Genomic DNA, 69,965 nt, shown 5'->3' on the forward strand with positions numbered 1-69,965 from the left:
CGTTTCATATTTGGATTGGTCACTTAATGCCACTTTCTCTTTTGTCAATAACTCTGCTTTATCTCCTTTTGCTTGCAACTGGCATTTGAGTTTCTCCCATTCTAAATCTTATGTCTTACAATTCTAGATCAATTCGTTCTGTTGTCCTTCTATAATCCATAAGATGTGTTCTTTTTCTTTCGTCCAAGACTCATATTGGTGAACTAATTTTCACTCCAATACCAGCTTGGATTTCCCAATTTCTTTTATAGTCTATTTTTGCTCTTCAATTCTTCGGTTTTGCTCTGATATCACCTTCTTACTATCCTCTAAATCCCATTTGCTACTGCCCTCTAAATCCAATGCTCGCACCATACAATATATTTGTAAAATGTGCTTCAATAAAGCATTCTTAAGATGTATTTCTTCGGACAATCGACCTTGTGAAAATGCCAACTGATTAATATCCATCGAAATTGGGATTTCATCCTCCTCCACCGCTAAATAAATTAGAATCCATTCTAATTCAATAACTAGAACTATCTCTTGTGCCACTTTACAACTTGACTCCCCAATTTCGTGAATTACATCCACTGTATTGATATTTTGTGCCAACAAATTTTGTTCTCTCTACGAAGGCACTAGCATTGATATAGGACTTTCTTCTACTGGCGGTATTTGATGCAATGTATGCATAATTATAGCATACACATAATTGATGGTGAGCAATCTGACTGGTGTAAAAACTGCAACAACTGTGCATTCTAAAAGTCTTTTATTCTTCTCGACATCTAATAGATATTTAACTTCATTGGCTCCATATTAGTAATGATTACCACAGAAGGTGGTTTTGATGCGCATCTAGCTCTCATATTTTGGCCACTATCCTCTTTGTCTGTAACTTGCTTTACACTTTCAATTGCCATGACACTCCCTCTCTCAAACTCTTAATTGGAACTACTACTCTCGAATACACAAAAAATACAAAAAATGGCAATCTTAGAAAAAAAACAATCCAAAACGACACCACAGAATGACCTCTAACTGGTGCCCTACTCCTATTTTTTTACTACCTAGTGATAATGACAACATGTTATCTATACTTTTTGTTTTTCACTTCTATCTCATCTAATACATTAGTATTTATTAACTATCTTTTCAGCCACCTCTACACCCTAACACACTTATAGCATACCTAGGTCTATCTTGAGTCCATTCGAAATCACCTCCTCCCAAAAAATAAAAATCCATTCTAGATGTTATGTATTAAATAACTGTAATCGGTTCCCGTTAATGCGGGTACTAAATCGATGACCCATAAAATCTTCCAATTGAACAGACCCATTGGAAAAATCTTCAATCATCCACTATGGCCCATGCCAGCCAACTTAAAATTTGCTCGAAAAATGATTAAACCAACTATCATACAATGATACCAAATCATTGGGCATAAAATTCTTTGGACGCAGTTTACTATCATAGTAACTCTTCCTCCATTTTTGAGTTCCTTCCATATTGAAAAGAATTGTAGCTTATATTTCATCCAATTCTTTTAATTTTGCCAAATGAAAGTGTAATGACTTGTTGTCACTGAGACGTTCATTCAAAGCAATTCGTAAAATTTGAACCTCCAACTCGATAAGTAAAATTGCTTCTTGTCCGTAAAATATTTGGAATGCAATAATGTTGGTAGTTACTTTATATGCAGTACGATACGCCCACAAAGCCGCAAAGAATTTGGTCTCCTAATTGGTATCCACCTCCAAAATTATCTTAGTCAAGACCTTGCACAAAATTTCGTTGGTCTTTTTTATTTGCTCATTTGTGCGAAGATAATATGGAGTAGTTTTTGATGCTTAATCTCATATGTGTTCATCAAGGCGGCTATAGTAGCATTTATGAAATGGGTGCCATGATTACTAATCAATTCTTTCGAACACCCAAATCGAGTTATAATATTCTCGTACAGAAAAGTGTCCACCGTAGTAGCATTATCATGGCGGATAGCAATAACCTCTGCCTATTTGGTTACATACTCCGTGGCGACTAAAATATATTACTTTTGGCAAGATTTTGACGCTAATACAATAGGATCGACAAAATCAATATCCCATTTTTTAAACAGTGCTTGTGCCAAGATTGGTACTAACGGCATGACTGAAAAACCTGTGGATTGACCTATTCATTGATAGGGATTACAACGACGAATAAATTGGTGTACACCAAAAATCATTATAGGCCACCAATATCCTACCAATAAAGCCTTGCGAGTAGTGTTGTCGCCTACAAAATGACCACAACAACTATCAAAATGACAACATTCTAATATCGACTGCACTTCTCTTGGAAAGATACAACGTCTTAAAATGCCATCTTTGCCTTGTTTATACAAAGCATCGTAAATCATCGTGTACGAGGCACTCTTTAGAATGAGTCGTTTCTTAAGCTTCTTAATGAAAGTCGGTGGAAAAGTATAAAAGGTCAAAAAGTGAATAATTTTACTATACTCAAGGAAAATTACATCTACTACAAATAATTTGGCATTGGAAAGAGCATCAGGGATAGGCTCGTTGCCGAGAATATTAGACAACCAGAATAAATGATCAACATTTGCATGTTTCTTCCCATGTCATACAACAATTATAAAATTGAACTCTTGTAGAAGTAATATCCATCGAGCAATGCGTCCACTCAATTGAGGCTTATTAATCATGTATTTGAGGGCATCATGATCCATATAAAATATAAACAGATATCCAAGCAAATAGTACCAAAACTTTTGAATCGAGTATATCATATCCAACGCTTCACGTTTAATAATAATATAATTATATTCAAAAGCCACTAATTATCAACTAGCATAATAGATAGGATGATCCAAATCCGAGTCATTCTTCTAACTTAGCACCGATCCAATAGCTACATTGGATGTATCAACGTATACATGAAAATGCTTTGTCCAATGAAGTGCCACCAATATTGGAGCAAAGACTAATTTTGACTTTAATGCCTCAAAAGCCATGGTACACTCCATGGTTTAGAAAAGACTAGTCCCATCGGATGGAGGTTTCTTCAATAAGTTCGTTAAAGTTTGACAAATAACTGCAAACGAATAAATAAAGTGGCAATAATGACTAATGTGGCCGACAAACCCTCAAATATTGGAGATCGTCTCAGGTCTGGGCAAGTTCATTATATGCTGTACTTTATCAGGATCCATAGCAATACCACGGCTGGAGACAATATGTCCCAATATTTTTTTGGATGGAATACTAAATTGACACTTATTTGACTTCAACAAAATTCCAAACTTAGCGCTTTGAGCTAAACATTTTCCTAGATAATTAAGATGATCTTATTTTGTACTGAATGTACAAAAATCATCTAAAAAGATTCCCATAAACATTCAAAAATAGTCTTGGAAGGCTTGAGTCATCACTCTCTGAAACGTGGCTAGGACATTGCTTAACCCAAACGGCATCATACAATAAGCAAATGTGCTCCAATCTGTTGTCAGAGTAGAAAGAGTTTGTCTCAAGAAAGCGCTAGGCTTCTGGCTACCACTAAATACTCAATCAAGTCTAAGATATAAAAGTACCAAGTTTATATATATAATATATTCTCTTTTAGGAAAATTACATCAAAACATAAGCCAAGTACCAAGAAAACATCCAAATTTATGATAAAGTATCTTAAAACCTTATATATCCTTATGAGAAATGTTTTCTAAACTTCAACAGCTCATATCTCACGATCGAACTATTCAAACAACCTAAAATTTTACATAAAGTACTGATATGCTTTCAAAAACTATCACAAAAAAATTCAATAAAAATTCATTACGAATCTTGAGATATCACCAAAATCTTAATAATAGCTTTTAATCCTAGCTTATATATACTTACGTGCTAATTTCTTCTTATCTCACAAAATAAGTATTTAAATACTATGAAGTTTTAATTTATAGCTTTTAAACTTAATAACTCACACTTATGGAAATTTTGAGCCAAAAATCCGCCTAGAAACTCAAGATATGGCTCCAACCATTATTATCAACAAAATGACTCACTTACTACTTTTGAATTACATGTGCTGTCTTCAATGTCCTATAACTCCTTCATCCAGACTTGGAATTCATCAAACAGTCTACGTCAAATATAGCCAAAAAAATGTTCTCTCCAACTTCAGTCATCGATCTTTCATTGCTCTGTGTATGCATATGTTATGCTTCAAAGAGTGACAGTAGATACAAATTTGATACCTTAACTTTGAACACCTATATCTCCTTCACAAAAACTTGAAATCAGACAAACTCTTCACCCAAATTATACCCAAAATCCTAAATTTGTTGACCCTAGTCTTCAAAGCTCGAATGATCTCAAAAGAGAAACCCTAATCCCTAATAAGGCCTCGGGCAACCTCCTTGAAGCCCATTGTGCATGGCCTTTGACGAATAGGAATGAAGTTTTCCATTCTTTGTCTTCATCCAACCATGCCTTGCTTTCATCCCTCCCAATAAGCCTCCTATTAGTTAAGATTTTCTTCTTTAGGCTCTAATTTCCTCTCAAGGCTCCATACTAAATATTTAGGTTCTATAAATTTTTTTTTTGAAATGTTATAACTAAAAAGATAAATTCAAAATAAATTTTCTTAAATCCACTCTCTTTAAATTAATCTATTTAACCACTCTAACATATACCAAGACTTATGAACATATTATATGTTTTAACTAATTTTTACATACTATAAGCTTTTATAGTACGACACCATAGTAAAGGTTGTCTTGAGCTCGACTTCTGATGCAATTTAAACTTGATTATATCCAAAAAATCCATCGAAGAATGAATAACATTCGTGACTTGTTACAACGTCCAATATACTATCTGTGAAAGGTAATGGAAAGTAATCTTTCTTGGTGGTTGCATTAAGTTTTCGGAAATCGTGAAAAATTCAGATTTTTCTGTTCTTTTTTGGCACCATCACGATTGGAGAAACCTACTCACTATTCAGTACCAGATAAATAAAACAAACTGCAAGAAGCTTGTCTAATTCTTCGTTGTCGTATTACGTGCTTTTCTGCTCGAGAACACGCCTGGTGTCTGGTTGTAGAAGATAGTATGGAGATTCGCTAATATTCAAACAGTCTATCGGTTTTTGACTGTTGGAATATAAACAACTACAAGAATATATCGTAAATCTATATGGATATCCTTTGACTGCTCGCCAAAGTCCTTTTTGTCCCAGCCGGTAGGTCTCTAGACGTTACAGAGAACCCCGAACAACCCAAATTGCTAATCTTCGATACCGCTTTATACTCATGATCTTGTATCCACTAACTGTCTTGTTAGATTAACTCGATAAATTTCATTCACTCCGCATACTCAATTCTATAGGCACTATTTTAATTCTTCATCACAAACGTAACTCGATTTCACAAAACAATCAAGAGTAATTAAACCAAATTCATTAAAAATCCCGATTCACCATTACAACACTGACTTCAGCAACGATTGCCTCAGTCTTCCCAAAATCCTATGAAGAAAAAAAACCCAATTCTCTGTCTTTTTTTTCCGCCCGAAGCATGAAGCTAGCTCTCTGATCCTTCTCAAAAAAAAACTCTCCCCTCCCAAAAACTTTCTCTCCCCTCTCATTTCTTAACCTTAATTCTAAATTTCTTCAATCTTCTGTCTTGGATCCAAAATTGGCTCCCGCCGTCAGAGCTTGGATCTGAAATTGGCTCTTGCCGTCAGAGCTTTCTACTCTATTTTTACCTTTAAGAGATCCTTTTATCGAAAGGACGTTCCTAGAACGGCACAAAGGACAGAACAGCCTGAAACGGAATCAAAGCCCCGTAATCGGGACCACATTGAGTCGCTCGACCAATTCAGGTCTCATATTGGATAAGAATCTAGTAGTAAGACCCGGATGTTCCCGTAATTGGATCAAATTGGTCCTTCGCGTCAGATTGGCTGAGGCCCGTAGTAAGACCTGGATTTTCCCGTAATTAGACTGCATTGGGTTACTCGACCAATTCAGGTCTCATATTGGGTAAGAGGACCTGGATTAGATGTCTTGAAATTGGATCCAATTGGCTCTTCGAACCAGGCTCACGCATCATGTGAATTGGTCCTTTCTCTTCCTGCTGACTTCCGTTATTGGAAATGAACGGAGCATTTCAGTATGCCCCGGCTGACTGTAACGGGGTGACTGAACCTGACCACTCAGTATTTGCACTGGAATTGGTCGTTGCTCCCAATATTCGAGGTAACTGAATATTAATAAAAGTCCCATTTCTTTATATTTTCATGGTATACTCGTGTTACAACACGACATTGTTCACCATGAGAAAATATTTAGGATTAAGGCAATGTCACCTCTGCCATACTGGTTTAGTGTTCTCTTCTAAAATAATATGATGCTCATAGACTTCAGCAGGAATACTATTTAGATCATCATAAGTCCAAGTAAAAGTAGATTTATGATGCAAGAAAAATTCTGATCAGTAGGTCAACTCCTGTTCCTTAATACCTTCGTAGCCCTTAATTGTCCGAGGCTCTGCTGTGGTCGCCAAGTTGATAGTTTGACATATAGATGCAGTGGCAATGTTCTGTTTTAATCCTCGCACTAATTTAAAAACAATCGATAAGTCTGACATGTGCAAAGTACTAAATCTTATGTCTAAGGCACTCACATGGTGCACATCATACTTGATCATCCAATCAATACTAACTTTATCAGAGATTTTCAAAACCAATGGGTATATCAAGTACTCCCCCGGACCTCCACATTAGTACACCACTCCAAGGTATTAGGTTGCTTCCACAGGCGCTTTCGTAATTGGTGCTACTACGTCATCATTGGAGCTAAGCTCATTGATCGATGTTAATTCAGAAGCTGGCAATTGAGACTCCCCATGATAGTGTACACGTTACATTTCTAACACCATTTTATCTCTGCCCTTGCCAATTATCAAAGTACTCCAACCCCAATTGTTCTTGACCTTTGCTTGATAAAGCCAGGGTTGTCTCAATAAAATTTGATACGATAAAGTCAAACTTTGTAACCGAAAGATAATGTAGTTGATTTCATACACAATATCGATAATTATATTAATTAATTTAATTCTAGTTAAAACCCTATTGAATTTCACTCAAACTTTAGACCAAATCTAATTAAATCTTAAACCCTAATAAATCCTAAATCTTAAGTCAAATCCTAAACAAATCTTAAATTAAACACTAAATCAAACCCTATTTCAAACCCTAAATCCTAAACCAAACCCTAAATCAAATCCTAAACTAAATCCTAAATCCTAATTCAAACTCTAATTCAACCCTAAATCCTAATCTAAATCCTAAATTCTAAACCAAACCTTAAATCAAACCTTAACCAAATCCTAATCCAAATCCTAAATCAAATCCTAATCAAATCCTAAATCCTAATCCAAATCCTAAATCGAATCCTAACCAAATCCTAAACCCTAACCCAAACCCTAATCCAATCCTAAATCCTAACCAAAACCTGAACCCTAATCCAAACCGTAATCCAAACCCTAAATCAAACCCTAACCAAATCCTAATCCAAATCCTAAATCAAATCCTAACCAAATTCTAAACCCTAATCCTAATCCTAAATCAAACCCTAACCAAATCCTAATCCAAACCCTAAATTCTAAATCAAACCCTAAATCGAACCCTAGCCAAATCCTAATCCAAATCCTAGTAATTTCTATGATAGATTTAAACCTCAATATCTAATGAATAAACCGTTGATCTCAATTCAAAATTTGCATACTTCTTAAAAATCAAGTTTAAAACAAGCACAAAAAAATTTGAAGAAGATCGGAGTTACCAAATTGACGAAAACCTCAAGAAATTACTCGGGTGTTAGCCAGCCTCCTTCTCCAATCTCGATGCCAATCTTTTAGAGCCAATTTCTCTTCTTTGTGCTATTCGATTGGTTTCAAATTTCTCTTGGACATAGAAAAACAAGTAAAATACCTTCTTACATAAGTTTTACTCCTATCCAACTAGTAGATTGCATGAAATCTTAAAAAACCTCATTGGACCTAAAATTCTACTTTCTGAGACCTTGACCCGCTTAAACCTCAATATCTTTCACTTTAACCGTTAGATCGAGGTCAAATTCACAACATGTATTTAAAACAACTATAATCATGAACCCAAAAAATTTCACCCGTAGATCTGCAACAAAACTCTCGAAATCACTCAAAACATAAACCCTATTTTATTTCATAAAATCCAAGTCATCTGAAACAAACCTCCATTTTGCAAAGCTCTTACAAAGTCATATCAACTCCAAATCGCCCAAAATCAATGCCCATAGAAACCCTATCCAATCTTCTATCAAACTCCTTTCTCTAATCTGCCAAAGAGTCCCGGAGTCATCGTCGAAACTCAGTTTTGTACCTCAGGGTCTGATTTCGACCCTGGTTCATAACCGGCCCTCTCAAGGTATCAACTTTCGTCTTCTTGAGGTAATTTTTACTAATTTGCACTCCTAACTCCTCCCTACATATGTCTATATCCTTTATTTTTCTAATCTACCTTGTTTTGCCTTATTTATGGCTTTACAAAGTAAATAGAAGCATAATTTGTAAAAAGGCAGCATTAGCACCTTTAATTTTTCTACCCTTTTACTAATATCTATTTTTCCAAGATAATTTGCTACAATATTATTGAAGTGAGATCCTCAAAATATGATATATTTCTTCACCCTTTCACCTACTAGTCATATTACATCACGACAACGTTTTGTGGTATAGCTTACAATGGGGTGACATTAACTGGCCTTTGAATATTGGCACTGGAATTGGCCATTGTTTCTAACATCCCTGGATAACTACACTGATCTATTCCAAGTCGGATTTTGATAGCTGCCTTGAACTGGAATCATCGTGGCACCCATTATTAAAAACTGATCATAATGGCATTTCTCCCAAATCTTGGCTCTATTAAGAGATAGAGTTACTATATTTGATTGAGCCTCTTTTACAAATATTTTTAATTTGGATGGATGCAATCTATTGATTAATATGGAAAATACAAAAGCCTCTGGCATTTGGTGATTTAGCCACTTACAGAGTATATATGCCACATGACAATAGTATGATTCCACTGCCTCTTCTGGACCCATTTTGCTAGTCATTAATCTTCCTCGAAGTTGATCCTCAAAACCAATTGGGCGAAAATAGATTAAAAATACATTTTTCAATGCCTCCCAATTGAGAAATTGATCTAGTGGTTGACGGTTGTACCATTCAAATGTCGTGTCCTTTAGAGTTGCTTGCAACCATCGTAACCAAATATCTTTAGTTCTTTTATTATTCGCTATACATGTTGTTAGAAACTGAGACAAATGTTGATCGGAGTCCGTACCCGAAAAATCCTTAAAAGTAGGTAATAGAGCCATATTAGTTGTTTGATCGCTCATATCATCCATTTGTACTGCTATTGGAACTACTGGACCACCCGTCACCATTGAAGAGAACAATATTCTACTTAATCTATTGTTAAAACAACTAGCACCTTTCTCAATTGATTGTTTTGAATTTTTAAGTTTTCTCAATTTGCTATTATTGTCCTTTACTAAGTTATATGGTTGAATTGGCGATAAAAATGACAGATTTTAAAATACACTGAATTGGTCCTTATTGACCAGTAATTTAAACCACTCTACGAAATCAAATTTGATGAAATTAGAAGCTTCTATTATTAAAAATGTATCCAATGGAGTACCGAATTCTTCTGTGATTCCTCCACTCGTAATTAATGGCCTCAAGAGAAACACTAGTCTATTGATCAAATTTTCCATGAGTGCTCTTGGATATTCTCCTGAATTTGCTTCCTATCTTCTATCTAATTAAATCGGCAGTTAATTCGTAAAACTCAATGCTATTGTCTATCCCTAGCAGTGGCGCCAAAATGTGATTGTCGTTTTACTTATTCTTCAATTTCTTTCAAAATAAACTTGTATAGGGGAATTCAAATACAGGGAAAGACTAAGTGTATGAGTTTTACTTGTTAGGGTCATACAATTAACTATATTCCAAACCACTAAAACACCAAGAAACATTACAATGTTTTCTCCCAATAACAATACTCCTTCATCAATTGATAACAGCAGTGTGCAATCCTACATTCTCAAAAGACCGCTCAAAATACATAATTTCCATCCAATACTAGGAATAAGAGACTTCACTCCAATCAATCTAAATTCACATAATTTCTGTAATCACCAACTTCCTTTGTTCAAACACATATAGCTCTCAATAAATAACAATCATAATCTTCAAATAATTCTTCATATAATTCAATCACTCAGTACTCCAATTACATAATCGATAACTCATAAATCAATCTCTGATTTATTCCACAAACTTACTTTTCAGTATTTAAAAACTATCCATTACTCTTCAACAACAAAGAAAAACAAAAAGGTAGCACCAAGCTTAACCTCGGCTCATGACTATCACAGTCTGGCCCTCAAACTAACTTCTACAACTCCTATATACTTATTCCTTATTCTCAAATTCTAATCGTAATCATGTAATTAATCACTTTTAATAACTAAGTTAACAATCCATCCTCTTGAAGTGACCATTTTATGGACTATTAGTCTATTTTATTAATATCTTATAGAAATGAACTAATATCTATTCTACAACATCTATTAAAATCAAGATAAAAACCTGCTTTATAAAAGAAACAAGATCTAGGCAAGATAACATTCTACTTTCAATTCTTATTTGTAGCTTCTTTGTAGTTGTGATGCTAAGGAGATGAAAAACCAACAACCAATGGATTTGATTGAAGAGCCTTTATTTATTGATGTGTTGGACGAGACATTACGATTGTCACAACCTTCAAGATGACGCAATTGAGATGAAGATCCTTAAGAATGATATTTTTTTTTTTTAATAGATGGAAAGATACAACGCGTTTGGTATCATGACCTTGGAAGAGACGAACAAAGTTTGGTAATTTTATTAGAGGTAGGAATAATTCCTGACGGTGCTTCAAATATTTTATTTGAAAGAAGTTATAAAGGCCTCAATAACAATTAGATAACAGGGTGGTCTTCTTATCTTGGTATGGAATACTATTAATAGTTGAGAAGCCATATCAACCATCTTTAAAAACAACAAAGATATGAATATGTAGTAAATATAATTTGTCACATCATAGATTTCTTCAATATATGATGACCGCTCTTTGTATAACTCGTCTCTAGAAGAGGAGGTAATGTCATAGATATATGCATGTAAGCCAATAGTTACATGTATAAATAGATAGAAGTAAGTAGAAATAGGTAAAAGTAAGTTAATTCTATAATATCTTCTATGAAAGCTTCTTAGAAGCTTTATAGATGCTACTTTGACTTTATAGGTATCTTTAATTGACTTTTTAGATTTTAAACGTGGTCAACAAGATGGCCATGTGTGACACATGTTGTTAGCTTGGAGACCAAATTAATTATATAGTCCATAAATTGTCATATTACATGAAGTCTTGCTTGAGAATGCATCGGGCACGTGGTTGTGAAAGGTAAAGAAAACTATAACAAAAGGTCTAATTAGTTGATGACCTCAAAATTCTGCTCGGATGTCGGTCGGCCTCTCCTTCTCTAATCTGCTGCCAAACTTCCAGCACCGATATTACCTTTGTTCATTGTTTGATTGCTTCCAAATTTTATTTACATATAAGAAATCAAGTCTTCTACTGATAAAACTAAAAATCTCTTCAATCCAACTGATAGATTGTTAGATATTTAAGAAAACCTTATTGGTCTTCAAAATCCTAAATCCCGAGACCTTAGCTCATAAAATCTTCATATGTATCGATCTAGCCATTCGATTGACCTCAAACCTCTTATACACATTCACAACAAGCATACCAATAAGTCTCTATATTTTTATCCATAAAAATGCTACAAAATCACGAAATCCAAAAATTTGTAAACTGATTTTATTTCTCAAAGATCTAAAATCACAGAGAATATCACTCGCTTTGAAAATCCCTCAAAATCCAATATTGATCCCAAACGATACGAAATCCTCTCTCTCCAAAATCCCTCCACAAGTCTACCCCCCTATTTTTTTGCCTCATTCTTCCACCAAATTGGTCCAACCGACGAAGCTTTTTTTCCATGCAGTCCAATCTTCCCGCCTTGGACCTCCCAAATAGGTCCAACCAACAGAACACCTTATCCTCCCATGCAGTCCAATATCCTTCTGCCTTGGACTTCTCGAATTGGTCCAACCGATGGAATAGCTTATAATAGAGCCAAAGTCTCTATATTGGAATCTCATTGGATTGCCAATCGAGTCAGGTCTCATACTAGATAAGAGGCCGTAATAGGACTTGGATTGGATGTCTCCATAATTGGGTTAGATCGGCCCTTCATATCAAGCTCACTCAACGTTGGATTAGTCCTTTCTCCTTCTGTTGACTCCTATTATTGGAATTAAACAAAATATTTCATTATTGGTAAGTATGCCCCGATCGACTACGATGGGATGACAGTAATTGGCCCCTGAATATTGGCACTGGAATTGGCCGCTATTACTAACATTCAAGATGATTAAATATTAATAAAAATATTTTTTCTTTGTATTTTTACCATATAGTCATATTACAACATGACATCCACCCCTCTCTTGAACCTATGCATCCTTTGGTATGCACCAATTAACCTAGTTGTTGTTCGACTTATAATATGTTCTCCAAGTCTTCGTCCAATCTATCTTCATTATCTTTACTATCCAGATCAATTTCATCTTCTCCTTGAAAAACATCTATGTCTTCACTATAGTCTTCTATATTTATTTTTGAGTATCTTTGTTTAAATATTTTTACTTGCTTCCCTGAAATTGATATTTTTAACCTCATTCCATCTAACTCCCGTAATGAGTAAGTTGCATTATCATGAACAGTTGTTATCACATACGGTCCAAACCATCACTTAAAAAACTTTCTTGAAGTAGTGTATTGATTGTCCAAGCTACTATCATAGATCAAAACTCAATCACCTTCTTCAATTTCTTTAGGCCTCAATCGATGTTGCTTATCAAATCGCATCTTGTTTTGTAATCTTGCTCTTTTTAACCTTTTTAATGCTATTTGCACATCTTCTGATCTTTGCTTTAATTATTGAATTCTAATAGTTAAAAGTTCTTATCTTGTCAATCCATCTTCCTATGGTAGTACACTCTAAGTACCTTTTCCTCAACTGCCATAATTGGTTTTTGACCTGTCATAAGTACAATAAGCATATATCCCGTTACTGAGCTATGAATTGTTCGATCAACCCATAATGTGAATGACAAAAGTCGTGGCCATTCTCTAATCTTTCCATTATAAGCTTTAACTAATGCTTTCACAATCGGTGGATGATCACATTCACCTTTTGTATTTCCTTCCGGATTATAAGTAGTAGTCAATGATAGTTTAATTCCACATCTTTCAAAGAATTCACGAGCTTCTTATGCATTTAATTCTCCACAATCTGCAGTGATTTTTTCTACACATCCGTAGTGGCAAATAACATCTTCAAGCAAAAACCTACAAATTCCCTCCATAGACTTTGTTCTCAATGTTCTTCCTTCTACTTGATTTGATAAATCTTCACGAGCTAAGACCAAATATCTCATTTGCCATAATCTGATTGGCATAATAACCAAATCAACAACCCATTTAAAATGAATAGCTAGAGGATATGTAAGATGAAGACCATTTTGATGTTGTATATTAGAATACGCTTGACAAATTTCAAACAACTCTACAAATAAGAGCACATCTCAATACATATTTTTCCACCAATATCATTCCTTGAGCTTAGCAAAAGGTGCCCAAATTCTTCTATGCCCTGCCCATAAACTATCATGAAACTCTTTTAATAATTTTTGTTTTTCTTCCTTACTGCCTATCACTCTTTGTGGCATCCCAATTCCTTTCTTCAGTCTCTTCTATAAGAATCCTTCTTGAAGCAAAAATCCATATGCTTTCTTCTTCATTTGTTTGAATTTTTCTACAGACCAATTCCTTTGCTTAGTCAAGGTATTTAAGTAATGACCAATATTCAATAATTTTTCTTCATAAAATTCATCAAGAAATAGCTTGTCTTGTCGGTTAAGATCTGATATTGAATAGAATTTCAATCCAACGTCATCAATGTCTTCAACCATTTCGTCTTCTCTTTCGTATCTTGCTCGAGATATCATGTCTACTACCAAATTATCTTTTCCAGCAACATGCTTAAATTCTGGATTTAGTGACTTAATATAAGCAATCCATCTTAACATTGCAATATCCAGTGTCAAACAATTAGTAACCATTTCAAGGAATGGTAAGCAATCTATTTTAATTACTACTTCTGCTCCAATCAAATAATCCTTTTCAACTTTCATAGCCAAAACAACTCTCCAAAGTTTCCTTTTGACTTGTAAATATGCACGTTGACGAGTTTTTAAAATTTTAGCTCCAAATCGAACTGCAAATCTATTTCCACTTAAATCATTTTGATCCACGGTCCACCCAATAGCAATAGGACTAGTATCCACAATAAGAATTACCTACCTATTATAGACATAATCAATTCTTCTTAAAATTAGAGGTGTTATCAATAACGCCTTTAGTTTTTGTATTACTTCAGTATGCTTTCTTTTCTATTTAAATCGATAATCCTTATGTAATAATTCATACAATGGGTCCGTTATATGAGTATAATGAGGAATCCATATACGGTAAAATACACAAGCCCCTAAAAACCTGCGTACCTCTATTAAAGAGTCACATGAATCTTTCATCGTTCCAATTGCATCAACTTTACTTGGATCTGGCTTTCTTCCATAAGACCCACACAAATGTCCAACAATAAGAACTTTCTATATTCCAAATTTAGATTTTGTTCCTAATACTGTAAGACAAACTTCCTCAAGTCGAGTTAAAATCTTTTCACAATCTTGTATATGATCAACAACATATTTGTGACACCCTCCCTCATCTAAAGTTTCGTCTTTTTTTTCTTCTTTACATCCTTTGATAGAAACACCATCCAAAAAAGATATAGTTTTCTCAAGGATGAAGTCTCTTAGTACATTTTTCATCTCATTCATCATATGAGCAACTGAGTTAGTAGCACCTTGTGGGAGAGTATACATTTTAAGCAATCCAAGTGGCGTTCTCATTGTCATTAGATCTCTACTCCCATGCATAAGTTGAAATTGATCATAACCCAAATATAAATCATCCATTGAATAAATTATCTCCCTTGTAAATGCTTCTATAAACTCATCTATTAAAGGTCCTATACCTGCATTTTTTATAGTTACAACATTCATTGACTGCATATCTTGAATAAAATATAACGATCCATTTTTCTTAGGCACCGTAAACTAGCAATTAGAATACAGAGCAAAAGAAGGCTCCAAAATCTTCATTCTCATCTTTTCTTTCAGTAATTCCACCAATTTAGGTAAATGTGCCCTCGGTACTGGAATTGGCCTTAAGTTCTAAGGCACATGAGGTACTGTAAAGATAACCATAGGAGCAACAATATTAGGATCTATACATCCTATTTTCCAAGATTCAAAGGCAAACGATTTACCTCATTTAGCAAGCATTTTTTTAAAATATTTGATTTCTGCTAGAAATAAAGAACCATCACATCCAATCTTCAATTCTTCAAAAGTCTCCTTTGTAAACCGATGTCTAATATTCTTCGGATTTCTTAAATTCTCTTCTTTTGATGCTTCTTCTATTTATTCTCTAGAATCTTTTGGTAAAAATTTGGCAATAGGTTTTACTTTTTTATCTACTGTTTTATATTTTATCTCTATAATAACTTCTGGTGCTCGAAAAGATTTTAGTATAGTATAAACCTCTTTCGAATGAATTTCCACAATCTTGTCATTAACTCCTAATCCAAGAGATGTAATTAATTCCAAAGAATCTTCTAATTCATTTTCTTCATAAACACCAGAAATCCTCTCATTATCTTCTACTATCCCTAACTTGCATAATTTTCTTTCAATACTATATAATTTTTTTCTTTTTTTTCTTTTAAATTCATCAACCTACTTATACATAATATTTCGAATGTCTAAAATACCAATAAAACTAGCATCAAAGGTACCTACATCTTGCAAGAGTACCTCCTCTTTTGTACCTCCATAATCTCGCTTTATAGTGGTACTTCTCCAAAATCCTTAAATTCTCCAACAACCTTTGGCAAAGGTTTCTCCCGCAACCTATCTCGATTTTGTTCATGATTAAGAGGTACTATTAGAAATTATATAGCTTTCCTCCCATCTTCACTACGTATCCTTGTATAAACAGAACTATCATCAAGTACTTTTGTTTCTATCCATGTTTCTGTAATATAAGGTTGTCTTAAAATCAAAAGATAAGATGTTGTATCTTGAACAAAGAAATGTTGTTTTGTCGCAACATCTCCAATTTAAACTTTGATATCTGGACAAGCTCCATATAATTCACCTCGTGTCTTATTAGCTGCTTGTATTACCCATCCATGTCCTATATCAATTGGCCATTTTTGCCTCTTATAAAGATCCTTAGACATAAGATTGATTTCAGAACCATGATCAACCAAAGCAACAATTGGTTCTTCTATATCTCCTACCTTCACCAATACTTCAGTAGTTGCCCTTGTCCAATGCTTTTGAGTATAATGGCTTGAAGCTTTCATGTCTTTATCACTATAATCTTCAAAACGTACTCGTTGATTATACCAATCTTTTTTTTTTTTGAATGCTTGTAACCATTATCAACCTCTTTGTCATCTTTATATATTCTTACGTCAATAGTATGACTCATTCCAGCTTCATCTATTAGTTGTCTCTTTCGCTTAATGTTGTCAATGATAATATCATGAAACTCCTTCTTTGCAATTCCAAAATTTCTTTCAATGTGAATTCCACCTTAGCATTTAATATACGTTCTTCTAATACCCCTTTTAAATTTGTTGCTGCTTCAATGTTAGAAAGTAGCTTATAAGCAATTGATTTACCCTTATCTTTTGGCTCCTTTATTTTTTCTTCCAATGATGCTGAAGTGTCACTTATAGGTAATTCTTGTGAATTTGCCTCCCGAGCCTTGTCTCCCCAAGATCGCCTCTTAGAAGAACTTTCTTCTCTCGTATCATCAAAATTTCTTCGTCTCTTTTCTTCCATCAAGGCTTTGTGTTGGCTCTTAGCAATATATATATGAACTGAAAGAGACTCAACAAGATCTTTTCACCCTGTTGTGCTTCATATTGTAGCTACACTCCTCAACAATGTATTTCAAGGCATTTTTCCTTCTTACATAGTAGAAATGGCAGAAGCCCAAAATCCACTAGTTTCAATACTTCTACCAAAGTCATCATCTACTCTAGCACCATAACTTGCACTCTCACGTGCTGCTATTTCATGCACTTTTAAGTAATCTTGAATCAATGCTCTCATACCTCCCTTGCCAAAATTGGTTTGAAAGAGATCCTTTGTATCCTTTAATGCAATCTTTCCATCTTTTCAGTAAATAACTCCTTGCAATACCATATTATTAAATTTATTGCAATCCTTCCTAATATGTGAAGCGTCATTATACCAAATACATCTTTATACATACCCTTGTTTTGAAACATTCTTCAAATTATTTGTAGAAGTATTTTCTTCAAGTCTTGTCAATTTGATTTTAAGATCTCGTATTCCTTGTATAATTTCTTCCATCTCCATATCTCCTTTCTTTGGTAAAGATGTTGAAGGTTGAATAGCAGGCATCGTTGGTCGTATTGTATGTACTTGAATTTTAGGTGCTTATACTACTTTTGAAATATTACTCCTATCCTTCCTCTTTTCTCTTTTTGCAAGCAAACCCACCACACTTTCAATATTTTTCCACTTTGTTGTCAATCCTTCATCTTTTTTTGTATCTTCAAGAAGTAACTCCAATTTTTCTTGTAATTCTCCATCAGCAGCTTGGAGAAATAATTCAACCTTGTTCGGCTCTAATGTCAATTTTTCTACCTTCAATAATTGAGAGTACTGCCTCTCAAACTCGCTTAATAGCTCGGTTGCTTGTAAATTCTTATTAGGCCGCTTAATCCATTCTAGAAATAGTTTCTTAGTAACAGGATCAGTGTCCTCCAAGAAATATTCATCTTTTAATGCATGCGAAAAAATCTCCTATGAATTTCCATAATCATCCATAATCGATGTAATATGTTTTCTTATCTCTGGTATCATGGCAAGTCCAAATAATTCAACCATATTCTTCTCAAAAACCCGATTTAATTCCATTTCTTGAACATAACATCTTAAATACCTTGAAATATCTCTTCCATCAAATTGATCAATTTTATTGACCATTGCTTGCAATGCTTTGGTTGCTAAAGCTTCCTTACGATTATTGCTTTATTGTTGCTGCATAGATAATGATAAGGCTTGAAACATACTAGCAATGGAAGGATCCATGCACACACCTTGTCCTTTAGAAGAAACTCCACTAGAAACTCTTTCAAAATTTTTAATCTCGTTTTCCATAATAATAAGAATGAATATAAATAAATTCTAATACCTCATACCTCAAGCTTTCACGTCGGGTTCACCACTTATGTCATATTACATGAAGTCTTAATTGAGAATGCATCGGGCATCTGGCTATGACAGGTAAAAGAAAATTGTAACAAAAGGTCTAATTAGTTGATGACCTCAAAATTCCGCTCGGATGTTAGCCGGCCTCTCCTTCTCTAATCTGATGCCAAACTTTCAGTACTGATATTACCTTTTTTTACTGTTCAATTGCTTCCAAATTTTATTTACATATAGGAAATCAAGTCTTTTACTGATAAAACCAAAAATCTCTTCAATCCAACTAGCAGATTGCTAGATATCTAAGAAAACCTTATTAGTCTTCAAAACCCTAAATCTCGAGATCTTAGCTCACAAAACCTTCATATGTATCGATCTAGTCATTCGATTGATCTCAAACCTCTTATACACATTCACAACAAGCATACCAATAAGTTTCTAAATTTTTATCCATAAAAATGCTACAAAATCACGAAATCCAAAAATTTATAAATCGGTTTTATTTCTCAAAGATCTAAAATCACAGAGAACATCACTCGCTTTGAAAATCCCTCAAAATCCAATACTGATCCCAAATGACATAAAATCCTCTCTCCCTAAAATTCCTCCGCAAGTCTGTCCATCTATTCTTCTGCCTTAGTCTTCTTCCAAATTGGTCCAACCGATGGAGATTTTTTCCCATGCGATCCAATCCTCCCACCTTGGACCTCCTAAATAGGTCCAATCGATGGAATAGCTTATCTTCCCATGCGGTCCAATATCTTCCCGCCTTGGACTTCTCGAATTGGTCTAGCCGACGGAATAGCTTACAATGAAGCCGAAGTCTCTATATTGAAATCTCATTGGATTGCCAATCAAGTTAGGTCTCATATTGGATAAGAGGCCGTAATAGGACCTGGGTTGGACATCTCCATAATTGGGTCAGATCGACCCTTCATATCAAGCTCACTCAACGTCGGATTAGTCCTTTCTCCTTCTACTGACTCTTGTTATTGGAATTAAATGAAGCATTTCATTACTAGTAAGTATGTCGCGATTGACTGCGACAGGATGACAATAACTGACCCGTGAATATTGGCACTGAAATTGGCCGCTATTACTAACATTCAAGATGACTAAATATTAATAAAAATATTTTTTCTTTGTATTTTCACCATATAGTCGTGTTACAACATGACAACATAGAAAAACTTTCCTTGAAAGTCAAGGCATGTGTCTTATAAAGTCAACACATATTAGAGGTCCTATAAGACATTGCCACATAGCCCCTAGTTAGATAGTATATATAGAGATATGAGTGAAGCCCTCTTCACTCTTATCAACTCCTTTTTTGCTTCTAGTTTAGTTTCAAGAGTCTCAGTTTTCTTGTCTTTTAGTAATAAGTCTTTCTAGTTTTTTTTAATATATGTACTTCCTTATTTCTATGTTGTCATTCTTTCTTTTACAAGGATTTTATTGATTTATGCATCATCTTGTAGTTCATGTCCTTGACACCTAATCAACCAATTTCTCTACAGTTTACTATATGAGATTAAAAAAATTGATGTTCATTTTAATTGATCCTCAAACATTGAATCAATCAATTGATTTTATACTGAAGTATAACAATTAGCTTTTTGAGTTTTAATCTAAAAATTATGCAAGACAACCTCCATACTATTATAATTCAATGACAACATTAATGTACTCTCAATCTAAACATCTGAAAGTAAAAAACATGCAAATTGATGCAGTACATTTTAAACTTCTTACTAAATAAGAAAAGACCCATTATCATGAAGAAGGATTGTGTTTATATTATAAAAAAGCTAAATACACTCTTCAACATTGTCTAAAGAAACAATGCCATAATAAAATGGAGTACAATTGTCAAAGTTGAAAAAATGCCAAAAAACATTTTTTTTCAACTACAATAGGGACCATACAAATAGAATCTTGTACAAATGAAGGTCCTATCTTCTTTTCAAAACTCTCTCTTTATTTTACAATAGATTTGCATTTAGGACCTAATAATCACAAAGCCTTTATATTAATAGATTCAAAAGTCTTAACTTATTTCTTAGATGAAGAATTTATTAAAAGCCATAGAATATCATTACTACAAAAAACTAAACCTGTATATGTAGAAGTCATAAATGGCCATCTGTTATCTTTTGAAGATATTACTTATAAAAAAATTTCTATATATGTAGCAATAAATGGTCATAATAGTTGCATAATTTTTAATATAATTAGATCTCCTTCTAATCCGATCATTTTAGATTTATCATGGTTAGAAAAGTATAATCCTCTGATAGATTGGATTTTTTGTAAACTTAATTTTTTCCATAGCACTATTAAGAGTTTTATAAAAAGTAATGAGTCTAGTATAGCCAAATCCATACTCATAGGTGCAAAAGCTTTCTTGTATGCAGAAAAAGAAAGATCGCCTTTTATTATTTATGCTATATCCATTTTTTAATTATGGAAGGACTTTAAGTGGTATTTTAAATTGATGTCAATATTTTTAAGATATTTTTAAGAAGAAGAATGCAGATATTCTCTTGGAGCATCATCCATATGATTGTTCAATTGACCTTAAAGAAAGAAATTAGCCATTATTTGGTTCAATCTGTAGTTTATCACAAAATGAGTTGGCTAAACTCAAGAAGTACATTGACAAGAACTTTTCCAAGAATTCCATAAAATCTTTATGATTCTATCAAAATCCTCATCAAAAAAATTATCTCTTAACCTCTCTTTAAAGTCACTCCATGCCTCTAAATTATCTTTATACAAATTCTTTACTTTCTTTTTAATTTCAAGAATGCATGCCAATTTAAAACTAAGGATATAATAAGACTTTGGAACTTAATGTACATCCATTTTTTTGACATATGCTCAAAGAAACTTAGTTATCTTCTTCCCATTGAACCTCCTATGCTTCTTGACTATGCTTTGCAATGCCTTTGTCACCCCCTTTTTATTTAATTGTATCTTTTTCTGTCTTTTTATGAACATGTTCAAAGCCAAGAACAAATCATTGGCATTTGTTCTTCCAATGCTACTTGCACCAACCCCTCCAAAATCATCCATCATCTTCAAATATAAAAAATCTCTCACTTTCTCCCTTTTAATTCTTGAATTCATTCTCATGCTCTAAGCTTGTACTTTAGCTCCATAATTATCTTGAAAATACTTTTAATAGAAGCATTAAATTTCTATCAAGAAGGCAAGCCTCTTGTGATCAAGAAGGCAATCCTCTTGTGATCAAGAAGGCAATCCTCTTATGATCAAGAAGACAATCTACTTGTGATCAAAGAAAAACATGAGGTCTTTGATCACAAGTAGATTACAAGAAAGAACAAAGTTTTTTCAAATGAAATAAAATATAAAGGTCAGTCCAAAGGCTAGGTAAAATTTATAGATTAATTTCTTTCTTGTATTAGGATGCACTGAACTCCTAATTCTAATTTCAAATCCATACCCCTTTTTACTAAAATATCTATAACTCACTTTTACTAATTCAATTTAGACAAATTTTATCTCATTGAGAATAATAAAAAAAAAAAAAAAAAAAAAAAAAAATCCAATGAATTGTATAAAAAATCCCAAACCAGTCTTGAAATTTGCTGCCTAAAAACTCTAGCAATCCCTTCATATAAATTTTCTTGGATTTCCAACATCATAGCTCCATTTCTTGCATATTATAGCTTCTTAGAAAGCTCACAATTAAATCTAGATTATTTCTAAATATAAATACAAAAAAATAAAAATGTAAGAAGTGGCATAAAAAAACCTAAATTAGTATTGAATCTCTTCTCTCAAAAACTCTAGCAATCTCCTTTCCACAAACTTACTTGGATCTCCCTCCTCATAGCTCCATTTCTTGTATCCTATGGCTTGTTAGAAAGCTCACAAGTAGATCTAGCTTCTCTCTAAATATCAATACAAAAAGATAAAAATGTAAGAAGTGGCATAGAAAAATCCGAACTAGTGTTGAATCTCTCTTCTCAAAAATTCCAGCAAAAAAAAAAAAAAAAAAAAAAAATCTCCACTTGATTCCAAAACCTTTGTCCTAACCTTCTTCCAATATCCACCTTGAATCACTATATGATTGGATATCTATTCTAAAAGATAATACCTTGAAGTTCAAATAATCTATTCAAGCTAAGAATTTCTTATTCTAAATGCCATTCAAATTTGCAAATATATTAGCATTATATTCCCTCTCTCCTACCAATAAAATTAATTACCTTCTAAAGAACTTGGATGCACTTAAATTAAATGTATCTCGACATTGCTTGGGTATTGGCCGACTTCCTTGTTTAATCTTGATATTAATCTTCATATGCCAAAATCTATTAATTATATCATTAAATATCTTTTAAAAATTATATATAGGTTGGAAATCAAGTCTACTACCTACATATACAAATTTTACCTCAGCCTAATAAGTAAATTGCTAAAAATCTCAAAAATTCTCACTAACCTTCAAAATCCTATTTTTGAGACCCTAATCTATTTGAACTTCAATAATCTTCAATCTAATTATTTGATCATGCTTAAATTTTTAGCATGCAATAAAAACATCTATTATCACAAACTTACAAATTTTTACTTGTAGATCCACTATCAAACTTACAAAAAATTTCCAAATTTAAATCCTTTATTAATTTTATAAAACAAGATTTTTCAAAAACAATTTTGACTTTAGAAAGCTTTTACAAAGTAATTACAAAATTAAATTTCCCAAAACCAATGTTCAAAAAAACCTTACAAAGTCTTCTCTCAAATTCCAATCTTTGATTTGCAAAAGAATCCAAAAATTGTCACAGAATCATGGTTTTATGCCTTAAGGTCTAATTTTGATCTAGGTTGATAACCAATCTTCTCTGGATATCAATTTTTAGTAATTTGAGGTAATTTTTATTTTAATCAACTCTTGACTTCTTCTTACATATACTTATATTCTTTATTTTTTAATCTACCTTATTTTATCTTATTTATGGCTCTATAAAGTAATTAAAATCTATTTTTATAAAAAATAGTTATAATACTAATAAATTTTACTATCTACCTATCATTTATCTATGTTTTTTATTATATATTTTTAATTAGATTCTACTATAATAAAAAAAAAAAATCTTTTTTTATCTAATATTTATATTATTATATTATAATGTGGATTTTATAATATATATTTCAATATTAAACCTTCACATCATATCTATATATTCCAAATTTTAGGAGTTTTTTTTTGGATAGATATGATAACAACTTTAAATATTACTATAGGATTTTTCTATTGATTGATTTGGAACTATTTTTTTATTTTTTTATAGAAATTATGATTTAAATATTATATAATTATATAATCTAGGAATAGAGATGCATGATATTGAATTCATTCCTTTCTATATTAGAATATGATAAGAATTTTAATGATTCTTTATAGTACTTGTGAAAGCACATTTTTTTTTATCCATCAAGTATATATGATACTTATTTTTTTTAAATATCTAACATTGTCAAAAATGTAATATGACTAATATATGAAAGAGTGAAGAAAATATTATATTTTAGAAGATCTTATTTCAAAATATTATAGAAAATTATCTTATAAATATAAATAATAGTCAAAGGATAATAAATAAAAAGTGCTAATATTTGCACTTTGCAAAACCATTTTGCAAAGTGGACTTCTACTTACTTTGAAAAACCATAAATAAGGCAAAACAAGGTAGATTAGAAAAATAAAGAATATAGGCATATGTAAGGAAAAGTTAAGAATGTATTTTAGCAAAAATTACAAAGGAAGACAAAAATTGATACTTAGAGAGGACCAATTGTTAATTTGGATCTAAATCAGACTTAAAGATACAAAATCGTGTACATGTAGTAATTCTAGGATTCTTTTGCAAATTAAACAAGTTATTTTTTGAATGGATTGAATGGATTAAAATTATTTGTATATCAAAGCTTATTCTTTAGAATATAGTGCTAGTATAACATTGATACAATTTATGGAAGTTGATGCAAATATAGGATACATTCTTTAGAAGTAAGGTCATAGTATTGCGTGGTGATTTTTATAATTTTTTTTTTTTTTTTTTTTTTTTTTTAAGCAATTAAAGTTCTATTGATGGATTCTTTTTATTTATTTTTTCTTGTCAATTACTAAAAAATTTAGGTTATTGAAAAGTATGAATTAGAAAGTATTTCTTCCATCTTGATTGTTTTCAAAATATATATTTTGCATTGGCAATAGATTGAAATCATCATTCAGCCAAAAAAGAAGTAATGTTCAAGATGATGTTCGTATGGCTAATACTAAGATTGGTTTCTTTTAAAGAATTATAGTTTGTAAATTCCTTAAAGTCCTTATTAACATCTTCTTTAATTTACACATGTATTTTTATAAAGCCATCTATGTAGATAATAGAAGTATATCAACTACAACAAATATTCTTTTAAATAACATTAATAAATTCATTGCATTCTAAACCTGAACTTAAAAACATAGCTTACTATCAACAAATACAATTCTAATATAAGACAATAAAACAATGACTTATAGATTAGAATTCCTAATATACTTACACTGCCAAGTATGTTGTCTCATAAGTTGGCACTAAAATACAATGTCTAAGATATCTTTTGCAAAATATAAATGTGTTCGCTAATCTTTGTACAATTGCACATGCATGATTATTATCCATCTCAAATGTACATCAATTGTTGCAAAGTTTATTAGAGATGCACATACAAGTAAAATAGTCAACATTCCTTAAATATCAACTTCTTCTTAAGAAAACAAATACCTTACTATCTTCTTACAATGTCAATTTCCAATTCAATTGGCATTTGCAATAACTATAAACAAAGTACATGATGAGATACAAGTTGCACATTTAGATTTTGCAAAGGATATCTTATTACATGATGAGATACAAGTTCTTCCCTTGATAGACATTACTCGGCTTTACACAAGAGCATAGAACAAGGCCACAAAACCGTGTTCAATCCAACACTTTTACCATGCCACCAAAAATGGTGGATCTACAGTAATAAAAATAACTGTAGATGCTACCGATTCAGGGCATGACCAAGACCTACGAAGGGACCACATTCACCACCACCACCAAGTTTGATACTCTTCAATGGAGAAACAAAAGCATCGAAAAACACAGAAAAACCTCAAAAAAACAAAAAAAAACGTCATTGGAGATCTGGACCAGAACTTCTGCTCTTGCGTTTTGCCGCAGATCTTCGTTCAGGTGCGCATGCGGATGAGGTTGGAATTAGCATTTGTTTGCGTTGAATTAGCAGGGGCGAGTTTTTGGTCCCTTGTAGTGGTCACCTCGTAGATCACGACCGTGGCAATGGCACCGAATATCGATGCCGTTGCGGAGAACACAAAACAGCCCCACGCAGATTGTGGTGGTGAGAGAGGGAGTTCTACGAGAGGACGTCCCCCTTTGTTTTCTTCCACAACGTGAAGACTTTGGGATGATCTAGGTGAGAGTTAAGCTGTTAGAAATAATGCGTTTTGGTTCCACTGTGGCCACCACATGGGCTGCGGTGGGTTGCAGGTTTATGGGTATGGTGTCCTTGGCAAGAGTGATTGGTTTAGAAAAGCGCTGAATACTTGCAGGAACTCTTCGGGTCTCAGCAACGGCACTTCATGTCCGGCTCCGCGAACTGTCACCAGTGTCAGGTTTCCTTCGTATACGATCACTCGACCTCCTACCTGCGAATACAACCATGGAAGTCTTGCACAATTAGTGGAGAATTCCAAAGAGGAGGTTCAAAAACTCGAGAGTCGTGTTTAGGGGTAGATGAATCCCAATTACCTGCAGGTTGTGGTACCAAGAGTACCATGGAACGACTACGGGCAGATTCAAGGAGCTCAAGGCGTATCTGGTGCCGGTCACCGGAACAACGCTATCGGCGTCCCCACTAATGATGCACACAAGACCCACAGGTTATTTTCAGTTCCTCTTCAGTGAATGCACAACATAGAACACAAAATCTCAAGGGGGACGTGGTTTCGGCACACGGAGAGAGATCTAGATGCAGGGAAGTTGAGCAAAAGCACCTGAACACCCATAACTGCAAGCCAGCTTCGAGAAGCTCCTGGTAGATGGGCAGCACAGTGGTCGCCGAGTCCTTCCAGTTAAGAAACAAGGGATCACTGCAGCCAACCCATGGATATGGAATTCCCGTCGTATTCGCGTGCATCGCCTTCTGCACGTCCGGCCTGTTGAAGTAGATCAACGAGTAATCATACGTGCAAGGGTCGTATTCCTCCCTACGGAAGTGGCCCAGAACCGGATTGAACAGCTTCTTGTGAGGAGTGTGAAGAGGGTGATGGCCGGTGAAATTCCCACCGAAGGTCGTGTTGGAGGTGCACGCCGGTGCGTACACCGAGTAAGGGTCGATCTCGCCTTGCTCTTCGTCGGCATTGTAGTACAAAAGCTTCACGCACGCGTCGGAGAGAGTGGCATTCTTGCGTTGGAAGTTGCACACGACCTTGATCTTGGCGTAGAGTTGGTCGCTGATCATGGCGTGGTAGTAGAGGAAGTCGATGTACCCCCAGTTGTCGCTGTAGGTGTCGATCACAGGATTGCCCACCATAAAGCCCTTGAAATTGATCTTGTCAGCATCAGGGAGGTTTTTGTTGTTCTCGTAGATTAGCTTGGAGAGCTCGGGGACATAATACCCTGCTCTCACAAATCACTTCATTAGGATGTGGTCAACATTTTCCTGACACGCAGTAGGTGTTTTTTTGCGGCAGTCAAACGACTTGAGGAGGAACAGAAGCTGCGTACCAGCATAGCTTTCCCCCGAGAGATAGAAGTCGCGTCCTTTGTACTGGGGGAATCGCTTCATCCAGTTCGTCACGAAAGCATAGTTATCATATGCTGAACAAGCCGAGAAAACTAGATTTAGATATCCACAGCTCAGTTTCCTCGCGCATGATTGCGACCCGTAAAGAACATAATATATATATATATATCGCATTAATTGGAGCCTGTTGGTTTCGAAATTAGTAAGCATGGGCTAAAAGTTGGTCAGTCTGACTTGTTCAAACACTTTTCGGGATTTCAGTACCTGTGCGATTATCGCCAGATGTGTAGAGATCGTTGCTGGTGTTGGTGTAGGAGAAGCCCACCCCAGCGGGAGATTCGACGAAGACTATGTTGGCAACTTTGTTTCCAGCATTGGGATTGAGCCGGAGTGTTTCACCTCCCTCGTTGATGAAGAATGGACCGAGCTCCTCTCCAAATCCATATGCAATTGAAGAGCACCCTGGGCCTGCAGCATCGCGACAACCATTCAATGATCGGCAGACAGCGAATAAAATCTAGCACACGTTCATGGGTTAGATCCAGAAGCCTGCGAGAGAATTGTAAAAGTGAGGATTGACATGATGGACTGGCATACATACCTCCGTTGTGCCAGATGACGAGAGGCTTATTCTCTGGCTCTTCGGCAGCCTCTACGAAGAAATAGTAGTGCGCCCTGCCAGCTTGCTCATTCACTGTGATATACCCTGCGTACATGGCAAATTCCACTGGCGGTTGCCCCGGCAGTGCATCGATCCGATCGGCTTCCTGAGCTGCCTTCCATGAATCCGTTCCCAAGGTGGCTCTGCGGATTGAATCTGCCTTTTTGAAGGCGAGAATCGGGGATGCGAGAGCCAAGTATAGCACCGCCAGCAGCGGGAAAATTACGAAACCTCTCAAACACATCTTGGATGTTGAAGCAATTTCTACAGCACCTATACAGCACTCGTAATTGCAAATTCTGTGATTCTCTCCGCGTTGCACTGACAGAGATACGGAAGGCAGAGCGCCGATTTCACGTGGAGCACGCAGTGATTGTTTCAGCAGTCCCTGCAGTTTAGAATTATACCTCGTTCGAATCCGCGACTTGAGCTCAATCGACTCGCATTACGGATACGAGTAGATGCTCAATACCGACATCCCCATCGCAAGATTTCAATTACTACTCTGCGAGTAGAAAAATCCCCTCTCATCCACTTCGCACGAACCCCCCAACATGCAAATACTCAGACGGGGCTCAAATTTTGAGAAGATACAAGCCAATCGGGGCGTGGTAGCGCCTTCTCGATGTGTAAGAGCCCAGCGGGATCACGCGATGCAATCAAATGAAGGATTCGGGGTAGAATTTGAACCTTGACGACCCGGTCCAGTGACGAGTCGACCACGGTAACATACAGCGTGGATTCAGCCTTTGGGTGTCCCAAAACAAAGCTCTAAGGACTGCTGCAGTAGTTTTTAATTCCTTCGTAAAAACAGAAAAAGAAAAAAAAGGTGAGGATGAGTAAGCAGAATTAGAAGCAGAATTAGAATTTTCGCGGTGAGCCACTGAGTCCGCCAAACTGCTGGCCAACAAGATTCTCATCGCTGCGCTGCGGTCGTGCGGTCAAAGGCAGATGAGCCAGGTTGAAAAGTGCACCAAAGTGGCCGAGTGTGCAACGCACCCAGTTTCCAAATGGAAACTGCGAATACGTCGCGGCACTTAGAAAACTCCATTTTATTGCTCAAGCATGCATACAAACTATATTCTGATGAACCTTGTGTTGGTTGAAAGGAGACGCAACGGAAATCCAGCTACAATTGGCCCCACATTTCTTCTTTCCTTACTTTTTGTTTTTTTTTTTTTTTTTTTTTTTTTTTTTTTTGCTCTTTTCCTCTTTTTGTTTTTGCCACCTTCGTTGATTGCACCCCACCAGTGGCAGGTAATTCCTTGCTGTGGCGTGGAGGCTGCATTCACTCACAACGCCGCAGAGCACCCCGTCCTCATAGCCCACTATCCTCATGCCGCTACCAGATTTCGGGAGAAAAATCATCAAAAATCAAAAGTTCATAAAAAATTAGAACAGTTTGCTAATGACGACAATCAGTGCTGAATGATTGAACATTCCAGTTCACAGATGAGTAGAACTTATGTGTGTGTGGTTTTCCAAGCTGTGTGTGTGTGTGTGCGCATGGTGCAGGTGATGGTAGCAGTCGAGCATTGCTTGCTTGCTTGCATAGTTTTGCTAGACGATGTGAAGGGTGTCGGTGAGCGCCGCTTTTTCGTCTTGGGAGTTGCTCCCACTCAACCCAATTCCCACACAACTGCCGAATGAGTGAACGAAAGCATGAAAGAATGAAGGAATGAGTTTTTATTATTGTGGTTGGTGTGTGAATGAGTTAGCGTGAGGTTGTGTGCTGATGATGATGCTGCTTTGCTGTTGTATTAGGTCAACAACTGCAACGTTGTTGAGTGAACTGATTCGATCCCTCCACAGCAGGTTTCATTCCCCACATATCCCACTTTGTTTTTACTATTACAATCTTCTTTTCTTGGTGTTTTTTTTCAGTTGGGGGTGGAAAGCGGTGGTGTTAGAAAGGACGTTGTGAATTGGAAAGGTGAGGCCCTTTATTTGTTTGTGGAATTTTTTATTTTTTTATTTTTTTATTTAGAAGTAATATTTTGGGATTTTTTATTTTTATTTTTATTTGTTTTGTTTCCTTGTGTTGATCATTTGAGAAGTACACTAAAAAGTAATACACGTTTTGAATTGCTATCAATATCCAATGTTGACTAAGTGATTTTGCAAATGATTTTTTTTTTTGTTTTTATCGAAATAAATCAAATAAAAATAAATATAAAGTGTCAAGTTTTAAATATATGGAAGAAAATGTACAATTGTAAGAAAAAAGATATAATTGACTGAGGACTTTATCAATATTTTTGGTTGGTAAACTAAAATTTGAAGTCACTTCTACAGATAAGGTTGAAGAAATTCTTGATAGCGGTAGTTGGTCAGGAATTAACCAAAATGCCATATCACCAAACCAAACATAAATCTCAAATCATTTGATTTACAAAATCAAAAGTAGACCCATCAACAAGACTTTCGACAACTTCTATCCAAAGTACCCAAGATGGGAAACATTGTGGTTCTAATTCAAATTTGAGTGGACCCTAGTTTTGTAGCAGTCCAAGAAATTTTAATGATTGTGAAATGTAATATGATGACTATTCTAATCACAATTTATTTGCCACGTTTGTAAAAGTTTGTGTATACATGCACACCATACAAATATAGACACATGTAGAAAATTACAATATATCAAGTAAAGTAAAGTATAAAACTCATAACATTTCAAAAAAAAAAAAATTGTTAAATTAAATTATATATGAAAAGGAGAGAAAAATATTAAAAATAAAAAATAAAAAAAGGGTTATAAAGCAATGAGATATTGAATAAAAAATGTTTTGGTATGACAGCAACATTTTTCTCAATTTTCTTAACTTCAAAAAATCATTGCATATGCTTTTAAAATTTTATTCAACTTACAATTTTATCAGCATCGTATTAATTTTTATGGTTGAAATTCCTTTTTCAGAAAAGATGTAGATATAAATAGCAACAAAAAGAATAAGAAAAATTAAACACTTGAATAATGAGTATAAAAAGACTAAGGTATTACAATGTAGATTGTAAAGATTACATTATTTTTTTAATAACTATAAAAGCTTTTAATTGGTAATCAATTTTTAAAAATTTAAGCTAAAACAAGTGTGTATATATATGTATATATATATATATATAAAGTTAATATTTTCACAAAAGCAAGTTTTTTATTCTTTGCAACAACAAAGTAGTTGATGGAAAAAGAAAAAAAAAAAAAAAAAAAAAAAAAAGGAAAAAAAATTTAAGAACAAGAATTATTATATTTGATGGTTTGTAAACATCATAAAGCAATTGTAAAGCATATGTACTATCACATTACAAAAGTAATAGAACACATAAAAGGAAGTACTTGTTTCAAAAATAAAATATAGCACATACATGCATACACATATATAAAAGCTTACAATAATCTTTAAACATATATTTTTAGAAAGAAATACTTATATGCAAATTAGTAAACACAATTTTATAATGCTGAATTTTGATGCATTAAAAAATATTTTAAAATTTCTTTCTGTTCAGAACAATAAAAAATTAACAAATGAAACCAATTCCAATCATCATTTGAAATTTTAGTTCTTAATACGTAAAACTAGTTTTTTTTCAAAAAAAACATAAAATATTTTATCATCTAATAATTTAAGACGCATTCGATTCTAAATCTCTGAGGATAAACAAATCGCTTGAATTCGTGTGGACCTAAATTCAGTGTCAGCAACCAAGCAGGACAGTTTGCGGGATCAAGACCGCTGCTGCTTCCGTTCTCCTGAAAGCCTCACAGTGTTGGGCCAACGGAGTTGCTATCAGATACTAAGATGATACGAAATTATTCATTCACAAGAGTTTAAAAGCAAGCCTCAGAATTGAAGGGGGACACAATCTGTCGAACAAACACAAGTGAAAGTTGACACGCAAGGGAATCTCGCTTAAAATGACTTTGTCAAGTAACAGACAAACCAACAAACTTTCATGTGATAAGTCGTAATGATGACTGAAAATGATGATTCATTGATCCACATGCATGATGAGTCATCACATGCATCAGACCAAGTAGGGACGCTCATGTTACAGTAATATCACACAGCCTACGACAAGGACAGACATGCATGGAATACTAAACCGGTTGAAAGCGGATTTGTAGTTTGTAGAATCTATTTTCATCACCAAGCAGCCGCTCCTGTAACGATCGAACCATGGTCATCCATAGGTCTGCACAGAATCCAAACTCAACAGTCATCGCCACAGAAGAGAAACCACATCGTGGCTATGACAGTCTAAATGCCTTGAATCTCATAAATAAAATTAACACCATCACAAAATAATGAATCTAATTTTATGCTTTTGCAAAACAAATTCGAACCAAAAGATTCACTGACCCAAACAGGACTCGAATGCTACTTAGGCATTTCGTGAGGAGCATACCTGCGTGAAGACATTTGCTCATATAACTGAGGCCGTGCTGCACCAACTCATTATGTATACTAGTAACTTGAGAGAACCCATGCAACAGGAGCAATATTGCTCCATCCTTCAACCAACAGATGATACACGGATTTAGATGCCCTGGTTGAATTGTTCTCAGACTGGTGTACATGAGAGATATGATACAAATGGAATGGAACAGATCCTACATTCTGTAAGAGACCGTTCCAATTATTTTAAATGCATAGGCCTTCCGCCAGGTAAGCTCAATCAAGGCTCTTCATCAACAGCTCCAATGTATGAGAGATCAGTTCGCCTGACCCTAACAGCTCCCTTCAACCAAGCGCATGCTTTCAAATTTCCAACCTCTCCACTTCCAATTGGACCACTTGAAGCCCCCACACCATCTTCAAGCAGTGTCCAGGGATCAACCTCCATCTCGGAATCTGCTGAAGTCACTGCTTTCAATTTACCGGCATTGTTTTCAAGAGGGTACAGACTCTTCTGAGCTGACCCTGGATAAGTTGTGGATACCCCCAGAGTGCTGTTAAATCCTTTGACCTGCAGTTGAGATAAAACTGAAACAGGCACTTGAGGAGGGGCTGCTGAAACTGTAGTTACAGGAGTGGGTGGAAGAAGGGGAAAGGCCGCCTGAAGTCGGGCGCGAATGCCACAAGGTAACTGCATGTGCTCCAGATCCACCTGCCAACCACGCTAACTGTTAGTAAAACATAAACAGTCAAAACAAATGTCTGAAATAATCCTCGTCGAGTATGCATTAACTGTTTCTCTGAAATAAACTGGCAATTGTAAAATTATGCTCTTTGAGAGTAAAATGTCAAATCGAAACACCTGCATGCGTTCGGCCGCCTCCTTATCGAAAGGTGGTATATCTCGTAAGGGCTTAACAGAACCTTTGCGGGGTTTGAGCCACACGGCCCAGGTATTGCTCAGAAGTGCGTGCAAAATGCTCAGAAGTCTATCGAATAAAGGTTCACCAGCAGAAGCAGCCGCAGCAGCAGACGTTGCTTGAGAGTTTCTTTCGAAGTCATTTGAAGATGAAGGATCCCAGCAGCATAATGGATCAGTCTCCTCTTGTACAATCCTTGTCCCAAGCAAGCGGAGTAGTACCGGTGCAAGAGTTTGACGCTTATTTGGCACTGACTGCTGTTCTCTGTAAGTATGAGCAAACGACGTCATATTAAGTCATTACTTTTCAAAATAGACCTCACGTCAAAAGTGCATGCCACGAACACAATTGAAAAACCCACAACAGGAAGTTAATCAACAGCAACTTAAAACCTCTTTAAAATGTGAAACGCCAATGTCAGTAAACCAACCCTCATTGACGCCCACGCATCAGTAACTCAGTCAGGCCTCGTCAATTGTTCACATTATGTGTCGATTACACAAAGATTGTGGCCTCTATCCGACCTGAGATAAAGCTCAAATCTGAAGGTTTTATGATTCGTTGAAAGATTTTTCGAGTAAAAAATGCACTAATTACAAAATCATAAAAAAGTACGAAGCTTAAATGAAAGAGTGAAAATAATTGTGGTTTGTTTCTCATCGATTTTGAACCTACAACAAAAGAAATCGGCATAAAGCTACCTTAGTAAGCATTGTACTGAGGTAGCAAATACCTGGTTCACAATGCACGTGGGAATTTTGGGTTTTGAACATCAAGGTTCCACTCAAAAAGCAATTTCAACAATTTTTAGGATTTTAAAATCGACTGGAAAGTAAGTTCTTCACAAGAAATGGTTCTAGTCGTGCTCGACTGTAGCTGAAATTAAAAACTAGATGAAAACGACCAGAAAGTGGTTGATGGACATCAAAGGTTAAAGCTCTCAAGTTTACCTTTCAGCGAGGATTATAGGAAGAAGTGGAAGCAGAAATTGCAGCCGCAACCATACAGATGTTTGCAAAGCTGCCGGTGACACAGGAACAGCTTCAGGAACGGGACCAGTGAATCTACGACCAAGACCTGGACTGCCAACATCCATCCCACTGCGACCACCTCTCCGGACGCTGGAGCCTTTAGAGCCGAGAATACCATCACCTCCTGGAGAAGTAGATGCTATTGTTCGACCACTATTTCGAGTGAGATTACTTATGTGCTGCTCAAGGTTATTCATCTCTTTTACCAGTTCATGGGCAAAACCATTGCGGTTATCCATAGAACTTCGAGCCAGACAAGGAAGGACCAAATCCGCCAAGGCCTTCTCAGTTGCAAAAGGCTTGCATGTTAGACCAGACAATGTTCCAGAGCTCTGTCGAGATGGCTTCTCATCAGATTTCTGCCAATCCATCCGTTCGTCTTCAAGTTCACCTTCTTCAGGTGAGGCTGCACCCCCTTGCAGAGACCACTGTTTCTTTTCAGCAGCCTCTTCCGAATCTCTGTGGAGTGGTCTGGGAGGCTGCCAGTTCAATGCTCTTACCTGCCTTGCCCTAACAGGCACACTCTTTGCTGCAATGTTATCAAGAAGCTGACGAAGAGACTTGCGACCCAGCAACATGTCATTATTTTCCAGCACCCACTTCACCTGGAGATAATTCATAGCAGTGATAGCAGAGAGACTTCTTAGAAGAGAAAAAACTGCTACCAAAAATGCGTAACCAAATAACTGCCATTATGCAGATGATCCGCTACCTTAGTAAGCATTCTTCTATACTTCAAAGACAAGTATTAAAAACATTCTCTGAAGAAATTTTCAAAAATGCAAAAACTCTATTCAAACAATCATCCCAAAACCTGAGTGCTTCCTCATCACAAATACTGAAACATCAAGTATTAACACAATAATCGCAGTAGAATCTTTGAATTGAAGTCCCACAATATAATCCCACGTTAATACAACTTCTCCCAGGACTGATAACAGTATAAAGCAGAGTCCAGCCTGATACCAGTGGAGTATATGAGTCTCAAATAACTCACATGCAATATGAGGTAGTCTTCTAAAGCTTTGCCAAGCAAATGCACCACTTCGGAGTAAAGAGCAGCGGCATCAGGTCTGACTAACAGCCGTGTGAGCAAGATCTCTGTAAAAGTTTTTTCACACTCATCCAACTGCTGACGCTCTGGACCTTGCATAGCTGCCAGGACAGCTTCTCGGGCATTCTGTGGATGAATCTTCAGCTTTTCAAGAATTACTTGCTCATTCAAAAGTAGACGCAGCTCTATCCACTGCCAATGAAATGTGGCAGCCTGAAGTTCATCCAGAACCTGAATCATTAACAAAAACCCGTATTATTGGCTTTCAGAATTAAAAAAAATAAAAAAATAAAAAAATGCAGCAATCAATCCAGAAGATGGTGTTAAACACACAAGAAGTTTAAACCTAAACCCTAAACCCTAAACCCTTCGGGATATTTCAGGAGTTTTTTTTGAAATTAAAAAAATAACGCTGCCTTCATAGACTGAATCCTAGAGAGACCTCGCAGAATTCCATGGACATCACCCACATGAAGGATTTAATATCCACCATGTGGCGCAGAAACCTAAAATATAAAACAAGGTACTCGATATGCACTCAACAAGAAGCGAAGTAACCTATAAAAGAACGTGAAGAACACATGAATTTATACCTGAACAACTTGTTCAATTTGTCCGGGTCCGTTTGACGTATGAGACCGATTTTGACTCCGCGTGTCGTCCTCTGGCATTTTCCGGTCCAACAGAGCATGCAAGAAGAGACGGGCACGTAGCGGTACCATTGCTGAAACTTTCTTATATAACTCAAAACCCTGCACGTCAAGCATGGCTGCATACTTCGAGTCTCCTGAGTCGCCCGAAAGACAGCGGTAGAGTGAGGTAGTATCCCGTAAACATACGTCACGAAATGGTTCGTGAGCGACCACATCATTGCCTGCAACTGTAACTGCCTGAATTATAGCCTCCTCACGGCTCATGTTGTTCACAAAAATAGTTTGCTGCCTCCTCAAGGCAACTGAAAAGATAGCATATGCAGGAGGAAAAACAGTCACGAGAGCCAGAGATCTTTGCAAACGTGCCAAACCCAACACTGCTGGTTCACCGAGTAAATCTGCAACTAGTCCTTCTAGTACAGTTCGACAATCTCCAATTAGTACACGAAACCAATGAATATGTGCTTCTGGCACACTCTCGGTCTTTGCGTTACCCCCCATACTACTCACTTTGCCGTTTGAGTTCAAACTTCCAGACTTCTGAAGATACATATTCTCTAAACCATCCTTCACACGCAATACAGACACCATGCGCTCAAGGGTAGTTACCCCGTTGACCACCAGACCTGTAACTAATGCAAGAACTGCTGAAGCTGCCATGGTAGGCCGCCCAAGGGTGCCTCCGGGATCACTTGCTAAGGTCGAGTTGGTGTCTGGAGTTTCAGGCGACAAATGAAATTGAGACCGAGGTGCTCTTCCTGGAAAATGGCCTACTCCAGCCTGCACAATTGTATTTGCTTCATTCGCTATGGCCACTTCAAGCATACGGAATGTGCGGTCATCAACAGCACCCTTCAATAAATGCAGGCAATAAACATAAAACTGCAATGTTCGGCGCCCAGCCCTACATACGTAGTGTACCAACTGTTAGTTTACATTTTCTTTACAAAGACCAATCAAGAGTTTGCGGAACACAGTCAATGGTCCACGTGCATACATTGCCACTGGATCTAAGTGAATACTCAAATAATTGAACAAAAAGAATACGGTACTAAGACTTCACTCAAACCCATCTTGATGTTGCAAGAAGTCGGAAAGTTTTAGATGACATACTGTAAAGCAGACAATGCAGTTGCAGTAGTTTCTCCAGGGGCGTTATAGCCCAAGTTTTCCAAAACATTGGCCACACTTTGACCTGCATGGTTGACAATGGTGGATACCGCATTGGCCAAAAGCGCAACATCATTTTGAGAAACGCCACCACTGTTCTGTTTTATAATATTCATCACACCCACTAAAAGCGTGTGACCATGACGAAGCACGTCTTCCACGGGTTCCCCTCCCACATCCCGTTCTTTATTGATGATAATCTGTGTTATGGCATCGGCACTTCGCTGAATAATCTCCTTCATTGCATTTCCATATCGTACAAGACGCCCTGTCAGACGAGGCGGAACAGGATCATCTCTATCATCACCCATACTGCTGACCAGCCCAAATCCACCTTCAGTGTCACCTTTCAAAGCTTCGAGTTCAGCCCGAAGGCGTTGGTCACAAGAAGCTTTCCAACTTTTCTCCCAAGCTTGTACATTGGCAAGGCTTCCATACTTCCGCAAAAGATCCCGGACGTAACACAAAAGCGCAGAGCATCCAGCTCTACCTCCAGGTACGGCTGCCATTACATTTGCAGCTCGTTGCACAACTGCAGACAAAGCTTGTGGAAGCATATCCATGGACGCCAGAACACCTTCATACCTAATTTTAACAATCAAAGCCTCGACTTTAGAAGATCCCCAAGCCACCATGTAACAGTCTACGCACTTCCTAAAACATTGAATCACAACAGTGCAGACACACCGTTAGCATAAACAAATTCAAATCATAATAATATGTAACATGGGGCAAGATGAGATGAGTATACCTTTGAAGACACGATAATAAGGCTGTTTCTCCCACAGCACAAGAGGAGCCATCTCTGCTTCCAACATAAGCAGGGATTCCGTGGTTTACATGGATGACAGACGGGGACGAAATAGTCCCAGAAATAGGCAGAAGCCAAAGCAAAAGCTGCATCAGCGTGTGGAGGTCGTTACCAACATCCATAATGTACACAATAATCGAAAATTGTTCTTCTCCTAGCCTCCATGTTCCTGGGTCTGCAGAATCAGTGTTAGAGACTCCGCCATTTGCCAATCTGCGGTCTCCTTGCAAAGATGGAGATGTGATCCCTTGATTTGTCAAAATGCTTCGCAGTTGGCTATCCAGCCAGCTTACAATCATCTGATTCTCTACTACTCTGAGACGCTTCATAGCCTCTCCAATAGCACGCAAATCACCTGCATAAGAATAAAACAAGCAGTACGTTTCACACCAGCAAGCTGTAAGATGAGGAGACCAACCTAGGGACCGTAAAAGCCAAGGAACTTAAGCACAACCTCAGTGTTTTTAAGGAAGTGCATAACGTTACACTGCACATTCAGAAACAAGCCCTATATGGTGATTGGTGAGATACGATGGAAAGAATACCTGTCATTTTCGAATAATGACTAGTTTTCAATTGAGCTGCAGTTCCACCCTCCAGACTTGAGTGATGTATTGGGCAGCTGATTTTGGGTTCCAACACATGTGTGGTTGATGCTCCCAGATTGCTATCAAGCCGATTCGTAGCCATTTGAGCAAGACTTTGAGTTTTGCGGACAGGCTTTGGCCGTCCTCTGGTGGTTTGTTTGGGAGCAACTTTCACAGGAGGTTCCAATTTAATGGGATTTTCAACAACCTTTTGTGGCCCTTTCTTGAACCACCAATTTTCATCCTCATCTTCTAAGGGAGTCATAGACCCAGTGGCAATCCACTCTTTTCCTTCTGCTGTTTTTTGTCGTTTTGCCCGGCTACATTCCTCACAACCTGGAGTAGCATCCCTAGTTCCCATATTGTTGTACGAAAACCTTTTGGAGCCCCTTGATCCAACCCCTACCTTCATTTCTAGTTGCTTTGCAACCATTCTAAAAGAATACTCAGGCAATTGAAGATTGATTGCGATGAGCTGTTTAAGTTCTGCAATCATAAAATTTCGCTTCTGACGTTTCTTCCTATCTCGAAACTCGTGCACAGAGGGCCTAGATTCAGAACCTTTCGAACCCTCTCTTCGAACAATAGATCCGGTAGCTCCTGTTCCCTGGATATGTTGTTCATGCCGTCGAATCCCCAGACCATCTAGTGCTAGCCGGCGCTCGATTCGATACATTCGGAAGGCCACAGACTGCCTGGAGTCGATATTACTGACAGCATCACCAATCAACCCTCCTGGGAATGGTAACTGCTGCAATACATGTCTGTGTCGTGATGCTCGAGCTACCTCTGTAGCAGTAGACTGCCTGTCCAGAACTCCATTGCAGAGCAGCTGCCTAACGTAAGCTTCTGGACTAAACAAACCCTCTCTAACGAGTTCAGAAAGAAGCAAGGGTAGCCGATCTGAACTATCTCCTTGCCAAAGTTCATGTTGATCCAACCAAGCATATATCAAGTCATGTATTGCTATCGAGTTATGAGAATGATTATGCAGCGCCGAAAAGTTGCCACTGCTGAATTCAACAGAGTGGTCCATTGGTGCATGTACAGCTTGCCCTTTCTTGCTCTTTCTGTTCCGAACATGTACTGGCAAACCACCACGAGACAAAGGATCGCAGCTGTCGAAATGTTCTGGCAACCTGGTGTCTGGAGAGTGAGGACCAATCTTCGAGTCCATTTCTGCTAACCTCATCCGTAAGACTGAGACGGCCACATACACACGTGACATGTCCCTGCATGCACTTTGTTTCCGTATCGTTTTGCTTACAATGCCTCGGCAGTCTCGAAAATCACAAACAGCCCACTCGCACAAGAATCGTACTGGATACAGCTCTGATGGATTAACTGGGCCAGAAAGATTGAAAGCAGTGCGAGAGGTGACATCTGCTCGCCAATCAGCTGGTAAATTATCACTACTGCAGAATTCGTCATCGTAGACACTTCGGTAGGCACCTGCAATGTCTCCTTTCTCCAAAGCTTTGTCCAGAGCTTGAACAATTTTCCCTTCATTGTTCCGCAACAGAGTAGGACTCACTGCACTTGCTAAAGACGCAGTACGTTTCTGAATAAGATCCACTGATTCGACAACCCCAACCTCAGAATATGTCTTTCTCTTTCCCTTTGCATACATGATAGACCGATCTTCGACAACAGAGTTCACCCTGCCAAGATCGTTGGATGAACTTTCAATGGCTGAGCTTTCACTGCCACCCAAGCTAACACACTGGGGCAAAGGAAAACAATCCAATGCAACGAAGGTGTCAGGAATGACAAGAACGAGATATTGCAGCAGCTTCACTAATGTGTCGGCTACCCGATTGTTTCGTGAATTATCACCAATGCTAGGCACGTGCCCTAACGGATAGAGCTTACGGAGCCATTGAAGACATAATTCAACAAGCATCCGTGAGTGTGTTTGAGACATAGATATGCCGTCGACGAGTTCAAGCAATATCGGTAGAAGAAGCTCTAGAGCCTCCACACTCTCCTTTTCCTGTAAAAAATTTAAGCGATGGTATCCATGAGTAAACCATCTGACACAAATTACATTTCAACTACTCTAAAACTATTATTTGTAACATCTCAAATATTCATCTCATGTTACAAGGTACAAGAACATAATGAACCAATTCCATTTCACAACGAAACGGACATTTACAAAAACTAATACTTAGGGCGCTCAGCTCTACCTGAAGTTGCTTCAAAGCCCAGTCAACAACTTGAGTCCGATTAAGAAGCCCTTCAGTGTAATGCCACTGTGCCAAGCCCACAATATACCGCCATTTCGCAAGCAAATCAGGCTCGTTCTCAACGGAGTCGCCTCTTACAGACAGGATCTGAGAGTGTGATCCTGAAGCACCTCCGGTCTGGCATAGGTCGTCCAGCAACGACTGAGTATACTCCAACACATTCTTGGTCCACAGTTCCACTCGCTTTGACTGTGATTTGTCAGGACCTCCTGCCGACATTCCAATGGACATGGGTTTGACCTGAAAATGCCTCAAATAAAGCATAGTTTCGTCATGAGCATCTGTATAAAAGGTGTTTTAAAACTAAGCTATATTTTAAGCTAGAGCCGGAAAAGCATACAAAGATCTGACAGAGGACCGGATAATTTCCATATCAGCAGAAAACATAGTGACGAGGAAAATGGGCAACTTCAATTAGAAAATAGAGCTAATGAAGTTGTCATCCCAGAAGAAATCAGGTTGATAGATGGTCAAAGAGGTAACCACGTAGCTCAGATGGAACTTACACAAGGGAAAAAGGGACTGACCTGGTTAAGGTAAATGATTTTGATGAACCAAGTAGCTCGAAGTAGAGGAACGTCATGCTTAATAAGTGCCTCAAAGATGGTGCGTCTTTGATAACCATGCGGGACATGTTCGGCCAGAGCTCGAAGTCTCTTCCTCTGTGACAGGTCCTGTAGTCAATTTTACAGAACAGGTAAATGATCCAATTCGTTAAACAGACTCCAACAACATTGCCCAACTAAATTCCATTCCCCAAAGATTTGACTTTCTAAGAAGTTCGTACAATATAATTATTCTTCTAAATCTACATCAAAACAACCACTCGTCTAAAATGTAGAATTCTACTTCCAAAATAAAGCTACACCCGCTCATTGATACAGCTTCACTGCAAGCTATGTATTTCTTCAAGAGTACGAGTTAAAACAAGGCAACGAATATAGAGACAGCATCCCAACAAAAATAGACTTACCTCAATCCATTTCTTTCTGAAGTCTTCTCCGCAGGTGCGATGCTCTGGAAAAACCCCAGATTTTGCTAACAAATTGCCAGAAAGTGGAACACCATAAACTTGACCAGCCTGCAGACATCAAATATAAATTAGTGTACAAAACGTTATGATCTTTGTCTTGTTTGAACAGTTGAGGGAAGGATGCTAGTCAACTCGAAAAAATACACTGCCATAACAAACCCCAACTCGACGTCAAGTGGTGTAGACAGGCAACAGCATGTGCAAAACACACGCCTACAACCTTACTCATGCTCATGCGCACAATATACGACTCGTGATACCCTTGCATACTAAGCCGTTACAAGTAACCAAGTTTAGAAGCACAGAAAGGGATATATAGCGATAAAATCATTGATACGCTGGTGACACTAAAAAGGCTCACCTTACGTTTCCGAATTAGTGCAATACTGAGCTCCCTTAACCGCTTTCGAATAGACTGAAAAAGACATACCACTGACTAAGAATAGGTACTAAAAAAATATGCACAGAACGCCAAATAGTCTTACACTGTACAAGCTTAGTATTGAAATGAACATTCCCATGAACAATAAAACCTCTTGTAAGTAGAAAAACTGAAACCTATGCGGAAGTGTTCAACTGCTAACATTAACAGCCATAACCCGCTCATTGTAAGCCTCCAAACAGATATAAGCTCCAAATAATTCATTAGCCTTGTCACTTGTATTGCTTAGCAAAAAGTGAATATAAAACAAGAATAATAATAATAATAATAATAATAATAATTCGTACCTCTTTATAACGATTCACATTAGGCTTGGCCCATAAGGCATCACTATCAGTTAAACTCAGCGAGGATTCTCTATTTTCCTACACAAGATCACAAGAGAACATCGATGTGTTCAGAAAAACAAGAAATTTACCAGCGCGCCCAAAGAATTCATAAATACAATCTTCCATGCCGGTGAGGACCAAATGCCCCATGCCCGTCAACAAAAGTACGTGATCTCATAGACTGACGCAATTTAAAAGTTCCTGTACATGTTCTAATGTTGAACAATCGGATTATTAGATAAGTGTTTGTCGAAGTAACTCACCTCAACGCCGGCAATAAGCTCTTTATAACCATTTACAGTAGTGTCCCTGTTCAGAATCTCCTCGGCACAATTAGGTGTTGGAGGGTAAAAATCTGGTGGCCCCAGTCTGCAAATAAAAGGCACGTATTCAATACAATGATAATCCAGTCACAATCAGATAATCTAGCAGGAACACTTAACGCATTGCAGGACAAGAACCTGTAAGGCTAATAATGATGGAAACCATTGCTCCAGTTCAAAAAATAAACACTGGATCCAAATTTCAAAGGTTGATTTACTCACCGAGCACTTAGGGGCTCCCTTTCGCAACGCAATTTGTAGGGCTGAAGTGGTACTGCACGCCTGCAAACGTGAAATGGATTTTCATAACAATAAACAAGTAGTAAATAATTTATGCTATTAGAGTATAAACCATCAAGGCTGTATGCTTGAAAAAGGATTTCCCGCTCTAAGAAACGCTCAAGCATGTCATCCTCGGAAGCTGTTTGCCAGAGACAAATGACCAACCCAACTAACCATGTTAAAAGTCCAACACCACTTGTTTCAGCATACCTACATTTTAGACCTAGACTAGAAGACTTGGAGAATACTGTTAACGAAAAACCCTGGTACGAAACGGGGTCAATACCGTCTTAATCGTCTCATTACTTCCAGATTGCACGTATTGCAGATATATTCGCTAATTCTTGGAATCACCAAATCTAGACAGCGGTGAAATTTGACATATTGCATTTAACAGTTTTATATATACTAAGCGCGCTTTAAAAGGACTTTCCACTACGCATTCCAAACGTAAAGCGGTTTTTTCATAAAATCATAGTGGTGTCCAACTTCGATCACATCTAAGGCGTGTGACACTGTTCCTTTCAATGCTTCGGTATTCCTACGAGAACCTGGCAACGGTTCACAGTGGCCGCCTGGCTAAGATGGAAAGGACAACATGAACATCTCTTACGATAAAATACGAGATATGTTACAATACAGAACGATTATTCCCTCGGTATAACTCTAGAAGTTTTGTTTCACCGGGTAGCCATTCTGAACTAGGGCTTCGCGTACTGGATCAGCGTTCTGAGTACATCTAAATAGCCCGAGACACAGACGAGGCGAGAAGGAAATGAAGGCAGAGGAAAAAAATGGAGGTGACAGACAAATATTGAAAACGATTTTCACTAAATGTGACAAACCCTAAATATTGCATAGAAGTTTTAAATAGGTGTAAATTACAAGATTTCTTAAATAGCCTGTTTGAAGATGCTAACCTCAGATGATCACGAGAGGTTAGGGAGCAGATAATCAGACTCAACACACAGAGAACCTCTACCAATAAGCGGCGAGAAACTTGAAGATCAACCCGAAGTACAATAAAAGATAAACAAAGAAAAAACAACCATTTCCGTGGGATCAGAAGACGGGATTCTGAAAGAACTAATGCACTGGTAAGATTAGCACTAAATGCTATGATTATATGCCCTGCTAGCATGAACAAAACAACGATAAATAGCAGTGAGGATAGCTGAGAAAATAAAATAAGCTTCTTCAAAACCTAGTCACGGGTAATAGCATTCTAAACAGAGTTCCGAAACATTACGAATAAAGCGCGAACGATGATTCCATAGCTAAAGATCAATGTGGCAAGAACCTATAGAGCAACATAAAGGATGACAAATGTAACCTAAGGATAGAAATTACAAGACGTTACTCAGAACATAACCAGAGAAGAGGGCAACAAAACCAAGACGATACCGAAAACAGTAATCTGATTAGGGTTCAGAAAATTCTCATGAATACCTGCTAAACTACTGAGGGGTTGCATAGAAAAACCGGTACTAACGAATGATGATTTAAATGCCGCGGCATCTATTGCTAAACTTACTATTGATTTAGTTTAGAAGCGAAGAGAGCATAAGGACAGTCATATTGAAACGCTGCTGCTCGCTCTCAGAGAATGACAAAATACAATACAGATTATTCGCATGTCTACATTTACACACACCCCAAACTAGAATGAACGTTTGGCAGATGAGTTTAGGAGATACTAAAGGAAAAGCAGGATGTGGATAGAATATAGATAAGCATGAAACAAGGGAGAAGCGACAAGCAGAAGGAACTAACCGAGAAGCGAAAGTGAAGTTAGATGAATTCTGAAAGGAAGGATCAGAGGAGCGAGCAGGAGGAGGGCCACCTCCACCAGGACCACCACTGCTGCTGCCCCCGGCAGCAGCAGGGTAACGGTGCATCCTTCCCTACTGCTTCCTGCACCGTCCTGACTGCATGCTGCTAACGCTCCTTCTGCTACAGTCACCCCACCCTGTTTTCAATTCTCTCCAGCAAGCTCCTCTCTTCCCTCTAATTACATTTTTTCCTCTACTCTTCGGCAGCATGGCAAATCAATAGAAGACTGCCGCTGTGTCCACCAACATCTGCAATCGCTTCTACTCCCTAAAAGTTGCTATTTTCCTATTCTAGAATCTGAAAATCAAATCTTCATCCTCCATAGGCTCTTCCTCTACGCTAATCCTGTAAATGAACGTCCCCCTGTAACTTCCATGTATTCCCTTCCACCACCACCACCACCACGCGATACCAACAACTTCAACCGGCTCCACACACAAACCACGAGAAAACGTATGCTTCCAGCTCAAATGCCAAACATCAAAACCTTAAACTCCTGACTCACACCTCTCTGACCCTAAATTTGCACAGCCATTCCCGCGTTATTGCCACCTCAATCCGCCTCTCTCATAGCCAAATCGCCTCAACAGCTCTAAGCCCTCCCAACAAGCCTCCGGTCCTCTTTTCACCACAGCTGAATGCCCGCCGAAAACTCCGAGACATCGAACCAAACCTCACATGCCTCATACAAACCTCAAAACCTCGTAACCTCGTGTGCCGCAACGGACAAAAGTATCAACGACCCGCGATGATTGCTCCTCAGCTAGAAAATCGGTCAGATCAACCCCAGTCCAGTACAATCTATCCCCGCAAACCCTCTCACACGCTATACCTCGTCCAATCTGCACTCCAACCCCTCGCCATCCACATTCTTAACTTCTCCGGACCGACCAACCAAACATCCTCCACGCCGCGCCTTCACCCGCAACTCCCCGCGAAAAAACGCCAGAACGTCGGAAAGCACGCATGGAAAGCCCGTCGTCACAATACCCGGAAGGGAAGGGAAGGGGCAGGAGGTGGGGGGGTAGCTAGCCCGCAAGCATGGGCGATCGATCGATGGTCCGTTGAGGCGTTGACAAGGCTCTCACGGTCTCTCTCCTTCCTGTGGGCAAAAGCAAGCTGGGAGGGGGAGGGGAGGTCCCTTGCCGGCGACGCCGCAAAAAAGGTCGGACGGGATGACCGGTGCCTTTCAAAAGCCGACGACCTTCGACGAAAAAGTCGACCCGGTCTCGGACGGAAGACCACCACACTCACTGCCCGAAAAAGTAAAAGCCCCCGTCCGTCCCCTCTTTCTCCCACTTCCTGCCTATCCCATAGAAAGGGCTCTTTCTTGTGCAATTGGTTCTATTCTCAGAACTGGGATTAGATATACATATACCCTCTAGCCCTCTCCCTGTTACACTCCAATTTAACATTGCTTTCCATCATTTCGTTCCTTCCAACTCTTATTATTATTATTATTATTCTCATCTTTTATGTTATAATAACATAGAAAATACTAAGCTTTAACTTTTCGATACAAAAACTTTCCGTTGTTGGAGGGCTTTACACTAGTACAAATGCCATGGTTTTAACCACATCAAATTGAGTTTTTATTAGATTTTTGAAAAAATAATTGAGAAGCTGGGAGAGAGTGTATGTGTATATCCATCTGGCGGTAAAACGGGCTGCTTCTGAGTGGTAGCAGGCAGGGGGGTGGAGTGGGGAATCGTGCACTCGGATCACAGAGGCTCCGGTCAGGTCTCGCGCGGTGGTAGGGACCACTGTGCCTCTGTTGCAATGCAAAAGAGACCGGGTCCGGCAGCATCGCCACTGTTTTTTTCTACTTCAGATTCGGTGCGTTCGTTCGATGAATCGGCGATGTCTCTGCACAAATAGCTGGGTGTGTGTGTGTGCCTCGTCTACCTGCTTTGAATTTCGGTTACAATCTGGAGAGAGTAGTGTTCGACTTGTTGGAGCGGATCGTCGTAGTTTCCACTTTTCATTTTCTTAATGAGTGGAGGTGGAGGGAATATTTCGGGCATGGCGGATTGGCTCATTAGATAGCGTCCGTCTCGTGGCGATTTGTGATGATTTTTGGTGGTGTTTGATGCATCTTGCGTGGCTTGTCTCTGTTTCTGTATGGTGCAGCGAAGGGCAGCTACGGTGTAGTACGTGAGCAAGCCGATTGGTCGTTCTGTGTGTTTCCAGGTGTGGCCTATTTGCCTCTGGGAGTGAAGTTGAGTCGAGTTGACAGTGATTCTCGTTCATGCTGGCAAAGCTTCTAGCTGAAAACCATGGAAATCAGACCGTAGGTCGAGGATATAAGCTGACAATTGCAATTGCTTAGGATGTTGATGTAAAGATTACTCATTCTTCCTTTTAAGTATTTTGATCAGTTGTTAGCGCTTCGGTGTTGCAGTTATGTCTCTTACCAGGTTTTTTGCCTTAGGTTTAGTTGGATATTATTGGATTCTAGGGAGTCTGTTCTAGTAGTGTGAGGTGATTGTGGCGTAATCAAGAATGATGGACAGCGGTCTCTGCGTCTTGGTCGACGTCAAGCTTACTTTCACAAGTCTAACTATGAAACACGGTTGCCTTCAAATTCTGCGCCGGTAGACGCTTTAAATTCCGCGCATGATAATTTGCAGTTTGATCCATCTAGCGATTTCAAGATTTTTCTATAGGCATTGGAATCGGACATTCCTCGTACCGAGAACAAAATTCACATTGGTCAGGGATGTTGTTTTCACACGTGTTGGTATTATCTGTATCCTTCTTCGTTGACAAGGTCAATGAGATGATGCTCGTGAGTCACTTCTGTTTGATCTTCCTGCTTGATCCTTGCTGGAAAAGGTCGAGACGATTTTGTTTTTAAGTCGGTCATTCTGCCTCAAAGATATTCCAGTAGTATTGATCTTATTTATGTAGCGTCCTGTTTATTTACATTATGGAACACTTTTGTTTTGAATTGCATTATCAATGTTTGATTGAGATGATAGTTGGTGTCAAAGATTTCAGCTTGATAGGGACAATTTTTTTTTTTGTTATTGTCCTTAAGCTGGAATTTCAAGTCCTGTGTCGTCCTAGTAAATGTTTGTGTCGGATTGGTGATGCATTCTCCAGCGCAATTGTGGGGGCGGTGTTGCATGCTTCTGTGTAACCTCCACAAAGATACCTCTGGCATTGTCATCTTTGCAGGTTGTGTGATGGGTTGTTGATTTTGTCACAGACATCTCTTGGATTCGCGGCATAGCTGTCTACGGCCGGTTGAGGTGATCTGCATTTGCGTTGGATGTTCAGTGGCAAACAGAGGAAGTACTGAAATTCACATGTGTAATTTCATTGCTGCATACAATTTGAGAGTTCGTGGAAGTACTGCTAGTCAACATGGGAGGGCAGCGGAGAATTAAGTGCAGTAGTTGTCAAGTGGAGACATTAGTGACCTTGTCTCCAGGCACAAGGTCTATCATCTGCGAGCACTGCTTGGCAGTAATACAGGTGACGCCTGTAGAAGCTCCTTCGATTCCATCGAAACCTGACACCTATTCTCCGCGTCATGTGTTGCCATATTGGGAGGGTGAAGGCAGTCCTGGTTCACATCCTCACCAGTCTCTGTCTGGCGCTATTAGACTTCCACCTCCAAATCATCAACAACACTCTGTTCTCTGTCATCATGATCCCATTCCAAACCAGCACCCCTTGGCTCAGCTTCGCTCTGTGTCCATGTCGCGTACGCAAGTACCCGAACAGCCTCATCTTCAGCCTCATCTTCATCCTCATCTTCAGCATCAGATGTCACTCAAAGCAGGAAATACGCCTGATCTGAGCATGCTCAACCTCCCACCGATTGTAGTCTCAGAGCCGAAGCTAATCAAGGACCCAAGCCTATATCAATATTCGCAGAGCAAGTATTCAGAGGAGGAACCTAGTCTAAAACATCCGACGGAAAGCGTACCTTCTCCGAACGCGAGGCGGCCAGCACTGAATCCTGGATCCGCAAGGCCCGTTAATCCCCTACCAACACAAGGTGTACAGCTTTATCGCCATAATTCGTCTCCAAATCCTTTGCAGTATTGCCCAAAATCATTCAACGCACAAGGATCTAAAAGAGCGGTTATCTGTGGAATTTCGTACGGGGGAACATCAATTGAGCTCAAGGGGTGTTTAAATGATGCAAAGTGCATGAGTTACTTGCTGATGTCGAAGTTTCATTTCCCAGAGTCTGCTATTCTTGTGCTAACAGGTATAAAATCTTTCTGGTTCATTTCCTTCAGTTCATTATATGGTATTAGATTGTATGGTTGATTCTTTTGGTAAACATGTAGAGTTCGAAATTGCTCGTTTTAGATTTGAAAAGGGGACACCTGTGTCCCACTCTCACCCATGACGTGTCTGTTATCACTGTGACAATTGCATTCAATCTGCTTCGCGTTGGTTGTAGTTTGTTAGTTTAAAGATGAGGTTTCAATCGCTTCATAGTGCAGATAAATGACGCACTTAATGAAAGTTGGACAGATGTTCTTCTAAAGCAGCCGTAGAAGCTGACGTACACTTTTGCAGAGGATCAAGTGGACCCACGCCGACAGCCTACGAAATATAACATCATGCAGGCCCTGGAATGGTTAGTTCAAGGCTGCCAAGCTGGAGATTCGCTCGTATTTCATTTCTCAGGCCATGGCTCTCAACAGCCCAACTACATAGGAGAAGAACTCGACGGTTTCGACGAGACTTTGATACCTGTTGACTTCATGACTGCAGGCCAGATCGTTGACGATGATATCAATACCACAATCGTCAGGCCCCTGCCTACTGGAGTTGATCTTCACGCCATAGTGGATGCCTGCCACAGCGGCACTGTTTTAGATCTGCCATTTCTCTATCGATATAGCGGGTGAGCATTGTACTCTTGATCTAATTTCCTACCTGTGCTCGGAAGATAAGCTTGAAAACTTGGCTATCCTGCGCACTACGAGAAAACCATGCAGCACAATTCTTTTTTCCTTTGTGTTCATGTGTGAGAACAGTGGCATCCTTATACCACTTCGGAAGCGTATTTTGTGGCCGTGAGGTGTGTGGGACCAATCAGAAGGTTAGATACCAGGAGGGAATATTTTTATATAGTTTTACATGAACTATATGTTCTTACGATCTGCTTTATCGGAGAGATGGGATTCATTAAAATGAGTGTCATGTTGCCACAGACATGAAGCATTCGTATGGGAAGACCATCGTCCGGCTACAGGTACATGGAAGGGGACAGCAGGGGGAAACGTGTACTCGTTTAGTGGTTGTGATGACCATCAAACGGTCTTTGATACTATGGTAAGCACCTTGATCGTTGCAGCTGTGTAATCGCTTGAAGTACTTCAGTATGAATAGCTGGAAAGAGGAGAGCATGATTACTCCGTAAAGGAGTATGGTTTGTCCTGTTTAGATTTTAGGAGCTGTTCTTTCACTACAATTCCGAATGCATCGAGAGGTCTGGTGATTGTTTTAGCGCCCACTGTGTTATTGTACTGCAGTCCACTGATCACTTTCACGTTCCGGAATTTTTTATATCCCTTGTTTTTATGGTTGTAACGCCTCTCTTGCAGGAGAATCTTGGGAGGTCGACCTCAACAGGAGAGATGACCTACTGCTTCATCCAGGCAATTGAACGTGGTTATGGCACCACTTATGGAAGTCTTCTAAATGCTATGCGTTCAGCAATCCATATGGCTGAAAACCAGTTGGTCACATCACTCATTGACATGCTTCTAAAAGGTGGCAGCTACGAAGGCGGTGACACGCCGGTTAGTGATTCACTATGGCATCTCACACGCTCGTGTAGTCACTCAGCTATACGTTCCGGTTGTCTTACAGTTTAGGAGGGATTCTGACGGTGCAGTTCTTTTTTGTCCTTGTTCGCAGGAACCACAACTAACATCGTCAAGATGTTTCGACGTTTCAACGCCGTTTAGACTATGAACGTGAAACGTGGGTGGGTAATATTTAAAATGATTTAACTGATATGGCGGCCGAGTGAGAAGTGCTTATTGCAGTATGTGAATCGTAAAAAGGGTTTACCTGCTCGTGAAGTTAAAAACTTGTACATTTAAACCTCGGTCACACCTAAAAGGTCGTGTCCCTGGTTGAGCATGTCAGAGCCGCAGGAATTTGCAGTAGCCTGCGTCAAAATACAAAAGTAGTAACTTCCATCACACTTCAGTTTTGTGGTTAGTGAGGGTTATGTTCAAATCAGTATTTCCTTTGTAAGAGCGGATACCGATGCCTGACATCAGAAATTGGGCACGAACCAAGAGGTATAATGAATTGGTAAGAAACTTCAAAGATTTTCCCTAGATGGTCTGGACGACATACTAGCTCTATTGATAAATGCTCAAGTTAGAAAGACTCTCAAATTCTCAACATACTAGCTCTATTGATAAATGCTCAAGTTAGAAAGACTCAAATTCTCAACGAGAGCTCACGAAGATGTCCAGAATGTGAGAAGTTGTAATATTCGCGGGACCACAAACGAACAGTTTGTCCAATGTCTGTAATATGTTTTATTATAAAATGATAATATAAACGTTGTATTTCAATCAAGCTTACAACTAAAAAATTTACCACTAAAATTTCAGGGCATGGTACTACATTCAGGTCCTTTTGAACGAAAATGCTATATACTTGCATACACAATTTAATTTACTTTTGTGCACAGGTTAACAAATAAGTTAGCAAATTATGAAAAAAATATAATACAGACCCAATAAGTGCATAAATAGATACATTCATAAATATCATGAAGATTGACAAATAAGACAATGATGTATAACAATTTTAATTTTAACTTTTATTTAAGAAAACTTCTCCAGTGTTCTTCAAGAGAATGTTTATTTAGTGAAAACAACAACCAGCATTTAACTTCAGCATGAATAATTTGATGAATCATTCATCAAATATCCACTGATTTATTATTAATACATCCACATATGGATGTAACATCTACATACGAGCATACACACAAAAAAATAAATTCAATTAAAAATAAAACAATGAAAATGGCTACACCAAATAGAATTACTAAAACCATAAAAAGGATAGAGAAATGTACCACAAGAAAAGCTTTTTACAACACAAAGCATGATAATGATTTCGTTTTTATCAACATTGAATGAATATTATTTATTATTTATTTAAAAGAATAAAAAAGCTATATATGAAGATTGGATGGCCATTAATTTATGAATTAAAATATAAAAATCAGTAGAATTAATTTCTGACATTATAATCTAAATATATGGCACCATAGTACACTACATTCAAGACAATGTGCACATTGTCATGGATATACTATATAAGAGATCAAACAAGAAGTTGAATGGAAGAGTTTCAACAAGAAAACTAACAAGAACTTAATTAAATCAAATGAGTACAAGATCAACATGAAGAAAAGTAAGCTAAAGTTCCAAGAGATGTATTGTTAAGACAAAGGATCTCCTCAATCTCAACTCCAATATATATTAGGTATTAAGAAGCTTTTCAAGAAGTTTTATGTTGCTTGAAGTTGAAGCAATCTTAAGAAGCTTCTTGGACAACTTCATTTATTTTTCTAGAATTTTTTAGAACTTTCTAAAACCTATTAGAATATTTAAAAAAAAAACTTTCTAAAACCTTTTAGAAATCTTCTAAGAATCTTTTGGAACCTTTTAGAGCCTAATAGAATATTTATAGAATATTTATAGAATCTTCTTGTTGGATGTATGTAACAACACATCTCCTTCTAAATTCTAAATTCCACAAGTAGCATCAATTTCATATCTACTTCTTTCTTTATATACCACATCTTAGTAGTAGCTTCATAGAAAAGTCATCTTAAAATAGATTTAGATTTTTGAAGATAGTATTAATGAAATTATTGTGTTTTTTGCCGCTCATTAATTATATTTTTTGCTCATTTCCAGGTATACTTATTAATATTGTAGTAGCACCAATGAAGAAAATACTCCAACTTGCCTCTTTTTAATCAAAAATCAAAAATCTTTTCTACTTTATATTCCATACGATTATCTATTTTAATGCAAGGCACAGATGGTTGTATTCTTCTTTGAATAGTTCATTTTGAATAAGCCTCTAAGAGAAAAAGATAAAAGACATGATGTACCTTTATAGATGTATGTAGTTCCAATCAATAAGCCACTAGATTGATTTTCTTTTGAATACAAAATGATCATAATCTTTGGTAGTTCAACTTATTGGAAGGCCAATTGGTCTTGATATTTTATAAAAGATACCATACTTTATTTCTAACTTAAAAAGAAGGGATTCTTTTTAAAATTTGTCTAGAGATGCTTTGTAAGAATCTTAATTTGTTTGTAAATGGAGCTTCAAAGTTATGTAGAGATGTGACAATTGTTTTTTAAGATCTTTAACTATTGGATTTTCATACTTTGATGTATTTAGCAAATCAAGCTTTGAATAATAACTATAATTGGAATAAAATAGTGTTTATTGAATTGAAGCATAAACAATATTATTATAAGTAAACTTTGCTAAAGATAAATATGAGATCCAATCATCTTGGTAATAGTTAATGGTATATCACTAATATTGCTCGAAAACTTAATTGGCTCATTTTGTATGATCATCTGTTTGAAGGCAAAAGGCAAAAAAAAGTTTGATATTCACTTTGAATATCTAAAAAAGGATTTCCATAACTTTGATATAAATTGAGATTATTGATGAGAAATAATATAATTGGGTAGGCTATGATATCAATATATATTATTAAAAAAGAGTCTTTTATTTCTTCTCTAAAAATTATCTTTTTGCATAAGAAAAAATGTACCATTTTTATAAGTCAATCTACAACAATATAAGTAGCATCAAATGTAGTTGATGGAGGCAGATCAGTGATGAAATTCATTGATATTGAAGACCATTGTCACTTTGGAAATGGTAGTAGCTATAGAAGTCTATAAGGACAATGTCGAGAATTCTTGAATCTTGAATAGATGTCACAAAAGATGACAAAGTTCTTCACCTTCTTCCACATTTGAGGCCACCAAAAATCTCAAGAAACAAGCTCCAATATTTTGTTAAATCCACAATGTCATGTAGCTGAAAAATCATGACAAGATTGAAGAATACAAAGTCGCATTGGTCCTTCTAGAATATATAAACGATCTTCAAAATACAAAAGATCTTTTAAAAACTTGAATTTATTGTTGTCAAGGTATTGCTTGATATTACAAACTAATGAGTCCTTAGCTAACATTACACAAATTTGTTCAAAAAAACTTAAATCAACAAGTATAACCATAGAAATAGCATAAAGATAAAATTATTTTGGTTTTAAGAGAATGATATATTATTTATTAAATGTTGCTTCTCCAATTTTTGGAGTAAGATATGATCTTCTTGACAAAGTATTTGATAGTCCTTGTCACTTTCTTGATCAATATGTAATCACAAAATTAAAACAAGATAATGACATATTCCTACAAGCTTCTATTATGGACATATATTTACTTGAATTCTTATTTATATAATATGAATAGGTAGAAGTATATTAAAGTAGATTAATTTCATAATATCTTTTTAGAAGCTTCATAGACATTACTTTGATTTTATATGTATTTATAACTGATTGATAGGTTAGAAACTTTGTCAAAAAATTAATCATATTGTCATATCTAAAAATGATTGTATGGTAAAAAATAAAAATATGGAAGTTACTATAAAAGAACTTAGTAAAAAGATATAGTAAAAAAATAAAAATAAATGATAAAAAAGATAATAAAAGATTTAGTCTTAATGTTGTCTTTTATAAAAGGGACTTTTATTTACTTTGTAGAGGCATAAATAAGCCAAATTATAGTAAATTAAATAAAAATCTAATATAAATATATTTAAAAAATAATTAAAAATAAGTTAAAGCAAAACTTACTTAAAATTATTAAAAATTGATACTTGAAAAGGGCCAATTCTCAACCAAGATCAAAATCAGACTTTAAAATACAAAATTGCATCCATATAGCAATTCTAGGATTTTTTGATAGATCAAAGAGTGGAATTTGAGAAGAGACTAAAGAAAAGATTTTAAGACATTGGTTTCATTTCATTTGCATTAATATTGAGATTTTGAAGGATTTTTTAAATTATTGATGTTCTTAGTAGCACGAAGATTTAAAAAATAAAAATATATTTACAAATTTAAGGATTTTTTAAGTTTTGTAATATGTATATAAGTAAAATTTGGATAATATATTGGTTTACTAGTTATCAATGTTTATGCAAATTTTGAGATCAATTGAATAATTAGATTGAAGTATATAAGGATTTTTTTAGGTTGGAGTCTCAAAAATTGGAGTTTAAAGGCCAATGAGTGTTTTTAAGATCTTTAGCAATCTATCAATTGGATTGAAATGAAATTTTTTTATATAGATATTAGACTTAATTTTCAATACTTAAGTAAAATTTGAGAGCAATTTAATAATTTAAGAAGGAGATACTAAATCTAGAAGTTTAGCATTAGGTTGGAGTAGAAGGTTGTTTGATACCCAATTGGATTATCTTATATTTCTCTCCATTGGTAAGTGCAATCAATTTCATCTTTCTTATAATTATTTTAAACTACAATTTTAAGAAGTATATAAATTTAAAATTGATATAAAAGTTTAATCATTAGTTGTTGAAGTTTCAATCTATTATAGGATTTGGTAAGAATTTATTTAAAGTTTAGAGTTTAATTAGGATTTTTTTAAGTATTTACTTAAGATTTGGTTTAGAATTTATATAGGATTTAAGATTCATTAGGATTTTATTAAGATATGACCTAAGATTTGATTAAGGTTTAGTTAGGATTTCAATTAGGATCTGATCTAAGTTTTGATTAAGATTCACTAGAGTTTTAGTTGAGATTTAATTCGGATTTGATTTAAGGTTTTTATTTTTAGTATTTCTGTAGGATTTTTATTTTTTCTTTAAAATTTTCTATTTCTAATATTTATTTAAGATTATTTTTATTTTTTTAAAGGTTTATATATATATATATATATATATATATTAAAGATTTCTTCTTAATTTTCTTTGAGATTAGTTTAAAACTTCTTTGGGTTTCTTTTATAACTTCTTTAAAAATTATATTGGATTGATCAAAGTTTGATTAGGATTATTAAGGTTTGCTTAAAGTTTATTTACAAATCTATTAGACTTCATAGGATTGTTGTTGCATTTCTACTTACCTTCTATAATTAGGTGTATAGTGTATTCTCAAGCAAAAATCCATGTAATACAATAACATGCTACACGTGTTGGTAGCTTGTGAAATAAACTAATTATGTGGCATCTATATAAAAAAACTTACCTTGCAAGTTAAAATACATATTGTACAAAGTCAACATATTTTGAAGGTTCTATAAAATATCACCTCATAACTCCTAGGTAGATAATATATATATATATATATATATATATATATATATAAATAGATACAAAAAGAAAGCCTTTTTCACTTTTTTTAATTCTTTTTATTCTTTTTATACTTCTAATTTAATTTTAAGAAGTCTCTAATTATCTTATCATTTGGCAATATCCATTCTAGTTTCTTTTTAATATATATATATATATATATATATATATATATATATATATATATTAATTCTATTTTTTCATACTTCTTTAAAAAAATCTCACTTATTTATTTGTTTTCATCGAGTTCTTATCTTTCACAACTTGGCAATAATTCAAAATTTGAGGTGGCATGTAATACTCCAAATTTTTGTAATTTGCATATACAATCAAAGGATGTATAGAGCCTTCTTATAACTAACACCATTCTTAGAAAGAATCTATAATTACAAAAAGATCTTTATTATAAATCTCATAATTAATGTCCATAACTAGAAATTTTTGATAATAGAATGCAATTGGATAGAACTTTCTATTATTTTCCATCTGAGATAATACAATTCCTAATGCAAAGTCAAAAGCATCAATTTTCAAATAAAAAGCCTTCAAAAAATTTAGATTTTATCACGGACATATAACTGAAGAAGATTCTAAAAGATTCAAGAAGGTTCCAAAAGATTCCAAAAGATATCGATAGCTTCTAAAAAGACTCTTGATGGTTCTAGGAGATTTTAGAAGGTTTCAGTAGATTCTAAGAAAGTTCTAGAAGGTTCTAAGAGGCTTTAGATGACTTAAGAAGTTGCTGAAGAAGGATCTTAGCTTTGCTTTGTTCTCAAGCCTTATAGAAACTTCTGAAGAAGCTTTCTAGGACCTAGTATATATATAGGAGTCGAAGCTTAGTATATCTTCAGTCTTGACAACTCATTTCTTGTAGTCTAGCCAAGACCTTCTTGCCTTGTATCTAGTTGTTGTTTTAATATCAAGTTAATTCCATTCCTTGGTCTTAAATTCTTGTCTTGTGTATAGTTCCTAACAATTTGTTGAGACTGTTATAAAACAATATTAATAGCTTGATCTTTCTTGACAAAGAATAGATTACCTCTCTTCTTAAAACTACTGTAGTATTCTAGGGGTTGCAGATTATCCTCTCTTAGACTAATATTGAACTTTCTTAATATTCTTTTGGTTTCTTTTCTTAATATCATAGATCAAGTTTTTTTTCTTTTTTCTTTTTGAAGGCATGTATTTCTCTGATTTTCTATGGCAGAAAGTAGAGAAGACAATATGACAAATTCTAAAGAGATTAAGTTAGATTCTATTATTAATACTCTTGAAGCATTGAAGATTAGGACACAGACTTTGTCAAAGCAGAATGAAGAATTATATATGACCATATATAATGGTTAAAGACCCGGAGTGCCTCAACCATCACATCAAATTATAACAGAGGTTCCAAATTCTTGAACAACTATGTGTACTGCAAACATCGGAGGTTCATTCACCCAAGGCAATGATCTAACAACAATAACAATAAAAAAAACCAAGGATTAGCCTTTGAAAAAAATTTGATGGCACCTGCTCAAAATTTCATAGCTTTGTAATCTAAGTACGACTAATCACCTTGCTTCAACCTCAATGATATTCTACTAAAGCATCTTATCTTAGTTTGCTTGAAACCTTGCTCTTGAGTCAAGCTTTATCCTAATTTGTCCCATTATTTGACAAAAAATCTCTTATATTGTACAATTTTGAAGCATTTTTGGCAGTATTTGTGGAAGCATTTGATGAACATGATAAGATTTTTTCTTCAACAACTAAAATTCAAAGCCGTTGACAAGGAATATGCTCTACATCAACATATATCTTAGATTTTTGATAATTAGTATGTGATTTAAATTGGAGAAAAGATGCACTGATGAGCCAATTTTATTGAGGATTAAGAGACGATGTCAACGACTTATTGTTGTCTATGCCAGATCCTCTAACATTCAATGAAGCAATTAATTAAGCTATGAAGTGCGATAACTGTTTATTTGAACAATGACAAGATTAACATTCTTCAATTATATCACATGTATACACCAATTATTTTATAGCTTCTTCACCATCCAATTGTAATGAGTAGTTGGAAGCAAAAGATATGCAGATTGATGTAGTTTGCTTCAAATTTCTTTCTGAGCAAGAAAAAAAGTATCAAACGAAACTTGGCCTATGCTTATATTGCAAAAAACCTCACTATAAGATTAATAATTGTTCAAAGAAATTTCAATATACATATCAAATGAGGAGTGCGGCCACATCATCAAAAGCGTTGTAGAAAAATAAGGGCGTCTAATCATAGTAGGGACCATGCGGTTGAATTCTTCACTATTACAAACCAGAAAAGGTCCTATACTCTCTACCAACCCTGCTTGTTGTTTTAATATACTTGTACGGTTAGGAATCATAAAACTAAATTGTTATGTATTACTTGACTCGAGAGCCTTTGCATATTTTATAATCAAAGAATTTTCTAGATCATATAAAATTTTTACAATCAAAAATCCAAAGTCATACATATAGAAGTAATAGATGGTAGACCTTTATCTTTTAGAGATGTCACTCATGAAACAATTCTATTAGAAATAACCTTTGACAACAATAGCAGGCAAGTAGTATTTAACGTCATTAAATCACCATCAAGTCCACTCATTTTAGGACTCTCATGGCTTGAAAAATACAATCCACAGATAGATTGGATATCATGAAAGTTAGAATTTCTTCCAATAGATTATGGAATCCCTAGATCTTTGAAAAACTACTCACACTCGACAAGCTAAAACTTAAATAACATTTATTTATTTGTGAGGGCAACCAACAAGGTACTACATTTGCTATCTATGCAAATCTACAATCGGAACTTGTGGTTGCTACAACAACAATTCCACAGGCGTATAAGAATTTTGTAGATATATTTGAAAAGCAAAATGCAGATATCATATCAAAGCATCGCCCTTATGATTGTACAATTGATCTTTAAGAAGGTGCTCAACCATTATTTGGACCCATCTATGATTTATCTGAAAATGAGCTTGCGACTTTAAAAGAGTATGTTGAGGAAAATTTGGCTAAGAATTTTATTCGACATTTCAAGTCACCAACTGGTGCTCTGATATTATTTGTGAAGAAAAAAGTTAGATCCTTGTGAATGTGTAAAGATAGATCCTTGTGAATGAAATATACAATGTGTAAAGATAGATCCTTGTGTATTTCATGAACCTTGATCAGAGTCTTAATAAAATCATGGTAAAGAATTAATATCCATTGTCGTTGATATCCAGACTTCTTGATCAACTTAGCCAAGCAAAAAACTTTACAAAGATTGATCTACGAGGCGCATATAACTTGGTATATAGTAAGGAGGGAGATAAATGAAAGACATCATTTTGCACCAGGTATTGACATTTTGAATACAATGTCATGCCTTTTGGACTTACTAATGCTCCAACTATATTCCAATACTTAATGAATGACATATTTTGCAAATATCTCAATGAATTTTTTGTGATCTATTTAGGTGATATTTTGATCTTTTTTAAGAATTTGGAAGATCACAAAAAACATGTCCGCCTTGTGCTAGAAAAGCTACAAAGTGCTAGACTATATGTAAAACTGAAGAAGTGTATATTTCATGCACCTCAAGTCAAATTTGTTGGATATATTATTTCCAACAAAGGCTTTTTTATGGATCCAAAGAAGGTACAAGTAATCATCGATTGAACAAAGCCAAAATTATATGTGATGCCCAATGTTTTTTTGGATTTGCAAACTTCTACAGGATTTTTATTAAGAATTATTCTAAGATTGCTGCTCAACTTACGCAGTTGACATCCAAGGACAAACTAGATTAGGGCCTCGAAGCAGAGAAAGTTTTTTAAAGCTTAAAAGATGCTTTCAAAAAACCTCCAATTTTAATACATCCAGATTTCAATAAGTCCTATTTTATGGAGATCGATACCTCAGACTTTGTATTGGGAGCAGTTTTGCCACAATATGGAGAAGATGAAAAACTTTATCCAATTGCATTCTATTCTAAAAAATTCTCAGTGGTAAAAATTAATTACAAAATCCATGATAAAGAACTACTTCTTATTATAGATTCTTTCTAAGAATGGCATCACTTTCTTGAAGGCACCTCTCATCAGGTGATTGTATATACAAATCACAAGAATCTTGAATATTTCATATCAACCTGAGTATTGAATTGTCGCTAAACAAGTTGTCATGTTGTGGTTCGGCTACTATATGAAAACAATGTAATTATGTACTTAATATATAATTTATTAAGTAACATGGTAAGAGCCATATTAATAGATTTTAGTTGGTTGTAGAATATAATTTGATTATTCCCTTGAGAAGAGGTTCTTTAAAAATATTACTATAGAATTTTTATAACTTTAATTTTCTTTTGACAGTGGCTTTTAAGATTGGTTTTGGTTGATAGTAACTTCTAAATATTTAGAGTCACCTTTGTTAGACATTGGTGACCTTTGGAAACTTATTTTGGTTCTTTTATTTAATGTTTAGAGCATAAATTATATAAATCTTATAAGAAAAAAGATTGAAGAAGGGTTTTGGTAGCAAAAAGAGTAATTAGGGCACCAATATAGATGAATGGAGATGGATGATGAAAATCTCTATTCCTATTGGTCAAAAATCATGACCAATGAGCTTTGAGGAGGCTATCCGAGGCCATATTAGGGATTAGGATTATTTTTTCGAGGCCATTCGAGCTTTGAAGGCTAGGGTCAACAAGTTTAGGTTTTTGGCTATAGTTTTGATGCAAGTTTTGGATGATTTGGAGTTTATATGAAAGAGATACAAGTGCTGAAAGTTAAGAAGTTGATTTGGGAGCTACTGTCACTCTTTTTGACATAACGCATGCATACAGATAGCATTTGAGGATCGGCGACCGTGATTAGAGAGAACACTTTTGCGGCTATACTTTTTACATATGGCTTATTGGATTCTAAGTTGAAATAAAGGAGTTATTGGATTTCGAAGTCGGCACATGCAATCTAAGGGTAGTAAGTGACCTGATTTACTAATGGTTGTGACTTGAGCTATATCTTGAGCAATTTGACAAAGGTTTGGCTCAAAATTTCAGGAAATGTATAATTTCATATTAATAAACTTAATACATAAGTTTTATGATATTTGAATATTGAATTCTTGAGATATTAAGGAAATAGTGCTCAGGTGCTTGTAAATTAGGGTTTAGAGCGTCTACTAGGGTTTCTTAGATGCCAAAAGATCAGTAGTGAATTTGTACTTGGTTTTTTTTGTGATAAAATTTAAGGGTGAATTCTACCTATTTTGTAAATTTGAAAGAAACTTAACGGTTAGATCAAGAATTATAAATTTCTAAAGTTCAAGAAAAAAAAATCCTTTGCAGGAAAAATATGTTTTGAAGGGGTTTTGTTAAATTTTAAGTTTTATGCAAAATAAAAGAATTTTGGAAGCTAAGAAAAGATTCATATAAAGGTTTAAGCTACACTCTCTAGAGCTAGATATGCAATATATTCTCAAATAGTAAATCATGCCATATGACAATGTTGAAGTATATCTTTATCATGATTTGACTTTTGTATCATACATTGATCCGAGAGCCAATAAGAGTTATTAGATGCATTATCAATACATTTCTACCTTGAACCAAAAGAAGCCAAGGCAATATATGATCAATAATAGAAAACCTTGTTAAAACTTGAGCAATTTCATTTTCGAGCAACCAATGTATCAATGCCTGTGGATTTATTATTTCTTCATTAAGTTCGTAAAGCTTCAAACATGGACTCTTTTGTTCTTAATATCAAGTGTCTTGCCAACAATCTTCTTGAAGAGTCTTTTAAATTCAAGTATGAAGACAACTTCTTGTTCTTTGAAGAACATTTGTTTATTCTTGAAGAGCCAACTCACATGCGCATTCTTCAAACATACCAGAACTTCCCTACAACTGGACATTTTAGATTCAACAAGATCTTGGAACTTCTATGTAGAGACTTTTTGTGGCCTAAAATGTGAAAAGACATTAACAAATTTGTATTATCATGTGATACTTGTTTAAGGTCAAAGATCCCTCTACATCGGCCATATGGACTTCTTCAACCCCTTCCTATTCCAAGACAACTATGGTCATTTGTCTCTATGCATTTCATCATAGATTTCTCATCATCAAACTTATTTGATACTATCTTCATAGTTATTGATTGATTGACTAAGATGGCACATTTTATACCTTGTAAAAAATCAATTATTAATAAAGAAATGACAAGACTCTTTATTGACAATATCTATCGTTACCATGACTTACCAAACAACATGGTGGTAGATCTTCGGTGATAATTTGTATCAAAGTTTTGAAAGGTACTTTTCAAGATTCTTAAAGTTGAGATCAATCTTTCTTCTACCTTCCATCTTCAATTTGATGGCCAAACAGAGCAGATCAAGCAAATTCTTGAGCAATATTTGAAGTGCATCATCAACTATCAATAAGATGATTGAACTTCCTACTTGTTATTGGCGAAGTTTGCATATAACAACACAATCTATATATCTACACACCAAATGTCATTCTACTCAAATTACGGTCATCATCCAAAGTTGGATATGATAGAGCCTTCAAAGTTGGCAAATCCAACACCAGAGAATTTTTCTACGAAGATGGCTGAACTTCAAGCAACCATGAAGACTCACTTAGAAAAGCCTCAATAAAATTATAAGCTACTCGCAGATGAATTGAAGAAGGAACATCCTCTATTTCAAATTGGTGACAAAATATGGCTTCTTTGATATAATATAAAAACCAACAAGTTATGTGATAAATTAGACTACTGAAAGTTGGGACCATTTGTGATTCAAAAACAAATTAATTATGTAACTTATCACTTGGAGTTACCTTCATCTATAAAAATTCATCCAGTCTTTAATGTTTTACTTTTAGAAAGATATAAAGAATCGAACATATCAAGTCGAGGACAACCACCATCTTCTATAGTTGAATTCAATGATCATGTTGAATTTGAGGTAGAAAAAGTATTAGATTCAAAGATAAGATATAGAAGGCATGAATATCTAGGCCATTGGTGGAGATATGATATCAATGATTGTATGTGGGAACCAACTAGAAACTTTATAAATGTACAAATAAAGGTTTGAAGGTTCCATCAACAACATCCATCTAGACCAAAAGCAGCAAAATAAAAGACAGTAGCTTAGTAAGATGGCTTCACTATAAAGATTCTTAGTTCATGGCCTCATAAAGAAGGAGAGGAGACAACTTTAGAAGATGCAATTATTGTTAAATGTTTAGAATAGTATAAGTGAGTAGTTTGAATTCACAACCATAGCATGTTTATATTCTTTTGGTCTTGTATACTTTATATGATATGGATAGTTAAGAGATATCTACCTTGCCAGTCATACCATCTCAACCAAGTAGTTCATGGAGATAATTCTAAGATGAAGAGCTGCTTGAACCACGAAGATGTCAAAGAATACCTAATAATAGGTTACTAGTAATTGTGTTTGACATAAAACATGCCTATGAAAGATGTTCAAAATGAGTGTTTGTAGGACAATTCCATAATAAAGATACCAAAGTTCATGCTTAGTTATAAGTAGAAGGCTTGAGTCACTATCGATGGCAGAAGGGCCTATGAACCATTTACCTTGTCAAAAAATAATTGGATTATATAGCAGACACAATGTAACAGATCTTCAATTTCTTGTATATATATTAGATTACTGCAACATTGCTTCTGAGAGACCTTGAAGCTAGAAGAGGAGGTGATATCATAGACATACAACTGAAGAAGGTTCCAAAAGATTTTAGAAGTTCTCAAAAAATTCTAAAAGCTTCTAAAAGGTTTAAAAAGATATTAATAGGTTCTAAAAAGGCTCTTCAAGATTCTAAAAGGTTCCAAAAAGTTTTGAAACGTTCTAATAGATTCTAAAAAAGTTTTAGAAGGTCATAGGAGGTCCTAGAAGGTTCTAAGAGGCTTTAGATGATTTAAGAAGTTGCTAAAGAAGGATCTTAGGCTTGCTTTGTTCTCAAGCCTCATAGAAACTTCTCAAGAAGCTTCCTAGGACCTAGTATATATAGGAGTTGAGGCTAAGGGGATCCTTAGTCTCAACAACTCACTTCTTGTGGTTTAACTAGGGCCTTCTTGCCTTATATCTAGTTGTTGTTCTAATGTCTAACTAATTCTATTTTTTGGTCTTGAATCCTTGTCTTCTATATGATCCCTATCAGATTTAATAAGATTGGAGCTGTAATAAAAATTACCTTCAAATCTTCAAATATCTTTTTTACTTGAGGTCTTTATTCCAAATTGTCATTGGATGTCAATCAAATGAGAGGAGAAACAACTTGGAAGTAATTCTTGATAAATATTTCATACAAATTAACAAATTTAAGGAAAAATTATACATCCTATATTATCTTTGGAGTTGTCTACTCTATTATAGCTTGAACTTTCTTCGAGTCCATCTTTAGGCCTTCATTGGATATAATATATCAAAAAAAATTACTTTTGGTTGATAGAATATATATTTTTTAATTTGGTATGTAATCTTGCAACTTATAACTTTTATAAGATTAATTTCACATGTTCTTCATGTTCTTTATAAAACTCAAAATAAGATAAGATATCATCAAGATAGTAGATACCAAACTTATTTAAAAAATTTTAAAAAACATCATTTATCAAATGATGGAATATTGCTAGAGCATTTGTAAATTCAAAACGCATAATATTATATTCAAAATGTCCATACTTTATCCAAAATATTGTCTTCTATTCATCTCCTTCTTTAATCTGCATCAAATTGTATACTCTACAAAGATTTATTTTGGTATAGAACTTAACTTGATTGAGATACTTCAAAAGCCCTAATATTAATGAAAATGTATAATAATTTTTTATTGTTATTTTATTGAGGCTACAATAATTAACACACATTTACAATGATCTATCTTTTTTCTTTACAAAAAATATTAGTGTACCTATTAGAGATTTGGAATTTCAAATAAAATTCTTTGCAAGATTTTTGTTGATGTAATCCTTCAATGATAAAAGCTTGTTTTGTGATACATTATAGATTGGACCAAATGATGGTTGAATCTTTTTTTGAAGATCAATTAAAAAATCATATAATAAATGCTTCAATGTCATATAGTAATACAATTATATAGTGAAAAATGAAAATGTAGATGTTGTTATAGAAGAAACTAGTAAAAATATGTAATAAAAAAATAATGATAAATGATAGGAAGGTAATAAAAGATTTAGTCTTAATGTTGTTTTTTAGAAAATAGGATTCTATTTACTTTGTAAAAATATAAATACCTCAAATCAAAATAAATGAAATAAGTAATTAATATAGATATATTTAGAAAGAAGTAAGCAATAGCTTTAAGCAAAAATACCTCAAATTATTAAATATTGATACTTGGAAAAGACCGGTTGTCAACCTGGGTTGAAATTAGATTTTAAGGCACCTACAACAACTTCGAAGTTTTTTGATAAATCAAAGAATATACTTTTAAAGCAAACTTGCAAAAAAAATTGAGTATTGGTTTTATATCAATTGAGTTAATATTCAATTTTTGGAAGATTTTTAAAGTTAATGATATTCTTGGTAGGATTAGATTTTAAAAAATAAAGTTATGTTTATAAAATTAAGGATTTCTTAAGTTCTATGGTATATATATAAGTTAATTTTGAATAAAGTGTTTTTTTATTAGTTATAAATATGTATACAAATTTTAAGGTCAACTAAACAATTAGATCAAAGTATATGAAGGTTTTTGTAGGTTGACGTCTTAGAAATTAGAATTTGAGGGTTAGTGAGTATTTTTAAGATATTTAGCAATTTTTTGATTAGATTGAAGTGAATTTTTTTTATATGAAGACTAGACTTGATTTCTAACAATTTAGATGAATTTTGGGAGCAATTTAACTATTTAAGAAGGAGATATTAGTATTGGAAGTTCAATATATACATTAGAGTAGGAGGTTGGCCAACACTTGAGAGGAATTTAGGATTGACCTTTTAATTGATAAATTTGATCTTCTTCAAATTTTATGTCCTTATTATCAACTTAATTGTTGAGAGATGTGTAAAATCTTAAGAAAGATCATTAGTATAATTGATAGATATTGAGGTTCTAAACTGCCATAGAATTAACTTAATTTGTCTAGAATTTGGTTTAGGATTTAGGATTTGTTTAGAATTTAAGAATTTTTCTAGGATTTGGTTTAGAATACAATTAAGATCTATTAAAATTTCAATTAGGACGAAAATATGATTTGATTAAGATTTATTTATGATTTATTTAAGGTTTCTCTAATATTTCTTTAAAAATTATAGTGAATTTCTTTTGGATTTCTTTAGGAATTCATAAAGGTCTACTTATTATCTCTTTATGAATTCTTTATAATTTCTTTAAAAGTTCTTTAGGATTTCTTCATGTTTTTTTTTTTAATTTCTTTAAGATTTTTTTTTGGATTTAATTAAAGCTTTATTAGTATTTATTTAAGATTCTATTAGAATTGTTAGGATCTTTTTGTTGCAATTTTCTTTCTACCTTCTACAATCAAGTATCTAATGAATTTTTAAGAAAGACTTTATGTAATACAATACCAACAATATATTAGCATTCATTTTTTTTTAAAGACATTTTAAAATTCTATAAACTATTCTATGATAGCTATCAACAAACTTGCTTTGTCACGAGCTGAAGTTGCATAAATAAAAAATGGCATTTTCTTCTCAGAAATTTTCATAAAAGTCCTTGCTTCAAGAAATAAAGGCTTTGTTATTGATTTCTTAATATTTTTTGTCTAAAAGAATTTTATAGGAAATTTTATCTTATGAAAACTTTGATCTATAAATAGATTATATCTTTCTAATCATGTAGGTCCTAGAATGATAGGATTGAATAAGGTTCTAATAATATTGAATAATATTTTGCTATTGTGGCCTTCAAATGACATTTCTAGTAGTATGGTCTTATAAGTAATATTGCCTAAAGATTAATATTGACTATCTATTACTTCTATATGTATAAGTGTCACAAATACATATATATATATATATATATATATATATATATATATCTTTATGATTAAATAGAAGTAGGTAAAAATAGATTTATTTAATAATATTTTTTTAGAGATACTTCCTAAAAGCTGCATAGATCCTACTTTGACTTTATATATGTTTGTAGTTGATTGGAAGGTTAGAAACTTGATCAATAAGCAAACCACATGTTTATAGCTTGTAAAAAAAGTTAATTAAATTAGAAAACTTTCTTAGCAAGTTAAAATACATGGCTTACAAAGTTAACAGGTTTTGGAGGTCTTATAAGATATGGCCACATAGCTCTTAATTAATAGTATATATGGAAGTAAGGATGAAGCCTTCTTCATATTTATCAATGCCTTTCTAATTCTTAGTCTTATTTCAAGACTTCTTAGTCTTCTTATCTTTAGCAATAGCCATTCTAATTTAATATATTATCATCTTTAGTAATTTTTTAACCTTTTTGAGTGACACAAGAGTGTATTGAAGATTTCTTTCTTTAAAATTTATATCTTTGATAATTTGATAAGAGTCCTAACTTATTATTTTTTTCTTGTTTTAGAAGTGATTAGATTATCCCACTTTTAGTATTATATTTTGAAGGTTGAAAATTATCTATCTTTAAATAAACTGTTTAGTTTTATAACATTGATATTTTTCTTAAAGAAAGCAGATTCTCCTTCTTTGCAAAAAATTTCATTCAATATTAGAGGTTGTAGATTATCCTCCTGTAATTTGACTTGTGGATGTGTTAAATTGTTCAAAATAGAAGAAAAAATCATGGATACTATATTTGATGGAAGGGAGAATAGATTTGTAACTATTTCAGAACTTCATGAATTTATCAATATTCTAAAAATAGAAATTTCATGCATCATAAGTACCAGCTACTAAAATATTAATCCTATACCTATAGAAGAAGTTCACATTCTATATCAAGTAGTTGTGTAATTGAAGGAAGCAAGTAAATTAACCTTACAACCAAATCCAAGAAGTTTTGCTTCTACAAGTATGATAGGGATACGGATTAATATGCCTAATAAGTTTGATGGAACAAGATCAAATTTTGAAGATTTCTACAACAAATTAAGTTTTATTTAAGGTTGCATCTCTTCTAATATCTTAATGAATTTACTCAAGTTGGGTTCATAGATGCACTTCTATTTGGAAGAGTTTTTTTTTTTTATTTGCATCATTAATAGAAAAAGATTCATGACTCCTTTATGATTTGAATTCATTCCTAGAAGTATTTATGGATACATTTAGAGATAGTGATTGAAAAAGAGTAGCAAAGATTAAGGTCTTATCTTTACAATAAAGATCACAATCAATTACTATATATGCTGCTAAATTCTAATATCTTACTTATAACATAGACTAAAATGACAAAGCCATTATTAATCAATTATGATATGAATTTAAGGATAATATTAAAGATTTATTATTAACAATGCCAAAAGCAAAATCTTTAGAATAATTTATTGTTCAAGTCATTGCATGCAATAATCAATTATTTGAAAGGCATCAAGAATAAAGACTTAACTAAAAAAAAATAAGCCAAGTAATGACAACAAATCCTTGGTTTTTAGATACTTATTTATCAAGGCCAAAACCAATACAAATTAATATGGTACATTTTAAACTCCTCACTAAGCAAGAAAAGACTTGATGTTGTCAAGAAGATTTGTACTTATATTATAGAGAAGCTAAGCACTTTACTAAAAATTATACAAAGAAGTAATGTATTTATAAAATTAAGAACATATTGCCAAAAAAGATAATGTATTGAAAAATAAGTTTCTCTAATTATAATAGGAATTATGCGGTTCAAATCATATACAACATCTAATAAAGATCTAACTCTCTCTTCAAATCCCTTGTTTTACAATAGATGAGTGTTTAGGACCTAAAAATCATAAAGTCTTTGCATTATTAGATTTAGGAGCCTCAACCTATTTTATAGAAAAAGACTTTGTCAAGAAATAAGAAATATCTATAATTAAGAAATCTAAATCCGCACATGTAGAAGTCATAGATGATTGTTTGTTGTCTTTTAAAGATGTTATTTATAAAATTCTTTCTTTAGATGTAGCAATTAAAGATTAATATGATATAATAATATTTAATATGATAAAATCTCCCTCCAATGTAGTTATTTTAAGATTATTGTGGTTAAAAAAATATAACCTTCAAATAGATTAGATTTCTTATAACCTTAACTTTTCTTACAATTTAATCCAAAATTTTGATAGTAAAATAGAAATAA

The 69,965-nt window shown here is 35.2% G+C and overlaps 3 protein-coding genes across 5 annotated transcripts; 1 reads left to right on the forward strand and 2 right to left on the reverse strand.

Annotated features, from left to right (window-relative positions):
- Positions 1-25,487: 25,487 nt before the first annotated feature.
- LOC112276853 (putative serine carboxypeptidase-like 23) lies at positions 25,488-29,119 on the reverse strand. Its single transcript, XM_024508620.3, has 6 exons — positions 28,023-29,119; positions 27,686-27,889; positions 27,403-27,495; positions 26,670-27,294; positions 26,425-26,530; positions 25,488-26,321 (listed from the first exon to the last, which is right to left on the reverse strand). The coding sequence occupies exons 1-6, from the start codon at positions 28,324-28,326 to the stop codon at positions 26,166-26,168; spliced, it is 1,488 nt and encodes a 495-aa protein (XP_024364388.1). The 5' UTR covers positions 28,327-29,119; the 3' UTR covers positions 25,488-26,165.
- A 2,852-nt stretch (positions 29,120-31,971) lies between these two features.
- Positions 31,972-46,025, reverse strand: LOC112276852 (mediator of RNA polymerase II transcription subunit 12). Its single transcript, XM_024508619.3, has 17 exons — positions 45,137-46,025; positions 43,304-43,363; positions 43,022-43,127; positions 42,717-42,794; positions 42,349-42,402; positions 41,928-42,035; positions 41,482-41,628; positions 40,895-41,194; positions 38,664-40,698; positions 38,059-38,473; positions 37,251-37,892; positions 36,078-37,041; positions 35,428-35,715; positions 34,350-35,035; positions 33,342-33,663; positions 32,490-33,191; positions 31,972-32,276 (listed from the first exon to the last, which is right to left on the reverse strand). The coding sequence occupies exons 1-16, from the start codon at positions 45,259-45,261 to the stop codon at positions 32,760-32,762; spliced, it is 6,762 nt and encodes a 2,253-aa protein (XP_024364387.1). The 5' UTR covers positions 45,262-46,025; the 3' UTR covers positions 31,972-32,276; positions 32,490-32,759.
- A 915-nt stretch (positions 46,026-46,940) lies between these two features.
- LOC112276880 (metacaspase-1) lies at positions 46,941-51,766 on the forward strand. Of its 3 annotated transcripts, XM_090246946.1 has the most exons (8): positions 46,941-47,078; positions 47,327-47,386; positions 47,795-47,936; positions 48,408-49,421; positions 49,739-50,069; positions 50,380-50,500; positions 50,773-50,970; positions 51,089-51,766. In XM_090246946.1, exons 4-8 carry the CDS (start codon positions 48,566-48,568, stop codon positions 51,143-51,145), a joined length of 1,563 nt encoding a protein of 520 aa, XP_090103072.1. In that variant the 5' UTR covers positions 46,941-47,078; positions 47,327-47,386; positions 47,795-47,936; positions 48,408-48,565; the 3' UTR covers positions 51,146-51,766. The 3 variants fall into 3 exon arrangements, with proteins under 3 accessions (XP_090103072.1, XP_024364431.1, XP_090103071.1); XM_024508663.3 differs by lacking the exon at positions 47,795-47,936; XM_090246945.1 differs by lacking the exons at positions 46,941-47,078; positions 47,795-47,936 and having other exon boundaries at positions 47,081-47,386.
- Positions 51,767-69,965: the final 18,199 nt, after the last annotated feature.

Source organism: Physcomitrium patens, chromosome 24, assembly GCF_059467195.1.
Source record: "Physcomitrium patens ecotype Gransden chromosome 24, ASM5946719v1, whole genome shotgun sequence".
NCBI lineage: Eukaryota > Viridiplantae > Streptophyta > Bryopsida > Funariales > Funariaceae > Physcomitrium > Physcomitrium patens.

Excerpts from the sequence above, each read along its gene's own strand:
- LOC112276853 (XM_024508620.3), bottom strand. The coding sequence starts at position 28,326 with ATGTGTTTGAGAGGTTTCGTAATTTTCCCGCTGCTGGCGGTGCTATAC. Across the intron at positions 27,890-28,022 it reads CGTCATCTGGCACAACGGAG|GCCCAGGGTGCTCTTCAATT; the intron begins GTATGTATGCCA and ends GCGATGCTGCAG. Across the intron at positions 26,531-26,669 it reads TTGCAGTTATGGGTGTTCAG|TGGGGACGCCGATAGCGTTG; the intron begins GTGCTTTTGCTC and ends GTGCATCATTAG.
- LOC112276852 (XM_024508619.3), bottom strand. The coding sequence starts at position 45,261 with ATGCACCGTTACCCTGCTGCTGCCGGGGGCAGCAGCAGTGGTGGTCCT. Across the intron at positions 37,893-38,058 it reads TTATTATCGTGTCTTCAAAG|GTATGAAGGTGTTCTGGCGT; the intron begins GTATACTCATCT and ends TGTTAAAATTAG. Across the intron at positions 37,042-37,250 it reads ACTGCATTGTCTGCTTTACA|GGCTGGGCGCCGAACATTGC; the intron begins GTATGTCATCTA and ends CTACGTATGTAG.
- LOC112276880 (XM_090246946.1), top strand. The coding sequence starts at position 48,566 with ATGGGAGGGCAGCGGAGAATTAAGTGCAGTAGTTGTCAAGTGGAGACA. Across the intron at positions 49,422-49,738 it reads TGCTATTCTTGTGCTAACAG|AGGATCAAGTGGACCCACGC; the intron begins GTATAAAATCTT and ends ACACTTTTGCAG. Across the intron at positions 50,501-50,772 it reads AAACGGTCTTTGATACTATG|GAGAATCTTGGGAGGTCGAC; the intron begins GTAAGCACCTTG and ends CCTCTCTTGCAG.